This window comes from Sapajus apella, unplaced genomic scaffold, assembly GCF_009761245.1.
Source record: "Sapajus apella isolate SASKATOON/1434 unplaced genomic scaffold, GSC_monkey_1.0 scaffold137, whole genome shotgun sequence".
NCBI classification, from domain to species: Eukaryota; Metazoa; Chordata; class Mammalia; order Primates; family Cebidae; genus Sapajus; species Sapajus apella.
This window is the reverse complement of record NW_022437077.1, coordinates 1,990,846-2,053,829: the sequence shown is the minus strand read 5'-3', so window position 1 is coordinate 2,053,829 and position 62,984 is coordinate 1,990,846. Positions and strand designations below refer to the sequence as shown.

Genomic DNA, 62,984 nt, shown 5'->3' with positions numbered 1-62,984 from the left:
AAGACCTTTCTTACAATGAGAAAGATTTCTGGGATCTAAGCTAAGGTCTCTGCCAGGTGAAGAGTGAATTTGCAATACAGTAGCGGAAGATTTGTGCAGTTGAATCAATACGAGTTGAGGACACCAAGGTGATGTAGAAGACGTTGATGCTGGCAGACTTGACATTTTGTAGCATGTAACTTTATTTTCTATTTTTTTTTTTTGAGACAAAATCTTGCTCTGTCACTCAGGCTGTTGTGCAGTGGCACGATCTCACCTCACTGCAACCTCTGCCTCCCAGGTTCAAGCAATTCTGTTGTCTCAGCATCCTGAGTAGCTTGGACTATAGGCACACACCACCATGCCTGGCTAATTTTTGTATTTTTAGTAGAGATGGGATTTCAGCATATTGGTCAGGCTGATATGGAACTCCTAACCTGAGGCGATCCACCTGCCTCAGCCTCCCAAAGTGCTAGGATTACAGGTGTGAGCCACTGTGCCTGGCCAGCATGTCACTTTATAATCAAGTTCCTTTCATCTTCATGGTGTCCTCAAATCTATGTTTTTATTTGATTCCACACCTTGGCTCAGTCATCCCATTACTCTGGTTCTATTACTTTGCTTTCTGTCTTGGCAAAATGAATTCATCACTAGTCTTTCTTGAAAGGCTACCGAATCTTCTTGCCTTGGTCAACATCCTAGCAAAGAGAAATAGAAATGACATGTTAGGACAGGTAGTTTCCAGCCCCAGCTGTGCTCTTGACTTCTAGAGTAAACTTGATGGCTCTCCTGGACTCCAGTTTTTCCATCTTCATGATGAGGATGTTTGTGTAGATTATTTCAAAGAGGACTTCCAACTTCAAATTCAACAGAAGGTTGCGGCTCAGGGATCTATTATAAGCCAAGAAGCACCTGATGCCTGTGCATGATCCTTGTGATTCTGGACTCCAGGAGACAAACACACATGGCTGGCTAGAACAGAGTCTCCCCATCCCAGCATGTACTGGACAAGGAGAGCCTAAGAAGACTGTCCAAAAATTGTCATTAATGATTCTCTCTACCCAACCCACATGGCACACACAGAGCCTGCAAATATGGTAGCAGAGTTTTTAGTCTCAGCAAAAACTCCTTTGCTAGTGAAACTATGTCTCTAGGAGGAGCATGGTTGCAGTGAAGCTGCGCCTGAATAACCATATGTTTTCTGACTGCAGTGTAAATTCTGAGTAGTGAGTTACCATACTAACACCTCTGGGCAACTTCAGTATTATTATGCAGCCCCAAACTTCTCATCTTTCCCATCGTTCTTGATCTCACCTCACCATTACACACAGAGATACTACAGGGCAGTAGGTAGTTTAGAGAATCCAGCCAAAAAGCCCCAGAGAGTCTACTATCTCCACTTCGCTTTTACAGTTATGTAAAGTGTAGGTCACAAGCAGAGGCTAGAACACAGAGTAGAGGAGAGGGTGGAACATTGTGCTCTGGTGCTCACAATGAGGCGAGAATGGTCATGTGGACAACTTCAAGTCTTGGTTTCTAATCATACAAGCACCACTCTCAGAAGTCGCAAAGTCCACATGCCTACTTCCCTGCCTTCTTGGAAGCCTCCGCATATGTACATGCAGGGTTCATATAGTCAGAGGCACACACTCTGTGAGGAACTGAGAGCTGGGGTAGAGAAAGAGGCAGATATGGAGTTGGCAGGAAGTGAGTTTACTCTGGTAGCAGGGGCAGCAGTGGCTGGGTATCTACTTCCAGGGAGACGAGTGGAAGTGGTGTCTAATTTGGCAATGTTGGTGGACAGATGTGGCGTCACCATGCCTGGAGGCAGCAGTGGTGTGCTCTGTTGTGATTGGAGAGGAAAAGGCTGTGGGACAGGTATTGTTGAGGAATGAGTGTGCCCATAAAAATCACTAAGCAGTACGTTTGGAGGACAAAGTATCATCTAGTGTGGAGAAGCTGAGAATGCAGTCTGTGATTAAAATATAGATAGGGTAAGGCCCATTAAAGGTGATCTTGTAAAATACATTACTGTTGGGGAGAAATTCATAAAGGAGTATCTCACTGTCTAGCACAGTAAGATAAAACACATTTTTAGGGATGTTCTCAAGGTAATTGTAGAGTGTAGCCTCCTATTTCCAGAGGTGGCAACATTTTTGCTGTTTCTTTTGCACCTGCCAATGTAAGGAGTGCCTGGAGTTTGATGGGGAATTTGGAACCCTATGAAAATCCACAGTGTAAAAGATATTTGTATGCTTTTGACTGCCCACAATGCGGCACTCCTTTGTGTCACATATTGTGGCACCTCCCTATGTGAGACCATATTTGAGACTTGGTGACTTGGTGAATGACAGATCTGGCCTCTTGTTGCAGGAATGAAACAGACCAGAGAGTCACTTTTCTTCACCCATTAGACCTAGGGCTGTGCAAATATGCTCAGCAAGTGACTCTTCCACCTGAAGCAGCAATGATAAAGGGACATTCTTTCTCAGCACAAGGTAGTTTTATTGTCCACAGTGACACCTGATTCCAGGGTCATGGGTGACTGTGATGAGTGTCCAAGACTGCAGCAGTAGGGTCCATGTCTCATAATTTTTGAGGGGTAGTTCTGGCTATGATCATGCTGCCTGGATACTCTTACTTCTTACATTGCCTCTGAGTCTGAATCTTCCATTCTCTCAAAAATCTGTGAGCATGTTTACAGATTGGGTTATCCAGAAAGCAGGAGCTGAGATAGAGTTAAGAGGGCAAGTTGCCTTGTGAGGTCACACCTGTGACAGTAAAGGAGAGGAAGCAGGACTGGCAGAGGGTGCCATTGCCAACCCATCCTGACAGCATCTCTGGCAACCCATCAGGGAGCTCTGGAACAAGAGTTTTTCCATTAGAGGAGTCCAAAATTGGGCAGAAAAGGTAGACCCTTGTACCGCAGCCTTACTCTCCCGTTAGCTAGGGCCCCTGGTTCTATGTGATCGGAGCTGAAACACCAGGGTAGTGCCTGAAGGAGAACCGGCTGACAGCAGTCAGCTAACCACCCTCCATGCATCTGGGGAACAAGTGCTCCTTGAAGGGAGGTATGAGCAGCACCTTTCCTAGTTACCTACAGTGCACCCCTGGTGTTGCCCTGCATACATTGGGAACAGCTTCTCCAGGGCTCTGGCGTGCTCTTCCTCTGTGGGAAACCATGGAAGACAGGGTAACTGGGGCACAACAGCTCTGGCCTCTGCAGTTGGTGTCAGGGCTGCAATGGGTCCTCATCATCACCCTCCTGTCTTCCCATTCTAAAGTCCCCATGTCCTCAGCCACCCTCACAACTACTCTCAGTGTGTTATCTTGTGGTGGGACCCAAAACCTCATTCCTGGGGTGACCAAGGAATGGTTTGGCTGAGCAGACCAGCTGCTTAAAGAACCTGCCCTTTAACTCTTATGATATTTGTTTGGAGCTCTGCTTTGTAAAGCTGAAGGATTATTCACCATGATCTTTGAAATTCACAGCTCCTGCTGTATGTCAGGGAAGATACAGAGTAGGAGGTTTCTCAGCCCTCACCCAAACAACTCCCAGGCAGATGACAACCACTATCATTGTCCCTTTTCCAGCCTCCTCATCCTCAAAACCTTGGGGGTCAGGACAGTAGCCAAGAGATGAGAAAGGAACCTGGTCTACAAAGCAATCTCAGGGTTTTTTCCCTCTTTCAGTGTTAATTCTCTATTATTCTTGATTGTATTTAGTTGTGCTTCCTTCCTTTTCATCTTGATTACAGTAGCTAGTGCTTTGTCTATTTTGTAACTGTATTAGAAAAATCGGATTAATATTTATTAAGCAGATTACCTGTTTGTCTATTCTTTGCTTCATATATTTATGTTTTTATCTTTATTGTTTTATTTACTGTTATCAAAAAATAACAGATGTTGACGAGGATGCAGAAAAAAAGGGAAGGTTTATATACTGTTAGTGGGAGTGTAAATTAGTTCAGCCTCTGTGGAAAGCAGTTTGAAGTTTCCTCAAAGAACTAAAAGTAGAACTACCATTTCACCCAGCAATCTCACTTGGTTTATCTCATCTAAAATAATTTGCTAAATTCTCCTATTGTCAGTGTTCCTTGCATGTCTCCAATATTTCTTCTTTATAAAGGTGTTTGCTGCGGTACATAATGCTTACATGTGGTATATCTAGGAGAATTGTGACTTTGAGCATTCAAATGTTTCCCTCTCACCATTTGAGCAAAAAGAATTTACAACATATGATAAATATTCATGACTGCACACTGATTTATATACACAATTGAATAAGAGAATACATGAGGAATAAATCTCCGACACAGAAAAATTTTAAATAATTTATGCAGATGCCTTTCTTTTAAAGAGTATGTTAAGTTATAGCTGTACATAGTCACTTCATTCCAGAGTGCAGAATGGAAAGAGCGGGGAGGAGAGTGACTTCATAGTGTGAGGAGCTGACACACTGCCTCAGCCTTGCAATCTAGGGCAACATCAATCATAAGTCATGTTGACATCCATACCCTTGATACGACATCATAAGAAGGGCAGTTTACCTCTGAGGTCTTCCTCCAAAAAAACCCATGTCCTTAGTATAACAACGAGAAAAATATCAGACAAATCTCCATTGAGGGACATTCTACAAAATACCTAAGCAGTACTCCTCAAAACTGTCAAGGTCTTCAAAATCAAGGAAAGTCTATGAAACTGTCACAACCAGGAAGAGTCTAAGGAGACGTGACCACTAAATGAAACATGTCCTGAATGGAAACCTGGAAAGAACACTGGTAGTAGCAAAGGCCATATGAACAAACTTTGGACTTCTGTTAATAATAATGTGTCAATAATGATTCAACCTTTGTGACAAATATGCCCTAGTAACGTAAGGTGTTACAGCAGGAGGGACAGTGCGCTAGTACACAGGAACTCTAGCAAACACCCTGAGATGCCAGGACTCCATTCCATGCTTCATGTGATTATCCTTGTGGAAATGAATTTACTGTTTTTTTGGTTTTGTTTTTTTGAGATGAAGTTTCACTCTTTTGCCTAGGCTGGAGAGCAGTGGCGTGATCTTGGCTCACTGCAACCTCTGCCTCCCAGGTTCAAGTGATTCTTTTGCCTCAGCCTCCCGAGTAGCTGGGACTACAGGTGTGCACCACCATGCCTGACTAACTTTTGTATTTTCAGTAGAGATGGGGTTTTCACCATATTGGCCAGGCTGGTCTCAAACTCCTGACCTTGTGATCTGCCTGCCCCAGCCTCCCAAAAGTGCTAGGATTTATGGGTGTGAGCCACCACACCCAGCCATGAATTTATTTTCATTGCAGATTCTCCATTTCTCTCTTCTCTTCTTTATACATGTATTTCTGGACCCCACTTTTTTCTCTGAAAAGGATGGAGGCAAAAGTTCAAGAGACATCTTCATTGAAAATCAGTTGTTCGTTCCATACATACAGTGTAAAGTTTCTACTGTTCTCCAGTTACTGATTATGGTGAAGAAGTCGTGTTTATGATTTATTGTTATTCTTGTGGAATCATACGGTTTTGTAAGAATGTGTTACGAGATGACATTCACAGACTCCAGCTCTTCTGGAAATCTGGCAATAATTTTTTTTTTTTTGGTAAAATACTGACTTGGGGGATACTTTTATAAGAATAATAAAAATTTGACTTTATAAAAGTTGATAACATTTGGAAGATTAAATATGATATAAGCAAAGGAAAACAATATAGTCACATGCTTCATAACAATGCTTTAGTCAACAGCAAACTGCATATACAAAGGTACTCTCATAAGAATATAATGCTGGAAAATTGATACAAACTCCTGATGTCATAGCCATGATAATGTCATAGTTCAATGTATTAATCACGTGTTTGTGGTGATGCTGATATAAACAAACCTTACTCATTGCCAGTCGGATAAAAGTGTAGCATATCCAATTATGTACACTCTGTAATACCTGATAACAATCGTAAATGACTGTTTTCCTCGTTTATATACTTACTATACTTTTTGTTACCATTTTAGAGTGCCCTCCTTCTACTTATTAAAAAATAAGTCAACTGTAAAACAGCTCCAGTTGGTTTCCCAGGCTGTATTCCAGAAGAAGGCATTGCTATCATAGGAGAAGACAGCTGCATGCATGATATTGCTTCTGAAGACCTTCCAGAGGGGCAAGATGTAGAGGTGGAAGAAAGTGATCATGATGACCCTGAGTAGACCCAGGCTATTGTGTGTTAGTCTCCTGGTTTTTAACAAAAAAGTCTTAAAAGTAAAACAAAATTAAATGGAAGCTTATAGACTAACAATATAAAAAGGAAATATTTTTGTATAGCTGTACAAGTGTTTGTATTTTAAGTTGTACTATTACCAAAGAGTCAAAGAGTTAAAAATAATTGAAAAGCATATAAAGTTAAAAAGTTACAGTAAGATGGCCATACCAGGTGGCTCATGCCTATAATCCCAGCACTTTGGGAGGCCGAGGCGGACGGATTGCCTGACCTCAGGAGTTTGCAACCAACCTGGGCAACACGGTTAAACCCCGTCTTTACTAAAAACATGCAGAAATTAGCCGGGCGTGGTGGCATGTGCCTGTAGTCCCAGCTGCTCAGGAGGCTGAGACAAAAGAATTGCTTGAACTCGGAGGTTGCAGTGAGCCAAGATTGCGCCACTGCACTCCAGCCTGGGCGACGGTGCAAGACTCTGTTTAAAAAAAAAAAAAAAAAAAAAAGTTACAGCAAAATAAGGTTGTTAGTGAAACAAGAAAATTATTTTAAGTAAATTGAGTGTAGCCTAAGTATACAGTGTTGATGTCCACAGTAGTGTACAGTCATGTCCTAGGCCTTTACATTTACTCACCACTCATTCATTCACTGACTCACCAGAGTGACTTGTAGACCTGCAATCTCCATTCATCACAAGTGCCCTATACAGGTTACCATTTTTTATTTTTATTTTTATTTTATTTTATTTTTTTGAGATGGAGTTTCGCTCTTGTTACCCAGGCTGGAGTGCAATGGCGCGATCTTGGCTCACCGCAACCTCCGCCTCCTGGGTTCAGGCAATTCTCCTGCCTCAGCCTCCTGAGTAGCTGGGACTACAGGCACGCGCCACCATGCCCAGCTAATTTTTTGTATTTTTAGTAGAGACGGGGTTTCACCATGTTGATCAAGATGGTCTTGATCTCTTGACCTCGTGATCCACCCGCCTCGGCCTCCCAAAGTGCTGGGATTACAGGCTTGAGCCACCGCGCCCGGCCACCATTTTCTATTTTTTAAACCACACTTTTATGGTACTTTTTTCTGTTTATATATATTTAGTTACACAAATACCCATTGTTTGACAACAGCCTACACTACAATATAGTAACATACTGTACAGGTTTGTAGCCTAGGAGTAATAGGAGCTACGATGCTACCTAAGTGTGTAGTAGGCTACACCATCTCTATTCCTAAAAGTACACTCTAGGATGGTTCCACAGCCATAAAATTCCCTAACAATCCATTTCTCAGAATGTATCACTTCTTAAGTGACCCACAACTATAGTTAACAGCTCCCCAGAAAAATATGTATTAAATGCATGAGAGTAAATTTTGAATTTTGTTTAAAGAAGAAGCACTCTTACAAATAAATTCAAACAATCTGGACAATCCAGTAGAAAAGGAAGCTAAGGGTATTAAAGGCAGTTCGTAGGGTAAAGAAATGTTAACACCTGAATTAATGTGAAAGCTATACCATCTCACTGAACATTAAACACAGGTTAAGAATTCATCATGTTTCCAGTGCATTTCTTGTATAACTTTGGATTTGCTAAAAACTTTAGGCAACTTCTTTTCCATATTTGGAAAGTAAAATAAAATTAAATGGAAGCTTAATCTATCAAATGTAAAATGAATGATCTGGAAAGACTGTTTCTAAAAACTCCTTCAATCCATTCAACAATGAAAGAGGCTGAATTTTTTTTTTTTTTTTTTTTTTTTGAGACAGAGTCTTGCTCTGTCACCCAGGCTGAAGTGCAGTGGTGTGATCTTGGCTCACTGCAACCTCTGCCTCCCAGGTTCAAGCAATTCTCATGGCTCAACTTTCCAAGTAGCTGGGATTACAGGCATGCACCACCATGTACAGCTAATTTTTGTATTTTTAAGTAGAGACGAGGTTTCACCACGTTGGCCAGGCTGGTTGCAAACTCCTGGCCTCAAGTGATCCACATTTCTTGGCTTCCCAAAGTGTTGGGATTACAGGCATGAGCCACTGTGTTGGACCTGAGGCTGAAAGTTCTATCAAAGCCATTTTCCTGAAAGTAATGAGGTAAAAATAGAAAACATTGAGTTAATAAAAATGAGAGAATAAGGGAGTGCTTCCATCTGCAGTGTCTTCTCTTTGCTTTTGCTTTCACATGTTACCTTATGCTGTTCCATCAGGCTAGGCTGTCAGTCTCAATCCTATGGACCACCTTTCATGGTCCAGATCAAATGGCTCCATCAATGTGACCTTATTAAGAAGTTAGTTCTGCATCTTAGTTCTAGGCCCAGCATGGCTATGGAGCACTCTGTGAATAAAAGACCTTCATCCTCCTCTCTGGGACTCAGTTACCTCATCCTTAATGTGAGGAGGTGGTTCGTCATAATATCAAGGGGTACTTTCTGTTCTAAATTGAATGAAACACTGTGTGATCAAGGGACATGGTAAGAATTGATAAACACTGGATGGCTGTTTTTACCTCCTAGGGCTAGCACCTGCTTACCCTGAGAGGGCTGGACCTCATGACTGGATAAAGAGAGTCTCTCTGTCCCACTTCTAGACAGGGCATAAGAAGTGGCTTCAGCGTTCCTTAAGCTGTCCAGTAGCTGCTCTATTATTCCTTCTCAAGGATGATCACGGAGCCGCGGCTGCAGGGCTCAGAAGGAAATCAGGGTCCTATTAGATGTTGCATTGTTGGGTCTAGGTGGTGGGAACAAGAGGAGTGGGACAGAGAATATGTGTCTCCTCCTGTAACTGAAAACTTGACATTTTCTGTACTCATGGAAGCCACTGGGAGTGGCTTGAATGCATTTTAGGCAACTTAGATGTGCAAGGAAGACCCCAAATCCAGTCATTTTCCCCTTCTTCTAACTTCTCATCCACATATTCAGATATGCCCTCAGAAAGCTCTAGGTAGTTTGGAGGCTCTGTTAGAGGGCTCAGAAAACTCTACATGCTTAAGCCTTCGCTTTTCTAGATGATGTTACTGAAATTAGTAAGAACAGAACTTATCCATGTCTGTTAGGAGTAGGACTCATCCGGGAGATGGCACAGTACTGCCTGTTCCTGAATTCCAGAAAGGAGTCAGAGAACAAAGAGTACCTGGAAGGAGGATGAAGCCGGATAAGGGAATGTGGGTAAAAGGACTCTCTTCTCTGCCCAGTTACGCAGTGTTCCAGGTGGTCAGGAACACATCTTGATAGGCCTAAAACCAAAGGACATTTGCTCCAAAATTGTATCTCCCAAAATGGATCCTCATCATGTCGTAAATTCTTTTTCTTTCAATTAATAATTTCCTTTGAAATTCAAAATAGTTGGAAATAAGGACAAGCTCCAAATATCAGGAGACATCTTCAGGCATCAGTTGGAATCATAGAAATTATGTTTGAAACAATTTGATCAAGTCAGCTATTTTCATACAATGGTAGAACGAACCCATGTCTGGGAATCAGGGAGCCAGTTCTTTTCTGGGCTTGACTTACTGAGTGAAATTAGGAAAGGCATTCCTTTCTTCAAAGGCCTGTGCAATTGTGATAAAGCAAAGAAGGAAATACATCTTTCGACAGTGATTTTATTGTTCCTTATGCCCTTCAAAGATTGTTTTGTTAATAAAATGTCAATATCTCTAGGGAGGCCATGCAGAGGCAGCAAAGTAAAATGTGTTGGGCCTCATACCTGTCTTTGAAGTCCTGGATCTCCAAGCCCTTGTCTGGTTCCAGCACTCTTTGGACAAGGCTGTCTTCCTTAGTGACAGCACCTCTCATTGCTTAGGAAGCTGGGGCAACTGGAACCCCGTATGTGCCTTTGAAACCTGATTTGTGTCTGGAGGACACATCCAATGCATGGATCACATTCAGAATTATTGCAGAGGGAAGCAATGAAATGGAAGCAAGAAAAATAGCATATTTTTAACTCACCCAAGAGATTACTCACAGTTTCTTTTTTCTGAGTTGATCTCCATCAAGTGCATTAATAATTTTTCTCTGAGTTATTTCAGTGAGCAGTTTCCAGGGGATCTTTGGCATAGTTGAAGACAATAGAAGGCAGAAGATGAGGAATGAGTAATTTCCACAACCTCCTCCCCAAGCGGTATAAAATAACTCTACCACTAAGAAATTTCTAAGCAAAACCTCACCCTCAACATAACTTGAAAACCAAGAATGCCAAAAATACAAAATACCTGTCAGTGAAAAGGAAACAAACAACAAATCCCAGTGCTGAGGACTCACTCTCCTGCCCTTTCCAGCCCCACTATGAAGCTTAAAGCTTTGCAAAATTGACCAAAACAATCAACCAACCAAACACACACACACACACACACACACACACACACACACACACACACACATACACTCACCACTGCTGAGGAAAAAGTGACATCACCAAGATGGTGAAATAGAATTCACCTAATCATGTCCCACAACAACCATAAGAATTCTACTCCCATCTAGAGTTCAAAGTCTCCCTGGATTCAGGGAGGAATGTGTGAAATGTCAGTGGAGCCCAAGACTTTAGAGATTTATTTTGAGAGTGCAGACAGACACCCAGGTGGCTGATCTGCTGAGCTTGCTCCCAGGTTCAATACTGGAAAGGGCCCAGTCCTCCCAGCGTTTGGCTACTGCACCATGTTGACTTCACGCTGCAACCAAAACCATCTGCTGAGGGGTCCAGAAGGAATTACACACACTTGGCAGAAAGGCTGCTCTGCTCACTGGCATTGTCTAAATAGTGAACCTGAAAGTTGCCATGTAGCTTTGTCCAGCCCCCATCAGCTAAAGTTTCAGCTTAGAGCTGCTTACACAACTCACAGAGAGACCCATCCATATCTCATAGGCCAGCAGTCTGAGCCTCCCAGATAGGCACGCCGTCCTTTGTCCCACAGCAGGTCCAGATGGGATCCAGTCTCAGCTCCAGCCCATATTGTCTTAGTTGGGGAACTGTCCTGTCAGTGCTAAGATCTTCTGGGAGATGTGTACTAGCCTGGACCAAAAAGACAGGCTCTTGTCACACAGCAGATCCTGAGGGAGTTCCAGCTGCACCTTTGGTCCCTCCTGCTGAAATTGAAAAACTCTCTTGTTTTTACAGGAACTTGCTGGGAGATGTGCTTACCTGTAAACAAATGACCAGGCTTTTCAGCCTCTGCCCCACAGCATATTGTGAGGGGGCCCAGTCTCAACTCTCCTTCTGACTGCAATTGAGAAACTACCACGTCTGCTAAGATCTTCTGAAACATGTGTGCCTATCTGAACCAATGACATGTACATCCATCCTCTCCCTGAGAGCAGATCCTGAGAGATCCCAGTTCTAGTTCCAGCCAACCCAGCTGCAATTGGAGAATTATCCCACTTGTTCAGGGTCCTCCCTGAAGATGTGCTTCTGCCTGAGCCAACATGACAGGTATGCCAGTTTCTGTCCCATAGTAAATCCTGAGGGGGCCAAATCTCAGCTGTGGCTTCTGGTGGTGTAGTTTAGGAATTAAGTACTTGTGTAGAAACCTTCTAGGTGATACATGCTATCTGAGTCAATGAATGGCCTTCTTGCCACAGTAGATCCCAAATGGACCTAGTCTTAACTCTAGCCACTCTCACTGCAGTTGGGAACCCATCTGCCTATGTAGAGACCTGCAAGAAATTTTATCCGTTTGGGACATGGCAACATTTTTGGACTATGATTTCTCACCAACATTCCCACATGTCCCCAGTACCCTCCTTGGATCTTCTGCAGATCCATTTAAACTGGTAGTTGCATTAACTTCAGAGCCTTACAAGACTTACAGGAAGCCTGGGCTTAGAGTGTCCTCTAGTGTTGAAATGGTTGCAGTGGTCACAGACACAGGGAACTAATTAATCAGTCTGTTTAGAATCCCTGGAAGACCCTCTGAATAAGAATAGGAGCAAACAAAGCCAGACTGTGAAGATTAAAATAAATATTGAATCCTTAAATGTGTAAACATTGTTGTACATCCACAAGCATTAAGAGCATTCAGGAAAATATAACCTGACCGAATATGACAAAATAAGATGTCAAAGACTGACCCTTAAGTCATGGAGATGTGTGATCTCTCAGACAAAGAATTCAAAATAGATGTTTTAAGGAAGCCCCACGAAGTTCCAAAAAAAAAAAAAAAAAAAAAACCCATGGAATCTGATATGGTTTGGCTGTGTCCCCACCCAAATCTCATCTTGAATGGTAGTTCCCATAATCCCCATGTGTAGTGGGAGTGACCCTCTGGGAGGTAATTGAATCATGGGAGAGTTACCTCCATGCTGTTCTTATGATTGTGAGTTCTCATGGGATCTGATGGCTTTGCAAGGGGCTTTTCCCACTTTTGCTCAGCACTTTTCCTTCCTGCCATAATGTGAATTAGGAGATGTTTGCTTCCATTTCCATCATGATTGTAAGTTGCCTGAGACCTCCCCAGCCATGTGGAACTGTGAGCCAATTAAACCTATTTCCTTTATAAATTATCCAGTCTCAGGCAGTCCTTTATAGCCGAATGACAATGGCCTAATACAGTGAATTGGTACTGAGTAGTCAGGTGCTTCTGTAAAGATACTCAAAAATGTGGAAGTGACTTTGGAACTAGGTAACAGGCAGAGGTTGGAACTGTTTGGAGGATCAGAAGAAGACAGGAAGATGTGGGAAAGTTTGTAAATTCCTAGAGACTTGTCAAATGGTTTTGAAATGCTGATAGTGATATGGACAATGAAGTTCAAGCTGAGGTGGTCTCAGACAGAGATAAGAAACTTATTGGAAACTGGAATAAAGGTGAATCTTGCTATGTTTTAGCCAAGAGACTGGTGGCATTTTGCCCCTGACCTGGAGACCTGTGGAATTTTGAACTTGAGAGAGATGATTTAGGGTATCTGGCAAAAGAAATTTCTAAGCAGCAAAGCATTCAAGATGTGGCTTGAGTGCTGTTAAAAGCATTTAGCTTTATGTATTCACAAAGATATGGTTTAGAAATGGAACTTATGTTTAAAAAGGAAGCAGAGAATAAAAGTTCAGAAAAATTTCAGCATGATGATGTGCTAAAAAAGAAAAATCCATTTTTCTGAGGAGAAATTCAAGCCACTGCAGAAATTTTTGTAAGTAATGAGGAGCCAAATGTTAATTGATTAGACAATGGGGAAAATGTCTCCAGGGCATGTCAGAGATCTTCACAGCAGCCCCTCCCATAACAGGCCTGGAGGCCTGGGAGAAAAAAATGGTTCCATGGGCCAGGCCCAGGGCTTGCTGCTTTGTGCAGTCTTCGAACTTGGTGACCTGCTTCCTGGCCATGGCTAAAAGTGGCCAAGATACAGCTCAGACCATGGCTTCAGAGGCTACAAGCTCCAAGCCTAGGCAGCTTCCAAATGTTGAGCCTGTGGGTGCACAGAACTCAAGAACTGAGGTTTGAGAACCCCCACCTAGATTTCAGAGGTTGTTCACCATAATGTCCAGGCAGAATTTTGCTGCAGGAACAGAACCATCATGGAGAACCTCTGCTAGGGCAGTGTGGAAGGGAAATGTGGGATCAGAGTCCCTACACAGAATCCTCACTGGGACACTGCTTAATGGACCTGTGAGAAGAGGGCCACCATCCTCCAGACCCCAAAATGGTAGATCCACTGACAGCTTGCACTCTGTACCTGGAAAAGCCACAAATAATGCCAGCCCATGAAAGTAGCCCCAAGGGGGGGCTATACCCTGCCAAGCCATAGGAGCAGAGCTTCCCAAGGATGTGGGAGCTCACCTCTTGCTTCAGTGTAACCTGGATGTGAGACATGGAGTCAAAGATATTATTTTGGAGCTTTAAGATTTAATTACTGCCTCATTGGATTTTGGCTTGCATGGGGCCTGTAGCCTTTGTTTTGGCCAACTTTTCCCATTTAGAATGGGTGTATTTACCCAATACCTGTACCCCCATTATATCCAGGAAGTAACTAAGTTGCTTTTGATTTTACAGGCTGATAGGTGGAAGGGACTTATTTGTCTTAGATGAATGTTTGGACTTGGACTTTTGGGTTAATGCTAGAATGAATTAAGATGTTGGGGGACTATTGGAATGGCATGGTTGTGTTTTAAAATGTGAGGACATCAGATGTGGGAGGTGCCAGGGATAGAATAATATAGTTTGGCTGTGTCCCCACCCAGATCTCATCTGAAGTTTGGTTCCCATAATCTCCACATGCCATGAGAGGGCCGGTGGGAGGTAATTGAATCACAGGGGTGGTTACTTCCTGGCTGTGTCTCCACCCAAGTCTCATCTTGAATTGTAGTTCCCATAATCTCCACATGCGGTGGGAGGGACCCAGTGGGAGGTAATTGAATCATGGGGGCAGTTATTTCCAGGCTGGTCTCATGACACTGAGTTTTCATGAGATCTGATGATTTTACTTAAGGCGCTTTTCCTTCTTTTGCTTGGCACTTCTCCTTCTTGCCATCATGTGAAAAAGGATGTGTTTACTTCCCTTTCCACCATAATCCTAACCCTCCACAGCCATACGGAACTGTGAATCAATTAAATTTCTTTCCTTTATAAATTACCCAGTCATGGGCAATCCTTTATAGCAGTATGAGAACAGACTAATACAGAATCAATTCAGAAATGTGTCAGAAAAATTTAACAGTGAGATTGAATATAATTTTTGAAGATCAAATAGAATACTGGACCTGAAAAATGCAATGAATAAAATGAAAAAATACAATCAAGAATGTCAGAGGTAGATTCAATCAAATAAAACAAGTAAGAAAGAAATAAAACAAAAGATAAAAGGCAAACAATAATAACAACAATAAAAATGCAGCTCCTTTTTTCTTTCTTGGAAGAAGTTTATGACATACTCTTCCAGTGGCTACTTAGTGACCTGGTTTCTAACTAACTTGCACTGGGGAGTTAAAGAGACAGACAAGTGTTAACCCTAGAAATATATAGGCACTTTTTAAGCTTTCTTCCCCAGTTCACTCCAGTGATAATTAAGTCTATCAATTCCTCCTGGAAGGAATTTGTTTATACATTGAGTGCCGCAATTTTTACAATTTCCACCTGAGGGTCTGTATACTAACCCTCTTAGTTCTGGGAGCAGAGACTGGAATGTATGTCTCTTCAGACCACAGTAAAAAATGTGACAGTTTTATATGAGCATGTGAGCATATCCAGGGGTTACATGGACCAGGAATTGTAAGAAGGGGTATAGAAAAACCCTGTCCTCTGTTTTCCCCCAGAAGGCATTTATGCCATATAGCAGTTGCCCCAACGCATACAGCTACCTCCTGATGGACTCCTTAAACTTCTTAGCTCTGTGTACAGGGGATAAGCACATTCTAGTCTTTCTAGATTATAGAACAAAAAAATTGATTTTAAATGGGACTGTAACAAATTCCATAGGCTACTCCCGTTTGAAGAAGTGCAGAAAAGGAGCAAGAATGTGCAGCAGCTCTCAAGTTCTCTCCAGAAAGAGCTTACAGCACACACTTCCAGTTTGTTTACCCCATTGGGTAAACAAACAATAGCCTCTGGCAGCTGGAGCCAGGGTTTGGCACTTCTTGAGCCTTCCATCCAGCTTGCCCAATGGTAAATCTAGGCATACTCATTCTTCCTGGAAGGAGTTTGACCATGGACTGAGTACCGAAATTTTTATAGCTGTCACCAAATGGACAGTTTCTTTAACAACCTAGCTCTGAGAGTCAGTGGGGCTTCGTATTCCTGAGTTGCTCTAGACAACAAAAAACAAAGAAGTGGTTTTACAATAAGTTCACTCCAGAACCTATCTGCCTATAGCAGAGGGTGTTATGATCAGAGGGTGAAGCATCAGTATAAGCACAGCATTTTTCATGATCAGAGGGTGCAGCCTGAACACGAGCACTCCATTTGCCATTTGACTGAACTCAACCACCCAGTTGACTGAAATCAACCACCCAAGGGCAACAAAGAAGATAAAAGAAAAAAATCCCTCATTCAAAGGACAGCAATCTCAAATGTTGAAGGAACATTGCCTTCAAAGATGAGAAAAAAAACCAATGCAAGAACTCTGGCAACTCAGAAAGTGGCAAAGTGTTTTTACCTCCAAATAATCATACTAGTTTTCCGGGAATGGTCCTTAATATGCTTAATGGCTGAAATGGCAGAAATAGAATTGAGAGTATGGATAGGAATGAACATCACTGAGATTCAGGAGAAAGTAAAAACCCATTCCATGAAATCATAGAAATACAATAAAATGATATGGGAGATAAAGATAAAATGGCCATTTTAAGAAAGAACCAAACTGATCTGATAGAACTGAAAATCTCACTTCAAGGTTCTCGGGATACCAATTGCAAGTATTAACAGCAGAATCGACCAAGATGAGGAAAGAATCTCATAGCTTAAGACCTCAAAGCTATTTTGGTTCTTCAAAATAACTCAGACAAAAATAAAGGAAAAATATTATGAAGAATAAGAAAAACCTCCAGGAAATATGAGAATATGAAAAGAGACCAAATCTATGACTCACTCATGTTCCTGAAAGAGAGGAAGAGAAAGTGAGCAACTTAGAAAATATATTTGAGAATATTACCGACAAAATTTTCCCCATTCTCATTAGAGAGGCCAACATTCAAATTCAGGACATGCAGAGAACCCCTGCAAAATATCATGCTAGATGAGCAACCCTAAGACACATAATCCTCAGATTCTCCAAGGTCAAAATAAAACAAAAAATGGTAAAGGCAGCTAGAAAGAAGAGGCAGGTCACCTACAAAGGGAAGCCCATCAGCTAACAACAAACTTGTCAGCAGAAACCCTACAAGCCAGAAGAAATTGGGGGTCTATATTCAGCTTTTTTAAAGAAAAGAAATTCAATTGAGAATTTAGTATCAAGACAAATTAAGCTTCATAAGTAAAGGAGAAATAAGATCTTTTTCAGAGAAGGAAACGCTAAGAGAATTCATTACCACCAGATCTGTCTTACAAAAGGTCCTAAAGGGAGTGCTAAATATGGAGAGGAAAGACCATAAGCAGCCACTAGAAAAACACACTTAAGTACATAAACCATTGACACTATAAAGCAACCACACAATCAAGTTGTGTATTAACCAGGTAACAGCAGGATGACAGGATCAAAACCACACCTATCTATTTTAACCTTGAATGTAAAAAGGCTAAATGTCTCAATTAAAAGGCACAGAGTGGCAAGTTGGATAGAGAATCAAGACCGAATTGTATGCTGTTCTCAAGAGTCTATCTCACAAGCAATGACACCTATAGGCTTAAAGTAAAGGGATGCAGAAAAATCTACCAAACACTACACAGAAAAACGCAGGGGTTTCTATCTAATTTAAGAAAAAACAAACTTTAAACCAATCAAGATAAAAAAACACAAAGAAGGGCATTAGAGAATGGTGAAAGGCTTAATTCAGCATGAAGACCTAGCTATCCTGAATATATATGCATCTAACATAGGAGCTCCCAGATTCCTAAGTCAAGTTCTTAGAGACCTATGAAGAGACTTAGATAACCACGCAATAATAGGGGGAGACTTTAACACCCCACGGACAGAATTAGACAAATCTTTGAGGCTGAAAAGTAACAAAGATATTTGGGATCTGAATTCAACACTGGACCAAATGGATCTCTCTGCAGAAACCCTACAAGCCAGAAGAGAGTAGGGGCCAATATTCAACATCCTTAAAGAAAAGAACTTTCAACCTAGAATTTCATATCCAGCCAAACTAAGCTTCATAAGCGAAGGAAAAATAAAATCCTTTATGAACAAGCAATTTCTCAGAGATTTCATCACCACCAGGCCTGCTTTACAAGAGCTCCTGAAAGAAGCACTAAACATAGAAAGGAACAACCAGTACTAGCCACTCCAAAAATGTATCAAATGTTAAAGAGCATTGACACAATGAAGAAACTGCATCAACTAACAGGTAAAACAATCGGCTAGCATCAAAATGGCAGGATCAAATTCACACATCACGTTATTAACCTTAAATGTAAATGGGCCAAACGCCTCAATCAAAAGACACAGACTGGCAAATTGGATAAAAAGTCAAAACCCATCAGTGTGCTGTATCCAGAAAACCCATCTCACATGCAAGGATACACATATGCTCAAAATAAAGGGATGGAAGAAGATCTACCAAGCAAATAGGGGGCACAAAAAAGCAGGAGTTGCAATTCTAGTCTCTGATAAAATGGACTTTAAACCAACAAAGACCAAAGAGACAAAGAAGGGCATTGCATAATGGTAAAAGGATCAATGCAACAAGAAGAGCTAGCAATCCTAAATATATACACACCCAATACAGGAGCACCCACATACATAAAGTAAGTTCTTACCTACAAAGAGACTTAGGCTCCCATACAATAATAGTGGGAGACTTTAACACTTCACTGTCAGTATTAGACAGATCAACGAGACAGAAAATTAACAAGGATATCTAGGACTTGAACTTAGACCTGGACCAAGCAAACCTAATAGACATTTACAGAAGCCTCTACCCCAAATCCACAGAATATACATTCCTCTCAGCACCTCTTCACACCTACTCTAAAATTGACCACATAATTGGAAGTAAATCACTCCTCAGCAAATGCAAAAGAACAGAAAACATAACAAACAGTCTCTCAATTAGGAAAGGAGGAAGTCAAATAGTCTCTATTTGCAGACGACATGATTGTATATTTAGAAGACCCCATCGTCTCAGCCCAAAACCTCCTTAAACTAATAAGAAACTTCAGCAAAGTCTCAGGATACAAAACCAATGTGCAAAAATCACAAGCATTCCTATTCACCAATAACAGACTTAAAGAGAGCCAAATCAAGAACAAACTGACATTCACAATTGCTACAAAGAGAATAAAATACCTAGGAATACAACTAACAAAGGATGTAAAGGACCTCTTCAAGGAGAACTACAAACCACTGCTCAACGAAATAATAGAGGACACAAACAGATGGAAAAACATTCCATGCTCATGGTTAGGAAGAATCAATATCATGAAAATGGCCATACTGCCCAAAGTAACTTATAGATTCAACGCTACCATCAAGCTACCAATGACCTTCCTCACAGAACTGGAAAAAACTGCCTTAAACTTCCTATGGAACCAAAAGAGAGCCCACATAGCCAAGTCAATTCTAAGCAAAAAGAACAAAGCTGCAGGCATCACACTATTGGACTTCAAACTATACTACAAGGCTACAGTCAGGTAGTCAAAACAGCATGGTACTGGTACCAAAACGGAGATATAGACCAGTGGAACAGAACAGAGGCCTTGGAGGCAACGCCACACATCTACAACCATCTGATCTTTGACAAACCTGACAAAAACAAGCAATGGGGAAAGCATTCCCTGTTTAATAAATGATGTTGGGAAAAGTGGCTAGCCATGTACAGAAAGCAGAAACTGGACCCCTTCCTGACACCTTACACTAAAATTAACTCCAGATGGATTAAAGACTTAAACAAAAGACCTAATACCATAAAAACCTTAGAAGAAAACCTAGGCAAAACCATTCAGGACATAGGCATAGGCAAGTACTTCATGACTTAAACACCAAAAGCATTGGTAACAAAAGGCAAAATAGACAAATGGGACCTAATTAAACTCCAGCGCTTCTGTACAGCAAAAGAAACAATCATTAGAGTGAGCTGGCAACCAACAGAATGGGAAAAAATTTTTGCAATCTACCCATCTGACAAAGGACTTATATCCAAAATCTACAAAGAACTAAAACAGATTTACAAGAAAAAACAAACAAACCCATTCAAAAGTGGGCAAAGGATATGAACAGACACTCTTCAGAAGAAGGCATACATGAGGCCAACAAACATATGAAAAAATGCTCATCATCACTGGTCATTACAGAAATGCAAATCAAAACTACATTGAGATACCATCTCATGCCAGTCAGAATGGTGATCATTAAAAATTCTGGAGACAACAGATGCTGGAGAGGATGTGAAGCAATAGGAGCACTTTTACACTGGTGGTGGGAGTGTAAATTAGTTCAACCATTGTGAAAGATAGTATGGCGATTCCTCAAGGACCTAGAAACAGAAATTCCATTTGACCCAGCAATCCCATTACTGGGTATATATCTAAAGGATTATAAATTGTTCTACTATAAGGACACATGCACACATATGTTCATTGCAGCACTGTTTACAATAGCAAAAACTTGGAACCAACCCAAATGCCCATCAATGATAGACCGGACAGGGAAAATGTGGCACATATACACCATGGAATACTATGCAGCCATAAAAAAAGAAAGATGAGTTCGTGTCCTTTGTAGGGACATGGATGAACCTGGAAACCATCATTCTCAGCAAACTGACACAAGAACAGAAAATCAAACACCATATGTTCTCACTCATAGGCAGGTGTTGAACAATGAGAACACATGGACACAGGGAGGGGAGCATCACACATTGAGATCTGTGGGGGGTGACTAAGGGAGGGACAGTGGGGGGTAGGGAGTTGGGGAGGGATAACATGGTAGAAATGCCAGATATAGGTGATGGGGATGGAGGCAGCAAACCACATTGTCATGTATGTACCTATGCAACAATCCTGTATGTTCTGTACATGTACCCCAGAGCCTAAAATACAATTATATATATATATGGATACATGTATGCAGTATGTGTGTCACAACACTATCCACAATATCAAAGACATAGAATCAAGCCAATTGCTCATCAATGATAGACTGTGTAAAGAAAATGTGGTACATAAACACCATGGAATACTATGCAGCCATGAAAAAGAACAAGATCATGTCCTTTGAGGCAAGATGGGTGGAGCTGGAGGCCATTGTCCTAAGCAAACTAATAAAAGAACAGGAAAGCAAATACCACATTTTCTCACTTATAAATGAAGGCTAAACTTTGAGTACATGTGGACACAAAGAAGGGAACAATGGACAGTAGGGCCTACTTGAGGATAGAGAATGAGAGGAAAGTGAAGATCAAAAAGCTAATCAGATACTATGCTGATTACCTGGTGATAAAATACTTCTGCACTCGAACCTTCCATGACATTCAATTTACCTATACAACAAACCTACACATGTATCCCTGAACCTAAAATAAAAGTTAAAAATAAAACTCCAAAATTAGACACACAGTCTGTTCATGAGGCTTGATGGAAAGAGGTAATTTTATCCACTCCTGGTGGGATTACAATATGGTACAACCCCTGTCAAGGGATCAAAATTTCAAATGCATTTCTCCTTTGTACTAGTAAATCTACTTCTGGGAATGTGGTTCACGAGAAGGAAAGCCAAGAAAGGCCACATGTGGTGTAGTTTGTAATAGCAAAATATTGAAAACAACCTGTGAGGGTGGCAATGTGGGTTTATTGAAAGTTAATGTAATCTATAAATGATTTGCTCTGCAGCTTTAACACACACACACACACACACACAAACACACACACACACACACTCACCAAGCAATCCAAGAACTAGAAAATTACTAATAACCAATAATTTAAATCAATCCGTGTCCTTCTCACCCATCCAGAATGTTTTCTTCTCTCATTTCCAGAGTTAGCCACTATCCTGTATTTCATGTTTATAGTTTTTTCTCTCTCTCTCTCTCTCTTTTTTTTTCTTTTTTTTTGAGACGGAGTTTCGCTCTTGTTACCCAGGCTGGAGTGCAATGGCACGATCTCGGCTCACCGCAACCTCCGCCTCCTGGGTTCAGGCAATTCCCCTGCCTCAGCCTCCTGAGTAGCTAGGATTACAGGCACGCCCCACCATGCCCAGCTGATTTTTTGTATTTTTAGTAGAGATGGGGTTTCACCATGTTGACCAGGATGGTCTCGATCTCTTGACCTTGTGATCCGCCCGCCTCGGCCTCCCAAAGTGCTGGGATTACAGGCGTGTTTTTTTTCTTTTTTTGAGATGGAGTAGCACTCTGTTTCCCAGGCTGGAGTGCAGTGGCGCGATCTCAGCTCACTACAACCTCCACCTCCTGGGTTCAAGCAATTCTCCTGCCTCAGCCTCCTGAGTACCTGGGATTACAGGAGCCTGCCACCATGCCCAGCTAATTTTTGTATTTTCAGTAGAGATGGGGTTTCACCATGTTAGCCAGGATGGTCTAGATCTCCTGACCTCATGATCCGGCCACTTCGGCCTCCCAAAGTGCTGGGATTACAGGTGTGAGCCACTGCGCCCAGCCAGTTTTCTCATTTTTTATGTAACCCTTTTTGGTCTTTGCTTCCTATGTGAACATGCCTAGGCAATATATTTCTCAGTTTTCCTTCATTTTGAGTTTTATGACGTGTATAATTCTAAATATTGTCACTTTGGACTTGTGTTGTTTATTCAACATTATTTTAATTATAGTCATATTGTGCATGGCTGTAATTCAGTTATTTTCACAATTGTATAATAATTCCTTGCATTAGTATGTCATAATGTATTTATCCAGTATCTTAGTATTGATAATATGGACTGTTTCCAGTATATTGTTGTTAAAAACAGTACTTTTATGAACATTATTGTGCATGTTTCCCGATAAGCATGTGGACATATTTTTCTTAATTAAATCTTTACAAGTGCAATTGCTGGATTATAGATTGTGTACACATTCAGTGTTACTAGCTGATGTCAAATTGTTTTTCAAATAAATTTCACCAGTATAAACTATCATTAGTAATGCATAAAAGTTTATTTTGTACTACAATTCAATAAGAAAAGATAAACAACCCAATCAAATCTAAAATAAAAGTTGAAATTTAAATAAATAAAAGGTAAGATACTTGAATAGGTGCTTCACAAAAGAGGATAGCCAAGTGGATAATAGCAATATTAAAAATGGGCCAGGCACAATGACTCATGCCTGTAATCCTAGCACTTTGGAAGGCTGAGGCGGGTGGATCGTTCAAGGTCAGGACTTCAAGACCAGCCTGATCAACATAGTGAATCCCTGTCTTTACTAAAAACACAAAAATTAGCTGGGTGTGGTGGTGTGCACCTGTAATCCCAGCTGCTTGAGAGGCTGAGGCAGGAGAATTGCCTGAACCCAGGAGGCGGAGGTTGCAGTGAGCCAAGATCTCTCCATTGTGCTCCAGCCTGAGCAGCAGAGTGAGACTCTGTCTCAAAAAAAAAAGAAAAGAAAAGAAAAGAAAAGAAATACTAAAAATGGGTCAGCTTCACCATTTATTAGGAAAGTACAAATTCAAATCACAGGAAATCCCACAAGATGTCCATCTGAAAGGCTAATGGAAAGGCAATTCATGCCAAGCATGGTAAGGCTATGGAGGAAATGGAATGCTCTCACACTGCTGATAGCAGTGTGAATTGGTACAATGATATTGGAAAATTGCAGTATTTATGATAGCTGGATGCATCTATACTCTGTGATTTGCACTCTGTGATCCAGCAATTCCATTCCTAACTATATATCCAAAATAAATGCATACCTATGTTCTCCAAAGATATGAACATGAATATTCGTAGGAACACTATAATAGCTAAAACCTAGAAATATCCAATGTATACTGACAGTAGAATGAATATATAACATTTTTGGTATTTTTCATATAATAGAATACAGCAGTAAAAATGAACTACAGTTGCAGGCTTCAAAATGGATGACTCTCAAAAATGTAATGTTGAGCAACATAAGCAAGACATATGACCACTATGCCTTAGATTTCATTTACATACATGTTGAAAAGTATACTAAACTGAATATATGTTTTAGAATATGGGCAGAAATTGCATAACTATAAGGGAAAGCAATGGCTAATTACCATAAAATCTCGGAAAGTGGTTATCTCTGGGGAGGAAGGAGAATGAGGCAACTGGGGAGAGGCATGGAGCATAGATACAGTAATTACTCTCCTCCTTTACCTGGCAGCTCATTTTAATGCTATTTTTTAAAGAATATAGGTATTTTCTATGCAATTTTGTTTGTTTGTATGGTTTATTGTACAATGAGCTTTTTTGTAAGGTAGCAGAAAGACTTCAACAGTCTGAGATTTGTTTCTGTCTCCTTCAGTTTCAGGCTTGATGGGCATGTGATCAGAGTCTAAAGAGACAAAAGGTGGGGATTTAATATCCAACAATTAGTTTGTTATCTTCCCTGCCTTCACTCCACCTCAACTCAGTGACTTTCTGAACTCAGATTCTGTCCCTGACAACATCCAACTTGAGGATATTCATTTCTATTACTCAGAACTCTTGGTAACAATGACAGAATAGCAAGTAAAACTAGCTGAAGCAGAGGGCTGATTTATTGCCTCGTAACCCAACCATGAGAAGGGTGTGTGAAGGACTGCTCTTAAGGTAAAGGAGGGAAGACTGGCTGTGTCATCTGAATCTTCTCTGACCATCACTTCTCTCCTTGTCTCAGCGTATTAGGGTCGTTTTTCTCAGACGATTGATCTCCACTGCTTCTGGAATTCCCTGGTTCATATCCATCACCTTTGCCAAAAGGAGGGATGCCCCTTTTCCTGTTATTACCCTGAATTCAAATAAAAGACTTTAATAGACCAGGCTAAGTTTCACACACAACACAGACACAGACACAGACACACACACACACAGACACAGACACACACACACACACACACACACACACACACACACACACACCTGTGGTCAGGGGTCAGACTTTCATGATTAGCAATTTCCATTAGATTCACAAGTTGATGGTAAAGAGAGATAATTCTTCACAAGCAACAGGATGCTGTTCAAAGAAGTAGGGCATGCTGGACACACAAACTGTAGATGTCCAGTGTATACATGATTTATGTTTTCTACTCTTCACTTTTCTGATTATTTTCTCCCTACCACTGTGATTTCTAGGGCATCATCCCTCTCCAGACCTAGAATTCCACTTTCCAATTACTTTCTTGATGCATCTCAAAGACTGTCTGTGAAATGGCAAAGTGCAATAGTTTGTCACTATTTATTCAAGGCAAACTTGTCTTACAGAGTTTTTGCAGGAAGAAGGAAGGAAAAGCGCAGTTTGATGCCAGGAGTGGTAAAATGATAAAATAGATTTGGGTGGGGTTTATAAGAGCATAATGAGGAAACACCTTGGTTTTGTAATGAAGACTGGATCTACCAGTGACTAGCTGAATAACCTTCTGTAATTCCTTTCTCTTCTTGGGCCTCATAGTATTTCAAAACATGAATAATTTGGTTGTAATGTCACCTGACAAGTGAGCCAGCAGTTCTACTCTGTGAGAAAGTAGGAAACCTCTTGGGATGATCAGAGGTGATCTGATGTAATGTCTATTAGGTCTCCCTGTGAATAATCCCTGGGGAAAGCCCCCAAGTCCCTCCCAGAATAGGGTGGATATTTCCCAAAGCAGCTAAGGAAATGTCCCTTGTAAATACCACAGACCCGCCCCTGGAGCCAGGCCAAGCTGGACTGCATAAAGATTGGTATGGCCTTAGCTCTTAGCCAGACAACTTCCTGACATCATGAGGGCCAGCAGCTTCTTGATCACCGTGGTGCTCCTCATTGCTGGGATGCTGGTTGTAGAGGCAGCTGTCATGGGAGGTGAGTGAACAGGTGACCTGCTGGGGCTGGGTTGGACTAAGGGGAGGCTCTCTGGGACACCCTGAGCCAGGACAGGGAGAACTTATGAAGCAGTAGGCAGACTGAAACCCAGACTTCAGCTTTCTGGACTTTGCCATCATAGCCAGAAAAGGCAGGACTTGGGCTGGTGGACTCCGTATGCTTTCACCCCAGTGACTAAGATATCAGGAGGATTTGTGGAAGTAGTGTTGGTATGTGAACTTGGTCTCAGGTGTTAATACCTGTGCAGAATGTGCAATAAAATGATGAACTCCAGGATTTTAAGCCTTGGGTGTGGACAATGTCCCCTGTTTCTCTGCCCCATGAAGGTACCAGAGTAATCAGTGCTCTAAAAGGAGGTTAAGAAACAGCAAGGTTTCAGAAATCACATCATTTGAGGATCCCCATTTTATAAGGAGGGAATCAAAATGTGGAAATGAGTGAGCAATTGCCAAGGTAATTCCCAGAGCCAGGATGAGGCTCAAGTCTCCTGATATGTGGCTCAGGGCTCTTTCCTACTCCAATGTGCTTTCTAAGAAATGACAATATGTCCTGTTCACTGCTGGGTGTCACTCCAGTCTGACCACTGCTCCTGAGAGACTTGGAGTCGAGAAAGAGGGAAACAGATATTCAAGGGAACTGTGGTCCTGTAGACCCCCCAGAAAGGGAAGAACCTTCCAAGAGTGCAGCTCCCCTAGGTCCCCCAGGCGTACCTTCCCTACTCAGGTCATGGTTTGAAGATGCTGCAGTAAGAGTGGATGGATCCAGGGGAAATACATGGTAGCTGAAGCAGGGGCTTACTGGGTATAAATGTGGGCTCATTTCTTCTTTTAACAGTTCCTGTTAAAGGTCAAGACACTGTCAAAGGACAAGATCCCGTTCTGGTCAATGGACAAGATCCCGTTAAAGGACAAATTTCAGTTAAAGGTCAAGATAGAGTCAAAGGGCAAGGACCAGTCAAAGGTCAAGCCTCCACTAAGTCTGGCTCCTGCCCCAAGACCTTGATCCGGTGTGCCATGTTGAATCCCCCTAACCACTGCTTGAAAGATACTGACTGCCCAGGAATCAGGAAGTGCTGTGAAGGCTCTTGCGGGATGGCCTGTTTGGATCCCCAGTGAGGTGAGCACTAGCTGGTGGAAGAGGGAACCCCTGAGGACACAAAAGAAGGTTGAGCAGTGGGGAACCATCCCAGGTTGGTGGGAGGGAGGTTGTGAGTAGTGACAGAAAGACTGGGAGACCGAGGGGTCTCAGAGGATATGACCAGAGTGCCTGGAAGGATGATCTGGGCTCCTCACTGCCTCTGAGTGCTTTGATGCGCTGACTCTCACTCACCTCTGATTCTCTTCTCTTCCACAGATGGAGCCTGTCCTTCCTGTACCTATGACATCGCCAGAGCTGCAGGCCCCATCTGGTCCTAGGTCCTTGCCACCCTACTCCTTCCCACACTGCCCATTCTTCCTCCCACTCAGGATGCCCAAGCCTGGAGCTGCCTCTCTCATCCACTTTCCAATAAAGAGTCCTTTCTGCTCCACTTGTTTCTGGTTCTTATGACTTCTGGGCTCCTAGATGCTTTGGGGAAATGGATGTATAATTGGGACTTCTCTCCAGTGAAGAGGGGAAAGTGAATGAGAGTCGGGGAGGGGGAAAGAGGAGGCTTATCCCTAGGACTTCATATTACAAATCCAATAATCAGCCCCAGTGCTGCCATCTCCATTTCACCAGAAAATGGAAAGCTGGAAATCTTGCCTTTGGCAAAGGATCAGGGAAAACAGAAAACACAAAAAATAAATAAATGTTACATAAACCATAAACAGATCTCTTTTTTTCCAATCCACCATTAGTCCTGATCTGGACTCTGTTGGCCTTGCCAGTGTGACCAGCCAACCCTTACGGCTGAACCTACAGCTCCCCACTTCCTTCTCATTAATATTTCCCAGGGATTGATATCTTTCCAAGAAGACATAGAAAGGATGATGTTACAGATGCTGCGAAATTCCTGCACATTAGAATTTCACTGGTTTGTGCCTGAGATTCCTCCATAATGAAACTTTTCTTTGGGTTAAGCAATATCCCCTCTCAGATTTCTCAGATGTGAATAAGGAGGCAAGACACAGTGAATCTTTCATACTCTGGTGTCAGAGGTTTGGGTGAATAGCATTCTCTGGAGACATATATGTTGGGGCAGGGCATCCTTGAGTAGTGGAGAAACGGGCAGGAATATGAGCGACCTCATGGCTCTCCTGTTGACCCACTCATCCCACTGCCATTGCACAAGGGAACTCTCAGGGAAGGCCACACCCCTGGATAGGGAGCAGCCTGAGTGAAGGGAAATGAGCACAGGCTTGAGAGTCAGGTGATCTGAGCACGGGCTTTGCCTCCCCACGTATTGGGTGACCTCTGGCAAATGTATGTCCCCTTCCAGGACTCAGAGGTCTATTTCAGTTGAGGGGGTAAGATATGATTATTCTGCAAAGGAAGGTCGAATCCTGCCATTCTGGGATCTGAAACAGCTCTTCTTTGTGTGTTGGGTTCCTGCTCTGACAAGACATGGGAAGTAGAGGCTTGGGTTGAGGCAACATGGATCCCTGCACCACTTTGCCCCTTCCATGAGCATCTGAGCCATGATTTTTGCCTTTTGTTCAGGAGCTAGTCTGAACTACAGTAGGGTTTTGATACTAGAGTATCTTGGAGTACAGGTGTGAGCAGTACCCAAACCTCTGGCTTGATAAATATAAATACATCATTGGAGGCAATAATGGTTTCTGTTTTTAAATTTTTACTCTATTTCAGTTCCTATATCTAGTAGATTACAAGTATGTGTCACCTATTTTTCATAAGTCCCTTTCAGATGGCCATTATACATATTTTATTTTATTTTCTATTTTTGTAAAAAGATTGACTCTCATATTTTATTTTCTATTTTTGTAAAAAGATTGAATCTAAGAGAGATGAAGTAACCATTAAAAGCCACAAGGTTAGTAAGTGATAGTAAATGATTTTTTTATTATATACCAACAACAATCAGTTACACCTGCTACATTTCCTATTATTAATAACAACAAAATTGGCTGGGCGAGGTGGCTCATGACTATAATCCCAGCACTTTGGGAGGCTGAGTCGGGTGGATCACGAGGTCAGAAGATGAAGACCATCCCAGCTAACATGGTGAAACCCCATCTCTACTAAAAATACAAAAATCAGCTGGGCGTGCACCTGTAGATTCAGCTACTCGGGAGGCTGAGGCAGGAGAATTGCTTGAACCTGGGAGGCAGAAGTTGCAGTGAGCCAAGATCGTGCCACTGCACTCCAGCATGGCAACAGAGTAAGACTCTGCCTTAAAAAAAAAAATCAACAAAATCACACCATTGCTATGAATAAACTTAACAAGAGAGAGGCAGAGCTTTAAAAAAGAAATCTATATAACTTTTCAGAGGTATATAGAAATGCTTGACTATACATGTATCACAATACACAAATGGGAGGACTATGTGGTGAAGATGTCAATATTTATTCAATATTCAATATTTATTTGATTTATTCCTAAGGTGCATTATACCCCAAATTCATTTTTAATATGGTATGGTTATGGAGGTTAAGGGAACTTCAAATAATACTTAAGTTTATGAAGAAGAATGAATTCTTGTGAATAGGCATAGATTCACAAGAATCTATGAATTTACAAACTTACAACTGAAGATTAATCTGAGGGCACTGGAACCTCCTAGATTTAAAAGTTTTGCAAAGTAACAATCATCAATATGTTGTTTTTGTTAGAAGAATAGTCAGGCTGAGAAATCAATAGAAAATAAAAGGAAACCCCAAAACAGGCCTCGGTATATCTAATTCAGGTAAGGATCAATGTCAAGTTCCAAAACAATGAAGAAAACTTGGATTTTTTAAGAAACAAGATTCAGACGGTAGATTCACTATTTACAAAAACAAAAGAGCTAACTCTTGTCTGAATTTGGGCAAAGATTAAGCCACTGAGAGAGAAAAATTGAAAGGCTCCAAAAAGCCATTTTCTTTGCCCTCAGGAAGCAGTCCAGGGTGAGCAGTCTATGCCTAGCAAGGTAGCTGAGCAACTCGAGACCTCACAGACACTGGTGGCTCCTTCCATCCAGGATTTTCTGTGCAACAGAGGCTGGAATTCCTTTCACGTTCTCTCAGGCAGGGACACATCTCCCAGGAAGACCCTGCCAATTGGAATAGTCCTCTGACTGCAGTAAGGGGGCTGGAGCTGATACTGGACCCCTCAGGATCTGCTGTGGGGCAGCGGCTGGAGAGCCTTGTCTCATTGGCTAGAAGAAGGAGTGAACATCTTCCAGCAAGTTCCTGCACAGATGTGATAATTTCTTGATTGCAGCAGAAGGAGCTGAAGCTGGGAATGGCCCCCCTTGGGATCTGCTGTGGGACGGAGGCCGGAGAGCCCATCTTGTTGGCCGAGACAAGTACTTACCTCCCTGCAAGACTCAGCACTGAAGGGATAGCCAGAGTTGAGACTGGATCCCATCTCGACATGCTGTGCAACAGGGGTTGGCAAGCCTGCCAGGGAGGCTCAGACTCTTAGGCTATGAGATATGTGTGAGCGTCCATCTGGATTGTTGTGTGAACAACTCTGAGCTGGGACCTCAGCTGATGGGGGCTGGAGCTGAATCACGAGGCAACTTTCAGGTTCACTGCCCAGATGATGTCAGTGAGCAGAGCGGCCTTTCTGCCAAAGCCCTCTAGTGTGTGTGATTCATTCTGGACCCACAATAGATGGGTTTCATTGCAGGCTCAAGGCCAAATGTAACCAAACCCCTGAAGGACTGGGCCATTTCTGGGACTGAACTCTGGAGCCAGCTCAGCGGATCAGCCACATGGGTATTGGTCTGCACTCTCAGTATGACCCTCCAAGGTCTTGGGCTCCACCAGCGTTTCACAAATTCCCCTGTGAATCCAGATCCAGAGGCTCCCACTGAGAGACTTTGCGGATTAGTGTAGAATTCTTGTCATGGTGTTGGGACATGAGCGGGTGCCTTCTATTTCATCATCTTGGTGATGTCACTCCTTCCTCAGCAGTTTTTTTGGTCAATTTTGCAAAACTTTACGTTTTACAATGGGGCTGGAAAGGGCAGGACAGTGTGAGTCCCAGCACTGGGATTTGTTATTTGCTCCCTTTTCCTGACAGGCATTTCGTATTTTTGGCATTCTTTCTTTTCAAGTTATGTTGAGGGTGTGGTTTTGCTTAGAAATTTCTCAGCTGTGGTGTTATTTTATACAGCTTTGGGAGATGTGGAAGTTTCTCATTCCTCCTCTTCTGCTTTCTATTGTCTTCAGCTACCCCCCAAAAATCCCCTGGAAACTGCTCTCTGAAAGAACGTGGAGAAAAATTATTAATGCACTTTAAGGAGATAAAAAAAACCAAAGTGTGAGTAATGTGTTGAGTGAATTGAAAATAAGCTATTTTTCTTGTTTCCTTCATTGCTTCCCTCTGCAGTAAGTTTGGATGTGATCCATGCATTGGTTGTGTCCTCTAGAAACAAACCAGATTCAAAAACAGATGTGGGGTACCAGCTTCCCAAACAATGAGAGGTGCTGTTGCTTAAGACAGCCTTGTCCAAGGAGTGCTGGAACCAGACAAGGGCTTGGAGACCCAGAACTTCAAAGAAAGGTATGAGGCCCCAACATATTTCACTTTGCTGCCCCTGCATGGCCTCCCTAGAGATATTGACACCTGATTAACAAATCTTGAAGGGCATAAGGGACAACAAAATGACTGTGGGGAGATGTCATTTACCTCTTTACTTTATCAAGATTGCACAGGTTGCTGAAGGGAGAAATGCATTTACTAATTTTACTCAGTAAGCCAAGTCCAGAAAAGAACTAGTTCTCCGATTCCCAGACATGGGTTCATTGTACAATTATCTGAAAATAGTTGACTTGATCGAATTGTTTCAAATGTAATTTCTATGACTCCAACTGATGCCTGAGTATTTGTCTCCTAATACTTGGTGTCTTTCATTGTTTTCCAGTTATTTAGCATTTTAAAGGAAATTATTAATTAATAGAAATAAGGAATTCACAGCACGATGGGGGCCCAATTTTGGAGATGCGACGTTGGACCAAGTATCCATTTTTTTTTTTTTGTGCCACATCTAAGCTTGGTCCTGGCCACCTAGGAGACTGTATAACTGGGCAGAGAAGAGTATCTTTTTACCCACATTCATTTATCCAGCTTCAAACCCCTTCCAGGTACCCTCTGTCCTCTGATTCCCTTCTGCAATTCAGGAACAGGCAGTACTGTGCCAACTTCCAGACCTAAGTCTTACTTGTAACAGACCTGGACAAGTTTCCTGTTCTCACTAACCTCAGTTACACCATCTGGAAAAGAGAAAGTCTTGAGCATGTGGGGTTTTTGAGCACTTCTAGCAGAGCCTCCAAGCTACCTAGAGCAAGCTTGTCCAACCCGTGGCCTGCGGACTGCATGTGACCCTGGACGGCTTTGAATATGGCCCAACACAAATTAGCAAATGAGTTTCTTTGTGACTTTTTTTTTTTTTTAGCTCATCAGCTATTGTTAGTGTTAGATTTTACGTGTGGCCAAAGGTTATTCTTCCAATGTGGGCCAAAGAGGTCAAAAGATTGGAAACCCCTGACCCAGAGCTTTCTAAGGAGAAATTTGACAATGTGGGTAACTTTTGGGAGGAAGTCAGAGGAAGGGGAAAAATGACTGTATTTGGGGTCCACCTGACACATTTAAGTCCTCTAAAATGCTATTTGAGTGACTCACAGTGGCTTCATGAGTGCAGCAGACATCAAGTTTCCAAGAGAAGACACATATTCTCTGCTCTCCCTGCTTTGTTTCCACTATCTGGATCCAATAATCCCAAACCCACCAGGGTCCTGGATTCTTGTCTGAGGCCAGCATCCTTCTGCTCATCCTTGAGGCTCTATGGTTATTCCCAAGAGGGAACCATAGAGCAGCCACAGGTAAGCTTAAGGAAAATTCAAGGCACTTCTGTCCCTGTCTAGAACTGGGACAGAGAGATTCTCCTCCAACCAGTCATATGAGCCAGCCCTCTCAAGGATAAGTGGGTGCCAGCCCTAGGAGGCAAAACCAGACACCCAGTGTTTATCAGTTCTTAGCCTGTCCCCCGATTCCACAGCCTTCATCCAACTTAGAACAGGAAGTACCCCTTGACATTATCACGAATCACCCCCTCACATTAACGGTAAAATAACTGAGTCCCAAAGAGGAGGATGAAGATCTTTCAGTCACAGAGTGCTCTGTGAACGCAAAAGCAAAGAGAAGACGCTGCAGATGAAAGCAGTCTGGCCGAGATGATTTTCTACAACTCTGACAAGTCAGCTGTTCTCAGTGGAATTTTCAGCACCCCCTTATTCTCTCATTTTAATTGTCTTAACTGTCCGTATTTTTTATTCTTATCTCACAAGTTTCAATAAAATATCTTTAATAGAATATTTCAGCCTTTTTCATTGTTGAAAACACTGTAGGTTTTTTTTAGAGACAATCTTTCTAGCTCATTCATTTTTACCTTTGATAGAAGTGAATTCCAGAGAGAGGAAAGAATTTGCCTAGTTTTTAGCAAATCCACTGTGACACACACACACACACACACACACACACACACACACACACAATGCAATGGAAGGCCAGGTGTGGTGGCTCTCTCTTGTAATCCCAGCACTTTGGGAGGCCAAAGCAGGCGAATTACTTGAGGGAAGGAGTTTGAGACCAGCCTGGCCAATATGGTGAAACTCTGTGTCTACTAAAAATACAAAAATTAGCCGGGTTTAGTGGTGGGTGCCTGTAATCCCAGCTACTCAGGAGGCTGAGGCAGAATTGCTTGAGCATGGGAGGCAGAAGTTGCAGTGAGCAGTGATAGCACCACAGCACTCCAGCCTGGGCGACAGAGCGAGCCTCTTCCTCAAAAAAAAAAAAAAAAAAAAAAAAAAGCAATGGAAACATGATGAATTCTGAACTTATGTTTAGTTTTCAGTGAGATGGTACAGCTTTCATATTGGTTCAGATATGAACACTCCTTTCCCCAGTGACTGCTTTTTAATACCCTTTGCTTCCTTTTGTACCACAGTACAGCCCTGTTTTACCTACATGGTTTTGGGCATGAGCCGTAGCCTCTGATATTGTTAGCAGGCGTTTACTGGCATGAAAACTCTGCCCAGCTGTGCCAAGGGCTGTGGGGGTCCTGGTATTCTTGATTTGCAGTCCCTGGGGGAAAGCCTCTCCACTACAAGTGGTGTTGGGTGGAAGAATGGAGCCCTGTACCTCTTCATCACACTCACCTGGAATTTAATCTCTGCAACACGACCTGGGAGAGGGATTGAGAGATGCTTGCAGCCTGTCTGTCCCTCCTGGAGAGGCATCACATTCCTAGCCAGGGGGATGGGAAGAAAGGGAGTTCCAATTCTTGGGCAAGAGTGAGGTTTCCATCATGCCAAACTAGGAGTCATGAGTAAGAAGTGGGTTGTGGCTTCCATAGCAGAGACGTCCTCTGATCTTGGAAGTTCAGTAGAGTTGTAAACACAAATATATGCCCTTAAGAAAATTATCAGAGACATTAAATGGTGAAAAGAACTTTTACCAACGATGGGTGTGTGTATGGGAATGCTTCTATGGAGCTGCTCACCCTGCTATTCCAGAGCAAGAGTCACCAGTTCAGGTGACCAGGGGCTCGTTTTACAATAACTAGAACTGAAGCCACACATAAAATAAACTTGCCTACAATCAGTACTGGGAAATCAGTCTCAGAGACGTAAAACAAAACATATTTTTGTTTAACTTCCATTCCTTTACGAATGAGGTTATAATTGACTTCAAACTTGCATTAACTATTTATATTACTATTTCTCTAAATGGCTAGTTTGTTTATATCTTACATTCATTTTTCTATTAGCTGATGTATTTTTCTTTATTATACTGAAGAATTTTTTTCAGTATGTTTAGAACCTTACCTGTTAGTTGACATATGTGTGTATTAATATTTTCCAGTTTATATTGTTTTTTCTTTATATGGTTTTCAACTTCAAATTTAAAAAAATTTAGGTATTAATAGATTAAAGAAGTTTCATTTTAAAATTTTGTTATGGACAGTTAACATGAGATCTACACTTTTCCCAAGGTTTTGAGTGCACAATTAATTTAAGTGCACCATGCAGTGTTTGTTAATACAGGTACAATGTTATGTAGCAGATGTCTTAAATGTATTCATGATTTAAAACTGAAAATTTGTACTCATTTGAAATTTTTACCGTATGGGAGAGTGGGTTGGTTCCTCTAACCCCAGCATTGTTCAAAAGTCCACTGAATTTGGCCTTTAAATGGTTGCCAGTTTTCTTAAAAGGCTCAGATTTACAATCCCTTTCCCATACTTCTCTTCTTATATGCCCAGTTTCTTTTTTTCTTTTTTATTATTTATTATTTTTTATTTTTTAATTTATTTTTCCCCCATTTATTTATTTTATTGCATTTTAGGTTTTGGGGTACATGTGAAGAACATGCAAGATTGTTTCATAGGTACACACGTGACAGCGTGATTTGCTGCCTTCCTCCCCATCACCTACATCTAAATTCATGGTAGATTTTTCTGTTGTTCCACCAACTGCGCCTTCACTAGAGTCCCTCCTTTGTGTTTTGTAGTCTAATTTTAGAAAGCTTTAAGCTTTCCAGTAGAGTTGGGAAGGGCAACTATGTGTGAGACCCCAGATCCGGGAATTTTTCTTTGTCTCTTTTTCCTGACAGTTATTTTGTACTTTTGGCATTCTCTATCTTCAAATAAAACTTCATATTAAGTGTCTGGGTTTTTTGCCAAGATATTTTAAAGTCGTGGAAGTACTTTACATCACTTGAAGAGGAGATTGTGGGAGATGGCTCACCCCTCCTCCCTTTCCCCATTGTGCTCACCTACCCGGAAGTCCCCTAAGTTCTACTCTCTGAAATAAGTTGGAGAAACATCTTAGTTCACCAAAGAAATTTTTAAAAAGATCAAACACCGCATGTTCTCACTCACAGGCGGGTGTTGAACAATGAGAACACATGGACACAGGGAGGGGAGCACTACACACTGGGGTCAGTTGGGGGGAAATAGGGGAGGGACGGTGGGGGGTGGGGAGCTGGGGAGAGATAGCAAGGGGAGAAATGCCAGATGTAGGTGATGGGGAGGAAGGCAGCAAATCACACTGCCACGTGTGTTCCTATGCAACAATTTTGCATGTTCTTCACATGTACCCCAAAACCTAAAATGCAATAAAATAAATAAATGGGGAAAAAAAAAAAAGCAGAAAAAAGAATGTGTAAGTTTGACGCTTGTTCAAGGGAAGCTATTTTTCTATAGCATTGCTTCCCTGTACGATAATTCTGACTATGGTCCATGCATTGAATGCGTCCTCCAGACACAAACCAGGTTTCAAAAGCAGATATGGGGTACCAGTTCTCCCAGCTTCCCAAGCAATGGGAGACAATGTCACTAAGCAAGATGACCTGGTCCAAGAAGTGCCTCACCAAGACAAGGGTGTGAAGACCCACGTCTTCAAAGAGAGATGTGAGGCCTCAAGTTTCACTTTGCTGCCCCTGCACAGCCTTTCTAGAGATATTGGCATGTGATTAACAAAACCGTCCATGAAGGGCATAGGGACTACAAAATGACTACAGGTGGGTGTAGCCTCCCCCTTTGCTTTATCCCAGTTGTACAGGCCTCTTAAGAAGAATTGCCTTTCTTAATTTCACTGAGTAAGTTAAGGACAGAATATAACTGGTTCCCTAACTCCCAGACATGGGTTCATTCTACCATTCTGTAGAACTGGCTGACTTCATTAAATTGTTTCAAATATAATTTCTGTGATTCCAATTCATGCCTGACCATGTGTCTCCTGATACCTGAAATCTGCCATTATTTTTCAATTATTTAGAGTTTCAAGGGAAATTACTAATTCAAAGAAACAAGAAGTTTACAGCTTGATGAGAGCCCATTTTCAGAGACATGACTTCAGACCAAGTATCCATTGGGTTTTGGCCACATCTAAGCTCAGTCCTGCCCACCTTGGAGACAGTGTAACTGGGCAGAAAAGAGCGCCTTTTCATTCCTATTTTCATAACCAGCTTCATCTTCCTTCTAAGTACCCTCCCTTCTCTGATTTGCTTCTGAAATGCAGGGACAGACAGTACTGTGCCATCTGCCATACCTAAATCCTACTCCTAACGAACCTAAACAAGTTCCCTGTTCTCACCAACCTCGATAACACCACTTGCAAAAGAGAAGTTGGAGCATGTGAAGTTTTCAGAACCCCTCTGAAAGAACCTCCAAACTACCTAGAGCTTTCTCACGGCACATCTGACTATGTGGTAACTTTGGGGAGAAAGTCAAAAGTAGGGGGAAAATTATTGGATTTGAAGTCTGCATGGCACAATTAAGGTCACTTAAAACGCTATTTGAGTGACTTATAGTGGCTTGATGGGTAGGGCAGATATCAAGCAATCAGTATCAAGAGGAGACACATTTTCTTTGCTTCACTCTCCTGCTTTCACCACTTGGATCTAATAATCCAACACCCCGCCAGGACCCTCATATTCTTCTGAGGCAGAGTCCTCTGCCTATTCCTGAGCTTCCATGGCCATCTTTGAGACAGAACAATAGAGACAGCCATTGGTCAGCTTAAGGAAAACTCAAGTCACTTCTTTTGTCCTGTCTAGAATTAGGACAGAGAGATTTTTCCTTCAACCAGTCATATGGGCCTGCCCTCTCAAGGTAAGCAGGTGCCAGCCCAAGGAGGTAAAAACAGGACATGTTTATCAGCTCTTAGCATGTCCCCTGATTACAGAGTCTTCCATCCACTTTAGAATAGAAAGTACTTCTGGAGATTATCATGAACCACCTCTTCACATTAAGGATGAGATAACTGAATCTAGAGAGGAGGATGAAGGTCTTTCAGTCACAGAGTGTTCCATAGCCATGCTGGGCCTAGAACGAAGATGTAGAGCTAACTTCTTAGAAGGTCACATTGATGGATTCACTTGATCTAGGCCATGAAGAGTAGTCCATAGGGTTGGGAGTGACAGCCTAGAGTGATGGAACAGCGTTAAGATAACGTGTGAACGCAAAAGAAAAGTAAATTGGAGAAGACGCTGCAGATGGAAGTAATTCTCAGTGGGGTCTTCAGCACCCCTATATTCTCCCATTTTAATGATCTCAACTCTATGATTTTTACTTTAATCTTACAACTTCAGGAAAATGGCTTCGATAGATCTTTCTTTTTTGTGTGTGGAAAGGACTGCATAAGCCCTTTGACGGAATCTCTCTAGCTGGTTCATTTTCTACTTGATATAACTGAGGCCGAGAGATGCAAAATAATTTGCCTAAAGTTGTGATAGAGGAAACGAAATGAAAACATGATAATTTTTAACTTGCATTTAATGATGAATGAGGTGGTACACTTTTCATATTGATTTATGTGCTGGCATTATTTTTCTCTGTTTACTGTCTTTTCATACCCTTTACTGTCTTTTCTATTGGGTGTCTGTAGTATTTCAATTGATTTGTAAGAGTAATTCTTACATAAAGAAAACCCACCTTTGCTCTCATACACTTAAAATTTTTTTTCTGATTGGTTGTTAACCATTGTTTTAGCTAGATTATATAACATTTAACCTTACCAATATTTTTAATTTCCATAAAGTCACATTTTTAAAATCTTCTTACAAAATGTTCTCGAGTATTTTACCAGAAAAATAAAAATTCACCAGACTTTGAGGGTAGCTAGAGTTATGGTGTCCTTGTGAACGTAAATCTCCCAAGATATTCTTACAAAGCTATATCATTACACTGAAAAATGAGAAAACCTCAGAAACATCATTTCTTCAACATAATCTGAAGTCAGAGAACAGTAAAAACTTCAAATTATATAGAAAGAATATCTGATTTTCAATGGAGAATTCTCTTGAACTTTTCCTTCTGCCTTTTTCAGAGAGAATAGTGGGCTCCAGAAATATGTGTGTAAAGAAGAGAAGAGAGGAATGGAGAGCCTATGATTGAAATGGAGATAAACTCATTCCCAGAAGGAGAATGTCCACATATGAAAATACAGGAAAAGTGTCCTGGTAGCTCAGAGCATTTGCTAGACTTTCTGTGTGCTGGCGCACAGTCTGCTGCAGTTAATACTTTACTAGGGCGCATTTTTCATCCAAATGAACCAGTATTGATACATTATTATTAGCTAAAGTCCAGACTTTGTTCATATTGCCTTTGCTGTTACCAGCGCTCTTTTTGTTCCAGGAGCCCATCCAGGACAATGTGGATTCTATTTAGTGGTCACATCTTCTTAGGCTCCTCTTGGTTGTGATGGCTGCACAGACTTTCATTGTTTTTGAAGACCTTGACAGTTCTGAGGAGTGCTGCTTAAGTATTTTATAGAATGTCCCTCTATTGATATTTGCCTGATGTTTTTCTCATTATAGTAGGGTTGTAGTTTTTTGGAGGAAAATTTCAGAAGTAAAGTGCCCTTCTTATCACGTAATATCCAGGGTACTGACTTCAACGTGAGTTACTATTGATGATGTTGACCTAGAGGGCCAGGCTGAGGCAGTGTTTGCCAAGTTTCTACACTGAAAAGTCAACTTTTCCCCCATCCTTCCATACTATACTCTTTGAAAGGAAGTCACTGCACAACCATAAAGAAGATATTCCTTAAAGGGGAAGTATCTAAATAAATTTTTGGAATTATTCTATAATAATAATAGATAATTATAATTATTATTCTATAATAATTACAGATAGAATATAATCATCTATAAGTATCTGATGTCAGATATTTATTATACCTCACGTACTTATTCAATTGTTTATTTATATCAGTGTGGACTTACAGATATTTATTACATACATTGGTTATAAACTTGTTTTGTCGCTGAAACAGTAAGAAGGACACTTTTGAATATTAAAAGCCACAATTCTCAGTAAAGATATTAGCTATGAGTATGTAAGCACCATATAGCATAGAAAACACTTATAAAGAAGAAAATATGGGATACACCAAGGAGACATAGATAAAAACACACTAACAGTAGCAGGATTGAACACACTGTATGGATACAAGACAAACCAAGTGGACAAAAAGGTAAACAAGGATGCAGAGGACACGCCCAGGCCTTAAATACTTGCATCAACAAAAATGAAATAATAAATATAAACAAATCAAATTTTCAACAAAAAAGAAAAAGAAGGACAAAATAAGACCAAAAAAAGCAACAATAAAGATAAAAGCAAAATTCTGAGGTCAAGAAGAGAAAAACAGTAGCTCTAATTAATAGATTTAAATATTGGTTTTGAAAAAATTATAAAATAGGCAAATCATTTGCTATTATAGCCAAGATGAAAAGGAGTGAAGCACAGCTAAATAAAATCAAGTAAAATGAAGGGAATCACCCCCTGAAAGAGGAAAAAAATAAAGCCCTGAGACTCTTTTGTAGACCAGGTTCCGTTCTCACCTCCTGGCTGCTGTCCTGACCCCCGAGGTCCTGAGGATGAGGAGGCTGGGCAAGGGATAAGGCTGCTGGTTGTCATCTGTCTGGGTATTGTGTAAGGGCTGAAAAACCTCCTATTCTGTATCTTCCCTAACATACGGCAGGCACTGTGAATTTCAAGGATCATAGTGAGTAATGTTTCATCTTTACTAAGCAGGGCTGCAAACAAACATGGTAATTAAAGAGCAGACTCTCTAAGTAACACATCTGCTTAGTGAAAAGAAGAGATTTATCTTAAATTTTTAACAGGATACCCTGTCTTGAGTAGGGCATAGTTATGCCCAGGAATGAGAATGTGAGTCCTACCACCAGGTAAGCCACTGACATAGCACTGATGGTAGCTGAAGGTGGGGGACTTAAATGGGAATACAAGAGGGTGATAATGAAAACCAGTTGCCACCCACACAACTGCAGAGGCCAAGGCTGTTGTGTACCCCCTTCCCTTCCACCTTCTTACGGTTTATCGCAGAGGGAGAGCCCACTGGAGCCTGGGAAAAGCTTCCAAAAGTGTATGGAGCCTGGATCCCAGCAGTACCGGGGTGCACTATGACTGATAGAGAGGTACTCCTTGGATCCCTCTTCAGGGAGTACCTTGTTGCCCAGTTGTGTGGAATGTGGTAAGCTAACTGCTACCAGCCACTGCTTCATCAGGCATGACCTCAGTGTTTGAGCTGAGATTACACAGAACCAGGGGACTCCAGCCAATGGCAAAGCAAGGCTGTAGTATGAGATTCTACCCTTCATGCCCAATGTTGAACTCCTCTCATAAAAAATTCTTGCTCCAGAGCTTCCTGTTGGGCTGACAGAGATGTCAAGACAGCCTGGCAATGCATTCTTAGCCTAATCCTGCTTCCTCGCCTTTACTTTCACAGGTGTGACCTCATAAGGCAACTTGCACTCTTAACTCTGTCTCAGCCCCTGAGAACCCTGAGCTTCCTGGAGAACCCCATCTCCAAAACATGGCTCACAGAATTATGAGAAGCCTGAAGATTCAGGATCAGGACCATTGTAAGATATAAGAGTGTCTAGGTAGCCTGATAACAGCCAGAACCTCGTCTCAACAATTGTGTGATGTGTACACAGCTGCTGCAGTCCTGGATGCTCATCATTGCCACCCATGACTCTGAAATTGGGTATTGCTGTGGACAACAAAACTATTTTGTTCTGGGAAAGAATGCCCCTTTATCCTTGCTTCTTTGAGTCACTCAACAGAGATCAAAGGTGACGTGGAAGCGTTGCATTTGCTGAGCGTGTTAGTGCAGCCGTAGGTCTCAGGGGTGAAGGAAGGTGACCTCCTGGTTTGTTCTGTTTTTGCAGTAGGAGGCCAGCTCTGTCACTCAGCAAGCCTCAAAGATGGTTTCAACAGGGAGATATCACAACATAACAAGGGAGTTCCACGTAGTGCACAGTCAAAAGCATAAACATCTCTCCCGTACTGTGGATTTTCATAGGGTTCCAAACTCCCCATGAAACTTACACGTTGGCAGGTATAAAGTGAACAGCACAAATGTTCACCTCTGGAAATAGACGAGACATCCCCTAATCAACATGGAAATACTCCCAAGAATATGCCTCTTCTTAGTGGGCAGAAGTCCAGATATTTTTTTAATCAGTTTCTTCAATGGCAGTAATTTATTTCACAAGGTCACCTTTAATGGGCCTGACCCATTTTTCTGCCTATATTTTAATCACAGGCTGCATCTTCAGCTTCGCCACATTAGATGATATTTCATCCTCTCGGCTTAGTGTTTAGTGCTTTTTTGGGCACATTCATTACTCAACAATACCAGTCCCACCGTCTTTTTCTCTCCAGTCACAATGGAGCACACCACTGCTACCTCCAGTCATGGCAACATCGCATCTGCCCACCAACATTGCCAAATTGGACACCACTTCCACTCTCCTCCATGGGACTGCAGTCATTTATGCCACTGCTGCCGAAGTAAATTCTCACTTCCTGCCATCTCCACGTCTGCTTTTTTTTTTTTTTTATCACCAATTCTCAGTCCATTGGTGAGAATTTTATCACCAATTCTTAGTCCACATTGTACCTCAAACGGTGTGAACCAGTGCATGAGCACATGTGGAGGCTGCCAAGAAGTCAGAGAAACAGGCATGTGGACTTTGCAGCTTCTGCTGGGAATGGTGCTTGTGTGCTTAGAGGCTAAGACATGAAAGTTGTCCACACAACCATTCTCATCCCACTGTGAGCAGTGGAGCACCTACTGTGCCCCTCCTTTCCTTCACTCTGTGTTCTAGCCCCAGCTTATGGCCTACAGTTTAATCAGCTGTAAAAAGGAAATGGAGATTGGCAATAGTAGGGACTCCGCAGCCCCTTGGCTGGATTGTCTAATCCACTTACTTCCTTGAAAAGGCATTTACAATTTTGGATGTAATCATGGATCACGAATGATGAGAAAGATGAAAAGTTCAGGGGCTGCATGATATTGCTGAAATTACACAGAGACTCTAAAATGGTAAATCACTGCCCAGAATTTGCATTGCAGTCAGAGAAGATATGGTTATTCTGGGACAGCTCCACTGTTACCATGTTCCTCCTAGAGGCATAATGTTCTCTATCAAAGTAGTTTTTGCTGAGACTGGACACTCTGATAACATATTTGCAGGCTCTGTGTGCTCCATGGGGGTTGAAAGCGAGGATCACTAATGATAATTTTTGAGCAACCTTCTTAGGACTTCCTTGTCCACTACCTCCTGAGATGGGGAGGCTCTGTGCTAGCTGGCCACGTGTATCTGTGTCTTGGAGTCCAGAGTAACAAGAATCATGCACAAGTACCAGGTGCTTCTCAGCTTGTAAGAGATTCCAACTTTTCTTGAATTTGAAGTTGGAAATTCCCTTTGCAATATCCAGACAAAACCCCCCATCTTGTGGATGGAAAAATTGGAATCCAGGGATCCGTCAAAGTTTACTCTAGAAATCAGGGGAAGAGCTGGGGCTGGCAACTATCTGTTCTAATATGATGTCATTCTCTTTGGTAGAATGTTGACCAAAGGAGAAGGGTTCATTAGTCTTTCAAAAAAGACTAGTTGAGGGGTTAACTTGCCAAAAAGCACAGTGACAATAGGAATTCCAGGGAAATAGAATGATCCAAGCCAAAGTGTGGAATCAAAGAAAAATACAGATTTGAGGAGACCCCAAAGAAGTCAGGAACTCAACTGTTACTCCACAATATGCTAATTCTGCTACCTTGGTGATGCACCACGGTCCTCTGCATCACCTTGGTGTTCTCACTTGCGGTGTTCCCATTGCACAAGCTTTCTGCTATTCTATTGCACATTCACAGCTCACTTCGAAGAAACTTTAGTAAGATTCTTGGACTGTTTCTCACAGCAAGAAGAGTCCTAAGAGACCAAGCTACTCCTTTTATAATAATTGAGACACAGACTGCTGGCAAATGAAATTTTCCCCAAACTTGGAAATGAAATTTGGGCAAAGTTTGGGTAGATAAAATTTGCCCCAAATTTGGAAGACCATCTCATAGGAACGACAACAAAAGATTCATGTGTTGGTTTTAACTCGGTGTGGTTTTATTTAATTATGAGTGTGGTTTTATTTATTTTTAAATATGAAGTAGCTACTTGCATTACTTTTTTTTGGTAAATCATATGTTCATGGTCTATGTTCCTTTTACTATTAGAAGATCAATTTTCCTTATTGTGTTTTAAAAATTCTTTCAGTATATTATAGAATATCTCTATTCCCATCATATATATTTAAACATTATAAAATTTCTATTTTTTTACTGTATTTATGATTTTCCCTGTAAAACTTTTTATTCGCTTGTAGTTAATGATATTAATTTTTCAGAAAATCATTCACATGTAAATATTCTACAAAACTTGTCTCATATTTACTTTGAATACTTTTATAGTTTGATCTTTATGTTTAAATCCTTGACCACCTAAAATGTACTTTGAAATAATGGGTGGGGTGGAAATCCAGTATTCACCCCTTGAATTGCTAGTAATCAGTCTCAACATCATTCACTGAGTTACTAACATTTCTTGGGTGATGTGGAGTTCTGACCTTATCATTTGTAAAATTCTCAGAGGCACTGAGTTTATCTTTTATTCCATTGAGATGTGTGTATTTTCTCACCATTACTGTTTGTGCTAATTATGTTGACATTTTTATAATAATTTTGGTGGAATTAAAATGTGTCATGGGTAACTCTCCTATGACAATTCATCATCAATATTTTCCTGGAAAACCTCAAATGCTTTATTTTATCAGTTGGGATGTTCAATTTCATTAATCATTAGATTGCATCTCATGGGCTGCCAACTTACTCGTCATAGTTTACCGCTAAAATCCCCATTGTTTTTAAGAGTGCTGTTAGGCTAGGTATTCCTCATACCCTGTTCCTAATACTGTCAGTTCCTGAGGGAGGACTTTGGATCTCTCTGTTCTTATAGCCTGCCTCTCACTTTTGGAAAATCACCGAGTTCCTTCTGTGGAGCTATTTTGGAAATAGCGGCCCACTTCCCTCAGAGTGACAGCCCTGTTTTACCAACATGGTTTTGGGCATGAGCAGTAGCCTCTGATGTTGTTGGCAGGCATTCACTGGCATGAAAACTCTGCCCAGCAAATGAGCTGTGCTAAGGGCTATGGGGGTCTCAGCATTCTTGACCTACAATATCTGGGATAGAACTTCTTCACTACAAGTGGTGCTGGGTGGAAGAATGGAGTTCTGTACCTCTTCATCACACTCACCTGGAATCTCTGCAACACAGCCTTGGAATGGGTTTGAGAGATGCTGGCAATCTTTTGCTCCTGGTGAGATATAAAAACCCTTTACAGGGAAGTGAGAGGAAAGAGATTCTCCCATTTCTTGGCTAGAGGTGCTCGGAGTGAAGCTTCCCTCATATTGAGCGAGGATATAGAAAGTATAGAGTGGGTTATGACTCAAATGCTGTAGACACTCTGTGTTCTTTCAAGGCTTAGTAGAGTTTTAAAAATAAATATATGTACTTAAGACAATTCCCAGAGACTTCAAGTGGCTGTTTTAAAAATAAGTTTTGTTAAGTATGATTGTTTGGTTTGAGGGTATTTCCATGGATCTCCTCACAGTGCTATTCCAGAGAAGAAGTCACCAGGTCACTCAATTCTTATTATCATCTACTGGAAACTTGCTAAGAGAGTAGATGTTATGTCCTCCTCTCACAACAACAAAAAGTAATACATGAGACAATGAATATGGTAGTTGGCTTAACTGCAGGACTCATTTAATTATGTATATGTATATCAAAACATCATGTTGTATACCTTAAATATGTACAATAAAAATAAAATCTTAAAGAAATAAAATAAAAATAACTTTCGCCAGCTGTGGTTGTTGGTTTAGAGTAATCCAAGGAGCTCTTCACACTATTCCCTAGCAAGATTCACCTCATTATTTTCTTCTTGATTCCAAAGACGTCTGTTTGGCTTAGTTAAAATGAAAAGTGTCTGACTGGTTCACAAAACCACCAGGAAACCTAGAAATTCAAGTTAAAAGAAAAGGCAAAAACAAGAAAGTCACTGAATGCAGAATCACAGTCAAAATTAGCCAAATATTGGCCTTTGTGGGGCTCACTGATGCCCTCTCGGAGCAGATTACATGTCTCTCAGCCAATATGCCAAAGCCAGATGCTCTTCACTGCATGGGCCATCATTTCCATTTCTCTTCTGAGACGTCAAATACAGCTGCTATTGCTGTAACTGCCCCAGGAATGAATATTCAGTTCCTACTATCACTAGCTCCCAAGTGTGGTCCAGAGTTTGTGCATCTGATGATCTGAACACAGCATGTACTCACATGAAGTTGTCTCTCAGTGGAAGCAGAGAAAACATGGGGAGAAACGCCAGATATGGGTGACGGGGGGATGGAGGCAGCAAACCACATTACCATGTATGTACCCATGCAACAATCCTGCATGATCTGCACATGTACCCCAGAACCTAAAGTGCAATAAAATATATATATTTTTTAATTTACCAAAAATAAAAAAAGAAAAAGAAAATCAAAAGGCTGACAGTGCAACCACTGGCTTCAGGAATACACCTCATTTGCAATTCGTTATGGATACAATTGTCGGTCTCTGAAAAACCCAGAGACCAATGAGAGTTGTACCTATAGGATGTGGTCAGGAATTGGTAGAAAGGAAAGAGAGAATGGAGATGGATATCTGATTCTTCTCTGACTATACCTTTACACACAAATCTGGCTCCTGTTAGATCCTTGCTGGGGGAAAAAATAAAGGCTAACAGGACACCAAAAAAAAAAAAAATGCAGACTTTCCTATTCTGTTATAAAAAGTGGCAGAGCCTCTGGATTCCAGGGCTCATATGGTGGTTAATCCCCCCAAAATAGGAATGACATTCTTATACATAGAAGCCGAGAAATGAAAACTGTCTACAACACCCACCCTCATTACATCTTGAGTCCTGGAGCAAGCAACACTTTGTATTTTCTTCCTGCAGATTATATTCTCTCTAGCCCCATCTGTGCTACCAACCTTCTGTAGGATCTTGGACAATCACTGTTTGTTTCTGATGCTCAGAATACCTGCTGGAAAAAAAACAAATAACAAAAGACAAACAAAAAGAATAAGAAGGGCTTTGAGGTTAGCAGGGCCTCTGTGCATTCATGACTATGATATTCCTTGATTATACAGGAATGCTTATGCCTCATTCAGGCAACCGTGGATTCTTTGTTGAGGAAAGATGAAGAATGGAAAGAAAGATGAAAGGTGTTTGGACTGCAAAAAGTGTTTTAAATTACCCAGAGAAGGCAGCTGCAGTATTCTGTGAGATTTGTGAGCAGAGAAGCCAGAAAGTCTTCTTTTAGGCACAATTCAACTGATACCACCCTCCAACAAATACCTCGAGTCCTCTGGCAACATAGAGCTTTACTGAACCAAGGAGCCCAGATAGCATCTCTCCAGGCTCCGGACGCACCCCAGGGGTAGAGCAGTGGGCGTCACAGATGACCTCAGATACATTGGAGCCACTCTTCAGGGCCTTGCAGACTGAGTTCTAGCCAGCCATGTGTGTCTGTCCCTAGGATCACAGAGTGCCCAGGAGTCAGGCCAAGCCAGGCCCTGAATTCTTTCCAGCTTGTGACAAATGTCCTGAGCTATAATCTTCCATTGAATTTGGGGTAGAAATACCTGGTAACATATCCTGGAAAATTGCCCTTATGTAACAAAGAGGAATATTGCTTAGAATTAAGGAGTAAAGCTGAAAATGAAAATGATCAGTCTTGATTTCAAGTCATTTTTCTTTCCATAGGATGTAGACCAGGACAGGAAGATGCAGGAGTCTTTCTCATAAAACCATTGTTCCATCAGCTTGGCCTGACCCTGGGTGAAAGGGGTAGGGTTATAACAGAAATTCCAGACCAACAGAACAATAAGCCAAAGTGTGGAATTACAGTAAACATTAATTCCAGCATTGTTTATGACTGCAAAATGTTGGAAACAACCAAAATACCCATACAGAAAAGAGTGATTGTATAAATAGTAGCACAACTGTAAAATGAAGTACTATGCAGCTATTCTAAGGAACATGGAAGATCCATGAACGGATGTATGTTAATTATAAATACATTGTGGAATGATAAATTTAAAGTGTCTTATGATAATGAATGCAAAATAAGAAAATGTCTGTTTACCTACTCATTGAAAAAAGGAAAAAACAAAAAGGAAAGGAAAAATGCAGAGACCAATGAGAGTTGTACCTATAGGATGTGGTCAGGAATTGGTAGAAAGGAAAGAGAGAATGGAAATGGATACCTGATTCTTCTCTGACCATACCTTTATGCACAAATCTGACTGTAGAGCCATGTGAAAATTTCACATATTCAGATGAACAAATAAATGAATAAACCCCATAGGATTGGGAGATAATTTGCAATCAAATACAAACTATTTGTTTGACAAACCAACGAGCAAACAAATAAACCACAGATATGAGAGGGCCATGAAGATTAAAGAAACTTCAATTTTTGGAACCATTATAAAACTTAATGAAGATGAATAAACACTTGTTACAGAATATCAAATCAGCCATTATCTTGAGTTCTTATGTACCACTTTGGTGTCCCCATGCACAGTGATCCCAAACTCATGTGCTCTGTGTTGTGCTCTTGCAAATTTTCTCTTCACCAGGCAGAGGGCTTTGCTTAATCTGCTAGTTCTTCTCGCCACAGCAAGGACTCAGGCTACTAGTCCTATTTTCTCATCTTACAATAACTAGAATTGAGGTGGGAGATAGAAGGAACTTGTCCAGAATCATTATTGGGAAATCAGTCTCATTTGTGAAAAGACAAATTATATTTTATTTAACTTGTATTTCTTGAACTATGAATGAAGCTATCATTGTTTTCATATATGCATTAACTGTTGGTATTATAATTTCTCTAAATACCTGGTGCTGCTCATATCTTACATTCTTTATTAGGTGATGTGTTCTTCTTTATTATATTGAAGAATTTTTTCAATATGCTATGATTCATCCTTTATCTGGTATATGTTTATTAACGTATTCCAATTTCTGTTACTTTATCTGTGGCTGGTTTCACCTCACAACTTAAACATTTTTATATAGTTTTACAATTTTTTTCAAATTTTATTTTAGATATGGGGGTACATGCTACATGGGCATATTGTGCGATGCTAAGGTTTGGGGTACAGATCCCATCACCAGGTAGTGAGCACAGTATCCAATAGATAGGTTTTCAACCCATGCCCACTTCCCTTTCTCCTCCTTCTAGTAGTCTGCAGTGTCTGTTGTTCCCATGTTTATGTCAGTGTGTTCAGTGTTTTGCTCCCACTTACCAGTGAAAATGTGGTATTTGGTTTTCTGTTCCTGCATAAATTTGCTTAGGATAATAACCTCCAGCCGCATTCACGTTGCTACAAAGGATAGGATTTCATTCTTTTTATGGCTGTGTAGTATTCCATGGTGTATACATGTTATATTTTCCTGATCTAATCTGCCATTTATGAGCACCTATGTTGATTCTATGTCCTTGCTATTGTGCATAGGAAAGAAATGAACATGACTGCAGGTGTCCTTTTTGTAGAATGATTTATTTTCCTTTTGGTATGTGTGTGTGTATATATATATATATATATATTAGTGGAATTGCTGGGTCGAATGGTGGCTCTGTTTTATGTTCTTTGAGAAATCTCCAAACTGTTCTCTATAGTGGGGCTGAATTAATTTGCATACCAACCAACTGAAGGGGAACAGGATATAAGCACTCTCTTTTCTTCACAGCCTCACAGCATCTGTTGTTTCTTGACTTTGAAATTACAGCCATTCAGCAACAGTCCCTCTGGAACATCAACCCAGTGGCCTGAGAACTGTTCCTGTCCCTTCAGCACCCACATGGGCTGCTGCTTTCCCTGAATGTAAAGACTCAGAGTGCAAACCTGCCTGACCCAGCCCCCACCTGGTTTTGTTCTGCCACCTGCCCTGGTAAGTTTAACACAAAAAAAACAGAAACCCTTGGAAGCTATATAGCCCCACCTACTGCATGAGAAACCAGAGTTTCTGAAAAACCAGAAACTCTTGGAAGCTATATGGCCTCACCTACTGCCTGAGAAACCCAGGCAACATAAAGCAAGCAAAAAAATCCCACTTCTGCTACCATAGCTGGTGCTCTTTTGCAAGCACCATCTCCTGGCTGGAGGCCAACCAACACAGTCCATTACAGCATCTCCTGGTGGATTAACACTGTACCTAGGAAGGAGAAAATGGCTGAGCAATCTCAGCTATTACCACTGCCTATACCACTCTGACTAACCAAGTAGTCCTGATTCTGTACAAGTGACCAGTTCAGTACTACTATAACCAGCATTTGAGGAAGCCAACACACTAAGGCTATCAATAACCAAGAAATCCCATAGAGTTTGCATCACTCCCCTAATACCCCCATGGCTGGGAGACTAGAGGACAGGCCACATCACCAGATCTCTTGCAGATATTCCCCAGCACTAGCCTGGAGTGTGGCAATGTCACTGGGCAACTAGATCTAGAGGAGCATTTGAGAATTCTCAGTGCCCTACTCTGCAAAAGTTTGCTGCTATAGTGTCATGACTTTTTCAGGGATGAGCTTGCAGGGCTATATCTCAGGTCAGGGTTGTGTGCATGCACCTGGTGGGTTAGCCAGTTGTGTTCTGGCTTATTGGTGTTGGAACCAGGGTGCCATGATACTGACAGGGAACATGTGTATATGTTTGCTGGGCCAGCCAGGGGCATGCCTGCTGGGAGTGACATGGGTGGCTGTTTCTCAGTCTCAGGCCATGTATGCACAGCTGCTCAGATGGCCTGAGGTGATGTCTGTCAGGAGCAGCCCACTGGGCTGTTTCTTAGGCTCAAGACAAGGGTACAGGGCTGCTTGGATAGCCTAGTGGCATGTCTGCTGGGGGAGGGAACAGGGCTGCTTCTTTGGCCTTTGACACAGCTGCATGGCTGCTTGGCTAGGCTTTGGGCACTTCTGTGAGAGGTGGCACAAGAAGTGGTTTTGTTGGCCCAGGGTGCAAGCACAGGGTTTCTTGTTAGGCTTTGAGGCATGCCCACCAAGGCAGACTGTGGGGCTCTTTCTCAGTCCTGAGACAAAGGCCCATAGTTGCTTGGCTGGCCTGGGGCATTCCACCGGGGTAGCCATTGGCTGATCCCCAAGTTTGGGAAATGGGCTTTTGGCTACTTGGCCAGTCTGGGGTCATGCCCACTAAGGGTGGCTTGTGGGACTGTTTCTCAGGCCCTTACTTAGAAGATAGGACCATTGGGCAAGCCACGGATGTATCTGTGGAGGGCAAGGGTGCTGCATGGCTATTTCTCAAGTATTGAGTGAGGACTGCATCAGCTGCTTGGAGTTCAGAGGCCCCTTCTGCTTGGTAGAGGGCAGGTGACAGTATGGCTAGTTCAAGGACAGGTTTACTTGAACCTTGGTGTGTCTGGATGATTATTACCCAGCTGAAATGCAGTGGCATAAGTTGGTTTCCCTGCTGTGCCAGAACAGAGTCACAGCCAATCCTGGGTTCGAACTCTGCACAGCTAGAGTTGTGGAGTTCAGCCACTATGCGAGCTTGTTATAATGAGGTTGGAGCCCTAATGCTGGAGACCTGTAGTTGTCAGAAGTTCCCAGAGGAGGCTACACTCCAGAGGGGGCTCTGTTATCAAGATGGGATTATGCTGCCACAGCTTGGCCCAAGTGGGTGGGTGGGATGTGGGCAGTGCACCCCTTGTGCCCCAAATGCAGAGCAGTACACCTGTGTGAATTCCCAGCAGCTCTCTGAACTGGGCTCAGGACTTTAAAAGACTGTGGGAGTCTCCTGTTGTAAGGACAGTGTATGTTTGCAGTCGCGAGATGACTGGTAGGGAACTTTTTACATTTTCCCTGCAACAGGAAGCTCCCCCACCCCCCGCCGGCTCCAGACGGATCTGATCTGGGTGGAGGGAGACAGGCAGCAGAATCCAGATGCCTCTGCACTGCCCTCCTGCACTTCTAATCACCACAGGTTCATCTCCACTCCCCTATGCCCTCCAGCACTCTTTGACACCAAATCTTAACTGTTGCCTTAACCCTTTCTTCTGGTAGGGATGAGCACCATGAGTCTCTAGTTAGCCATCTTGCTGACTGCCAAATTTTCTGTTTCTTCATAGTTAAATCTTGATAGCTTATATGGGTCTAGGAATTCATCAGTTTCTTCTAGATTATCTAATGTTAGTATACAGTTGTTCATGAGTCTCTTATGAGCTCTGTATTTCTGTGGTATCAGATGTAATGTCTCCTTTTTCATCTCTGATTTTACTTATTTGAGTCTGCTTTCTTTTGTTTTACTTAGTCTTGCTAAAAGTTTGGTGATTTTGTTTGTCATTTCCAAAAGCCAACTCTTGGTCTTATTGATCTTTTGTATTGTATTTCCAGTCTCCATTTTAGTTATTTCTACTACATCCTTATTATTTCTTTTCTTCTAGTGTTATTAAAAAAAGATAAGTTTTCTCTTTTGTTTTTCTTATTCCTTGTGGTGCCACATTAGGTTGTTTATTTTAGATTTTTTTTCTTTTTTGTGTAGGCACTTTCTGCTGTAACTTTCTGTTTTAGAACTATTTTTGCTATATCTCATAGCCTTTGATACATTGTTTTTAGCTCGTCTCGAAGAAATTTTAATTTCCTTTTTAATTTCTTCTTTGACCAGTTGGTTGTTCAGGAGCATGTAGTTTAACTTCCATGTATTTGTGTATTTTCTGAAATTCCTTCTTTTATCGATTTCTATTTTGACAGCATTGTAGTCAGAAAAAATACTTGATATAGTATCAGTCTTTATTAGTATGTTAAGACTTGTTTTGTGGCCTAACTTATAATAATCTATTTTGGAGAATATTTCATGTGCAGTTGAGAAGAATATGTATTCTGCAGTTGTTTAATAAACTTTTCTGTATATGCCCTTAAAGTCTGTTTGGTCTGGAGTATTGCTTATGTCTCATATTTCTTTGTAGATTTTCTCTCTGGATGATCTGTCCATTGCTATTACAGAGTTTTGAAATTTTCTGATGGTATAGTTTGGATATCTGGCCACTCCAAATCTCATGTTGAAATGTGACCATCAATTTTGGAGGTGCAGCCTAGTGAGAGGTGTTTGGGTCGTGGGGATAGATCCCTCATTAATGGCCTGGTGCCTTCCCTGCAGTGAGTTCTCACTCTCTTAATTCACATGAGGACTGGTTGTTTAAAAAGACCTTGGCATCTCTCTTGCTCCCTCTCTCACCATGTGATACACTAGCTCCCCTTCCCTTCTATAATAATTAAATACTTTCTAGGGCATCACCAGAAACTGAGCAGATGCTGGAACCAGGCATCTTAGCCTGCAGAGCTTAGAGTCAAACAAACCTCTTTTCTGTATACATTATCTAGTCTCAAGTATTCTTTTATAGCAATGCAAAATGGCCTAAAACACCTACTATTATTTTATGCAGTTGATATCTCTTTTCAAAATATTTGCTTTTATATCGTTAGGTGCCTGGATTTTGGGTGCATATATGCTTACAATTGTTGTATTGTCTTGCTGAATTGACCTCTTCAGCACTATATAATGATCTTCTTTACGTCTTTTTACATTTTTGACTTAAAGTCTATTTGATCTGATATAAGTATTGTTACTCCTGCTCTCTGTTGGTTTCTGCTTGTGTGGAATGTTTTTTCCATCCATTATCTTTCAGGCTATGTGTGTAATTACCAGTATAGTTGTCTCTTTTAGGAAGCCTATTGATGGATTTTGGTTTTTTCCCCACTCATCCACTCGAGGCGTTTGATTAGTGAATTCAATTTATTCACCTTCAAGATAATTATTCATAGGTAAGGACTTACTACTGCTACTTTTCACTGTTTTCTAGTTGTTTTGGTAATTCTTTCTTTTCTTTCTTTCTTATTGCCTTCTACTGTGATTAAGTTAGTTTCTCTAGCAGTGTATTTTGATACTTGTTTTTTTATTTTTAGGGAATCTACTAAAATGTTATCTTTGTGGCTAACATGGGGCCTTAAAAAACATTCTGTAGCTATCACAAGTGATTTTAACCTGATAATAACTTGTTTGATTACAAAACATAAAACTGCACCTTACCACTACTTCCCTCCACACATTTTGATATTTTCATGTCACAATTAACAGCTTTTATATGGCATATACATTAACAATTTATTGTAGTTATTATTAATTTCAACAGTTTTGTCTTTTAACCCTCATACTAAAGATAGAAATGATCTATGCCTCACCATTAGAGTGTGACAGAATTCTGAATTTGACTGTGTAATTACTTTTATTAGTGAGTTCTACACTTCTAGATTATTTTATATTACTCATTAGCATCCTTTTCTTTTACCTAGAAGAACTCCTTTGGCATTTCCTGTGAAATAGGTCTGACGGTGACATACTTCCTCATCTTTGCATGCCCGGGAAAGTTTTTCATTTCTCTGTCATTTCTGAAGAACAACTTTGCTGAGTATCGTATCGTATGCTCGGATGTTTTTCTTTTTTTTCATTACTTTATTATTCCACTCTTTTCTTATCTTTAGTATTCCCTTTGAGAAATATAATTTGATTGTAGCACTATTCGTAATAGCAAAAACATGGAATCAACTTAGGTGCCCATCAATGGTGGATCAGATAAAGAAATACAGTATATATACACCATGGAATACTACACAGTCATACAAAATAAATAAAATTCTGTCTTTGCAGCAACATGGATGTAGTGGGAGGCCATTATCTTAAGTGGATTAATGCAGGAAAAGAAAACTATATACCACATATTCTCAGTTATAGAGGGGAGCTAAATGTCAGATACTCATGGACATAAAGATGGAAATAATAGACACTGAAGACGACTAGAGGAGAGAAGGAGGAAGGAAAGGGGACAAAGGTTAAAAAACTAAATGTTGGGTATTGTGCTCAGTATCAGAGTGAAAGGAAAATTCATACCCAAGCTTCAGCATCATGCAATATGCCCAGGTAACAAACTTGCACACTTGCCCCTGAATGTAAAATAAAAGTTGAAAAAGGAAAAAAAAAAAAGGCTGCTGGCCGGGCGCGGTGGCTCACGCCTATAATCCCAGCACTTTGGGAGGCCGAGGCGGGTCAATCACAAGGTCAAGAGCTCGAGACCATCCTGGTCAACATGGTGAAATCCCGTTTCTACTGAAAATACAAAAATTAGCTGGGCTTGGTGGCACATGCTTGTAGTCCCAGCTACTCAGGAGGCTGAGGCAGGAGAATTGCTTGAACCCAGGAGGCAGAGGTTGCGGCATTGCACTCTAGCCTGGGTAAACAAAGGTAAAACCCCATCCAAAAAAAAAAAAAAAAAAAAAAAGAAAAAGTCTGCTGTGAAGTGTATTGGAACTTTTTTTGCATTTTATTTGCTTCTTTTCTTTTGCTGCTTCAGGATCATTTCTTTGATCTTTCACAGTTTGATTGTTACATGTTTAGTCTTTTTTGAATTGAATCTGATTGGTGACTGTTGACCATCCTGTACTTTGACATATGTATATATTCTTCAATATACTCTTCATATTTGGAAAGTTTTCTGTTATTACTTTTTAAATAAGCTTTCTTTACTTTTCCATTTATCTTTCTTAACTTCTCTTGAATGCCAGTAAATTGTCCCTTTGCTCACTTAATACTATTCCACATAACCCATAAGTTTCCTTTGTTCTATTTTATTCTTTTTTCTTTTTTCCTTTTCTGAATATATATTGTCAAATAACCTGTATTCAAGCTCACAGATTATTCCTTCTGCTTGATCCTTTCTGGTGTTAATGCACTCTATTGCACTTTTCATTTTATTCATTATATTTTTCAACTCCCATATTAACATTAGGTATTTTGTTATCATTTTTGCCCTTTATTACATCTCTCTTTCTGGTCACTTACTTTTTTCATCATTTAATTTCATTATTTATCTGTATTTTATTGAAGTTCTTTGAGCTTCCTTAGAATAGCCATTTTAAATTCTTTGTCAGGCAGGTCATACATCTCCATGTCTTTGGGGCCAATCAAGGGTATCTTATTTTGTTCATTTGGTACTTTATTTTGTTCATTTGGTGTCACCAGTTTTCCCCAATTGTTCTTGATCCTTGTGATTGTGCATTGATGCCTGCATATTGAAGAAGTAGGTGCTTATTGAATTGAGGTAGATACTTAAATGTAGATATTGAATTGAAGATAGGTACTTATTCCAGTTTGGCTTTGTCTGAGAATGTCCCTCAATTCTGTCCACAAATTCTAGGCAGATCATCTTTTCTGGGTTTGCAAGCCTGTGACTCTTTCAGTCATTGCAGCACAAGGAGGTGTCATAAACCCAGGACCACCATGGCCAGTTCTGCACCAGTTTGTAACCTTTGGCTGCAGAGGCTGGCACAATGATGGACTGTATTCCAAACTCCTCCTCACTGATACCTGCCTATCTCTGATGGTTATTCATAATCCAAGGTTGCTGTAGTTGGCTGCCAGTGATGCAAGCAAGAACACAAGTTCACCACACAGAAACTGTGTGTTCCTCTCTGCTGCTGGGGCGGGTCTAGCTGCTTAGGTCACAGATACTCACCCAAAGTCAGGGTCTATGGGTATTCTCTCAGTGCTAAATTTTACTATTATAACACTAGTGTTGGGTTCTATGAAAAAGTCCAAGCCTTACTTCCTTCCCTTCCTCCCAAAAGAAAGTAGCTCTCTCAGCACTGTGCTGCCTGTGGTTGGGTTAGGGGTAATGCAGGAAACAAAATTGTCTTTTATATCTTCTTCAATGTGTATTTTAAATTATGATGCTATAATCAATTCTGTAATATCTCACCTGGCCTCCTTAGCTTTTGAGAAAATATTATCATGTGTGAATAATTATTAAATTTGATTTTTGTAATGTTTATAATTTGATGGGTATAATCTCTGCGGAATCCTACTCTACCAGGTTTTTCTACCTATTCTCTAAAAACAACTATATTTGAATCTTTTCTAAGTTGTAAAGTGATTTCCCATAGAATTGAGCAAAATACATTTAAATCTTCCTGTTTTCTTCTTTTCCTGTGAGTATAAAACACTCTGATTTTTGTGCCAATTTTGTGCATTTTAATATTTTGCATATTTTTCATTTTTCCAACAGGACAAATCATTTGGTCACTTAATCTTTTCCCTTTATAATGTCACATCTAAGATGTATGCGTCACCATACCATTTTTATGCTTTCCAAATCACTGATTTCTGATTTCAACTTTATCAATATATTTCTTTACTATTTGGAAATGCTTTTTTCCCACATTTCATTGAATTCAATTTTAATATGAATATAATAATCATGTTATGATTGGATTGCATTTTCCTGGTTTGTTTTTGCAAATATTGTGACCCCCTTTTTTATCTGTATCTTTTGGACACTAGATAAGATGAAAGTTTGGGTCTTGATCCATAAGTATGACTGACATTTCAGACTCTATTTTCTATCAGTAAGCTTGGAACAGAACAGTTCCTGGTATTTTGTTTTTCTTTTTTTTTTTAATTGTACTTTAAGTCTGAGGTACATGTGCAGATCTTGCAGGATTGTTGCATAGGTACACACATGCCATGGTGGTTCACTGCCTCCATCCGTCTGTCACCTACATCAGGCATTTCTCCCAATGTTATCCTTCCCCAACCTCCCCAACTCCTGCTGTCCCTTCCCTAGCCCCCATCCCCCAACAGACCCCAGTGTGTGATGTTCTCCTCCCTGTGCCCATATGTTCTTATTGTTCAACACCTGCCTATGAGTGAGAACATGCGGTATTTGCTTTTCTGTTTTGTGTCAGTTTACTGAGAATTATGGTTTCCAGATTTGGAAGCATGAGAAAGATTACAGTGGTTAGCAGACACTAATACCTTTGACAAAATGCCATTGACATTTTTTTGCCAGGGTAATCAATTTTAGTTCAGGACAACATCACCCTACTCTGTTGAGCTTCTGCAACAAGGAACTACTTACTGCCTTTGAGGCAAACAGATAAATTTGGTAAGATCTCAGAGTGGCTCATGGAGAAGCCATGCAGCTCACATGATTTATGTCTGATAGCATAGCACTTTTTTCCGTGGTTGGCCTTTCCTTTTCCCTCTTCCATAGAGCATCGCCTACAGAAAGGTTAATATTTTAATATAGAATAATTGAAAATAAATTTTCAAGCTATCCTTTCCCCAAAACTACCCTCTAAGTTGTTCTGAATGTGCACAGGGACAATGTTGGGATGCTTTCTTCTTCTCCTGTGGTCTGCTCATAACAAAGTCTTTATGACTCAAAGTAAAGAAAGTTTATTTGGACTCCTCAGGATGTTGCCACAACTGGAAAAATCTATGCTTCTACCAATGGTGGGAATTTTGGCTTCATGTCCATTCATAATACGTTATTTAATTCACTGATGGTGGCAAATATTTCTCACAGCCTGTTGGGGGATATAGCTGTTTACTACTGAAGTAGAAACTTTTTTTAATTAAAAAAATATATTCTGCTGTTTACATAGATTTCATGAAGAGATCCCAATTTAGAAACCAGCATTTTTACTCTTTTTCTAACAGTTGTTCCTATCACCATGAAAACATGTTACAATTCTCTCATCCTTTGAAAATGTATCTGGAGCTTACAGCCTCAGCTGTCATTCATTCCACCATGAATTCAGACTTCCTAAGAAGGTTACAGCTGGTCTCTATCCTTCAACTGAAAACCCAGCACAATTGTATTTCTCTCTCATTAACGTTACTAGCAACAACTAAGAAAAACTTTGGACACATGTCAGTCTTCATTGTGACGAACTGACAGATATATTTAACATTGGTATGCCCCATTTACTTGTTTAAAATTTCTTTCTTTGGATTCCATAATGTTTCATTATATACAATGTCATTCAACATCTATGATTGCTCATTCTTAGGTAAAATAGAATGTGTCTCAACATCATTTTTAAAACAAAAAACAGTATGAAGTTCTATTTAAAATAGAGTATTTAAATTACTATACCATAAAGGGAAACTCACATTTAGAATATAAAGGCGTTCTCAGAAACCAATTACTTTGTAACCTGAAGTTAGTCTCTTCCCTACTTTTGTCTTTTGTCTATACTTCCATAAAATGCAAGCGATCTGGCATGATAATCTACAAGGATTCATTAAAAATTTGCTGTGGCTTCCAGAAGAAAGAAAATGCCTTTGGCATTATGTCGCTGGGGACATTGACTATCTCATACTCAGCAGGGGTGAGGAAGTTTCCATTTACTGATAAGCTAAGAAAAGGCAATGCTTTTCGTAATTTAAGCTCCACCTGTGGCACATGCACTCAAGGAAAATATAAATGACAAGGTCCACCCGACTCTCAGACAAGGTTTTCCAAGCAAGATGAAGCCCATCATCTTCTTCGTGTTTTCCCTGCTCCTCATCCTGGAGAAGCAAGCAGCTGTGATGGGACAAAAAGGTGAGTGGAGAGGGTAAGCCTTGGGGAAAGCTGCTCAGGCAGAATGGCCTCTAAGGGTATTCAGGGTGCAAACAGTAACCTGTTCAGGCACAGATTCTTCTCGTTGAAGAGAATTGATTTTCTCCATCCAAAGCTTCAGCCTTTCTAGAAACATCAGTAGTTTGCTGGGAAAAGGTGGGACGTAGGCATTGCAAGGGAGCTTTGGAGATAATGAATGCATACATTTCTATTATCAATTACCAGGTGGATCAAAAGGCCGATTACCAGGTGAATCTTCCCAATTTCCACATGGACAAAAGGGCCTGCAGTATTTTGCACGAAAAGGCAAACAGCATGCTGAATCCAAAGGCGGTGTTTCTACTGAACACACATTTCATGTAGCCGCCCCTGATCGTGACCAGACCCGAAAAAGTAAGCAATATGACTTGAATGCCCAAAATAAAACGACAAAATCAGAAAAACATCCAGGTGGACGTCAAGAACCATTCAATCATAAGCAAGAAGGCAGAGAGCATGGTAAATCAAAAGGTGATTTTCACGTGGTAGTTATACACCATAAAGGTGGCCACGCTCCTCGTGGGACAAAAAATCCTTCTCAAGATCGGGGAAATAGCACATCTGGAAAGGGAAAATCCGGTCAAGATTCAAACACAAAAGAAAGGCTACTGGCTCCTGGACTAGGTAAAGAACAAGATTCAGTCTCTGGTGCACAAAAAAATAGAACACAAGGTGGATCCCAAAGCAGTCCCGTTCTCAAAACTGAAGATCCAGTACGTAACAAAAAACCTGAGACTCTAAATTCTCTTCCAAATAAAGGGAGTTCCCCAAATGTGAATGAAACGAAACAGAAACATTCAAGTAAAGTGCAAACCCCACTCTGTTCTGCACAAGAAGCCAGACTCCAACATGGATCCAAAGACGTTTTTTCTAAGAATCAAAACCAGACAAGAAATCCCAATCGAGATCAAGAGCGTGGCCCGAAGGCACATAACGGGTCCTGCCGATGTTCAAGTGCAGAAGAAAGACCACTTAATCATGGAGAAAAGGGCATACAGAAAGATGCATCCAAAGGCAGTACTTCTAACCAAACTGCAGATAAAATACATGACAAGCCTCCAAAACAGGTAACAACTCCTAGTCAAGGAGATGGCCATAGGGCAAATAAAACATCATTCCCATCTTCAGCTGCAGAAGAAAGACGACCTAACCATGGAGAAAAGGACATACAGAAAGGTGTATCCAAAGTTAGTACTTCTAACAAAACTGAAGATAAAATAGTTGCCAAGCCTCAAAAACAGATAACAACTCCTAGTCAAGATCAACGGTCTGGTCAAGACCCAAAAGGAAAATCTGGCCAATCTGCAGATAAAGAAAAAGACCTACTCAGTCATGACCAAAAAGGCACACACGAACGCGGATCTCATGGGGGATTGAATATTGTAATCGTAGAGCATGAAGCTGACAATGATCATGATTTGACACAACGTCATGACAACAACCCAAACTCAATATTTACATAAAGCTACCATTCAGTAACCAGGTGAAAAGATGGCCCAATATCAAGGTACAATTTTTTCTTTGTAAGCAAATCAGGGCAATACCTCTCCCAATGTTTAGAACTATTGGGAACTCTCCAGGACTTTTGTGGGATTGATAACCATTGTTCACACCAAGAGAAGTGCTGTATTACAAGCGGTAGGAAGATGAGCCTCACCATTCCCAGGTGAGGAGAGGATCTGGTAGTGGCAGACAAGGATGCCTGGCCTGTCATGAGGTCCTAGAATTCCTAACCTTAGTTGAGTATTCGTCAGAAATATTTTTATACACGCCTACCTTGAATAGGTACTGGCTACATATGCATATTTATAAGTTTATGGCATATTCTCGTCAATTCTTAGACTTTAGGTTAGTAAGCCTGAATTTCTTTCCTATATACTATGAAGTATGACAGCAGTTAATATTCTCTTTCTGCACACCAATAAATGTTCTTGCATCCCTGTTCGGGTTCATCTATGTTCCTTTGGAGACCACAAGCCCAAAGACTAACAGTCCTCCCTCTCAGAATACAGGAAAGAGATATGTAGAAAGATCCCTGTTCATGTTGTGAAAGAGGAGATGGAAAAGGAGACACAAGAGATGGTGAGGGATCTCATGGGCCAATTGGATGTTTGCAATGTCAGGAGAGGAAAACTGAAGCCCTAAGAGGGGTAATGGTGCTTCCCTGTCTCTTTGCAATAAGTAACACTGCACTTGAAGAGAGGGCAAGCAGCAGAAACAATGGCCCCAGCTGGCAGCTAGTGGCCTGGCATCCTAGTAATAGGAGGCTGGCAGATTTGGAGCTGAAGGGGACAGGGGGTGCAGCTACCATCCTCACCCTTCACTTCTTACTACCCTAACCTCACTGATCCTCTTCTTTCTCTCTAGGTGTCACTTGACCTCAGTAAATCCTGTGACGTTTCTGGGATGCAGACTCCTGTGTGGTTTCAGATTCTTGATCATGCTTCCTTGAATTAGGCTTCCTAAACCTGAAGCCCCTTCAAATTTCCAATAAAGAGATCATTTTCTGCTTCATCTGCTTTTGACTCCTGTGTTCTCTGGATTCCTAGTGGCTCAAGGGGTTGAGGGGGCATTTCTAATATAAATGGTTTTGAAAGAAAACAAAGGGATATTTTTGAAGCATTAGGGAGACTAGTAATCAAAGCCACATTTCTAGTTGTATTGATAGAAACCCAACGCTAAAAGCAGGGTGCTGTTACTCTACCAGTCACATGCCTACCACCTGAGGCAAACCCTAAAGGCTCTCATGATCCTGGTTCTAAGACCCCAGGAACTAACAATATCCCAGAAAGACAAGAGAAAATGTATTGCAACAGGCCCTGGGAAAGTCTCTGATCTGCTGATGGCCAATTCCACAGTAGCACATCCCTTCACTTAGCTTAAGAATGTCCTACTCCTACAGCATCTAAGATGCAATTACACCAAAGGTGGTATGTTAAATCTCCACCACTCTGGCAAGGGCAAGTGGGTTAAAATTTGCTGGTGGATGGAAAGACCAGAGGAGCAGCCAAAGGAATCTTGAGAGAGGTGGTGTCTTCATAATGGAAATTCTGCTACCTATACTGCGTTTTTCCCATCTATTTCAAAAAAGGTTCTAGGGAAAGCCAAACCTCCAGAAGAGGCCAACATAGAGGAGTAAGAAAATCGCTAGCCTAAGAATAAGAGATTTGGATTCTAGTTCTAACCCTGCACATGAGAAACTGATACAACAATCTTCACAGTACATGCTGACTCAATACTGTAGCGGTTGAAAGAATGAAAGAAGGAAGGAAGGAAGAAAGGAAAGAAAGAAAGAAAAAGAAAGAGAAACAGAAAGAAAGAGAGAGAAACAAAGAAAAAGAAAGAGAAAAAGGAAAGGAAAGGAAAGGGAAGGAATCTGCTGAATAGATTTTCTCTGCTATGTTTGAACAGAAATACATTAAACAGTTTTCCTTGACATGTGGCTGATTGCATGGGAGAGGGAACATAAATTGACATTCAAAAAAGCCAGAGTCATAAATGCTGTGTGCTGTGGTACAATTAGCAGGAACTTTGATTCCTACCACTTGCATAGTCTTGGGTAGCATGATCTCTGATACTGAACTCCTGCTTCTTTGAAGGGATGATAATAACCATCTCATAAGAAAAGGAAAGGAAAGGGAATGAAAGGGGGAGAGAGGGAAGAAAGG

General features: G+C 41.1%; 2 protein-coding genes and 2 long non-coding RNA genes across 4 annotated transcripts; 2 read left to right on the top strand and 2 right to left on the bottom strand.

Annotated features, from left to right (window-relative positions):
* Window positions 1-8,171: 8,171 nt before the first annotated feature.
* Window positions 8,172-10,328, bottom strand: LOC116540266. Its single transcript, XR_004264365.1, has 3 exons — window positions 10,151-10,328; window positions 9,320-9,422; window positions 8,172-8,270 (listed from the first exon to the last, which is right to left on the bottom strand). It is a non-coding gene; the product is annotated as an uncharacterized LOC116540266 (long non-coding RNA).
* A 7,225-nt stretch (window positions 10,329-17,553) lies between these two features.
* On the bottom strand, window positions 17,554-41,230 carry LOC116540216. Its single transcript, XR_004264350.1, has 3 exons — window positions 41,217-41,230; window positions 36,916-36,919; window positions 17,554-17,814 (listed from the first exon to the last, which is right to left on the bottom strand). It is a non-coding gene; the product is annotated as an uncharacterized LOC116540216 (long non-coding RNA).
* PI3 (peptidase inhibitor 3) lies at window positions 24,811-27,266 on the top strand. The gene is made up of 3 exons (XM_032263614.1): window positions 24,811-25,717; window positions 26,573-26,854; window positions 27,092-27,266. Exons 1-2 carry the CDS (start codon window positions 25,639-25,641, stop codon window positions 26,851-26,853), a joined length of 360 nt encoding a protein of 119 aa, XP_032119505.1. The 5' UTR covers window positions 24,811-25,638; the 3' UTR covers window position 26,854; window positions 27,092-27,266.
* A 17,953-nt stretch (window positions 41,231-59,183) lies between the features above and the next one.
* LOC116540183 (semenogelin-1-like) lies at window positions 59,184-60,806 on the top strand. Its single transcript, XM_032263552.1, has 2 exons — window positions 59,184-59,259; window positions 59,503-60,806. Exons 1-2 carry the CDS (start codon window positions 59,184-59,186, stop codon window positions 60,777-60,779), a joined length of 1,353 nt encoding a protein of 450 aa, XP_032119443.1. The 3' UTR covers window positions 60,780-60,806.
* The last annotated feature ends 2,178 nt before the right edge of the window (window positions 60,807-62,984 follow it).

Bases quoted from the DNA above. Each gene is read 5' to 3' on its own strand.
- PI3 (XM_032263614.1), top strand. From the start codon at position 25,639: ATGAGGGCCAGCAGCTTCTTGATCACCGTGGTGCTCCTCATTGCTGGG. The intron at 25,718-26,572 runs GTGAGTGAACAG...TTCTTTTAACAG, and splicing joins AGAGGCAGCTGTCATGGGAG to TTCCTGTTAAAGGTCAAGAC.
- LOC116540183 (XM_032263552.1), top strand. From the start codon at position 59,184: ATGAAGCCCATCATCTTCTTCGTGTTTTCCCTGCTCCTCATCCTGGAG. The intron at 59,260-59,502 runs GTGAGTGGAGAG...ATCAATTACCAG, and splicing joins AGCTGTGATGGGACAAAAAG to GTGGATCAAAAGGCCGATTA.